Raw genomic sequence first — 72089 nt, 5'->3', positions numbered from 1 at the left:
CTGTTACTGTCTCTTACACTCCGTTACTGTCTCTTACACTCTCCTACACTCTGTTACTGTCTCTTACACTCTGTTACACTCTCTTACTGTCTCTTACACTCTGTTACACTCTCTTACACGCTGTTACACTCTCTTACACTCTGTTACTGTCTCTTACACTCTTACACTCTGCTACTGTCTCTTACACTCTGCTACTGTCTCTTACACTCTGCTACTCTCTCTTTCACTTTGCTTCTGTCTCTTACACACTGCTACTGTCTCTTACGCTGTGTTACTGTCTCTTACACTCTACTACACTCTCGTATACTCTGTTACTGTCTCTTACACTCTGTTACTGTCTCGTACACTCTGTTACTGTCTCGTACACTCTGTTACTGTCTCTTACACTCTGTTACACTCTCTTACACTCTGTTACTGTCTCTTACACTCTTACACTCTGCTGCTGTCTCTTACACTCTGTTACTGTCTCTTACACTCTGTTACTGTATATTACACTCTGCTACTGTCTCTTACACTCTGCTATTGTCTCTTGCACTCTGCTACTGTCTATAACACTCTCTTACACTCTGTTACTGTCTATTACACTCTGCTATTGTCTCTTACACTTTCTTACACTCTGTTACACTCTGCTACAGTCTATTACACTCTGCTACTGTCTCTTACACTCTGCTATTGTCTCTTACACTCTGCTACTGTCTCTTACACTCTATTACACTCTGTTACTGTCTATTACACTCTGCTACTATCTCTTTCACTCTCTTACACTATGTTACACACTCTTACACTCTGCTGCTGTCTCTTACACTCTGTTACTGTCTCTTACACTCTGTTACTGTCTCTTATACTCTCTTACACTCTGTTATACTCTCTTACATGCTGTTACACTCTCTTACACTCTGTTACTGTCTATTACACTCTCTTATACTCTGCTACTGTCTCTTACTCTCTGCTACTGTCTCTTACACTCTGCTACTCTCTCTTTCACTCTGCTTCTGTCTCTTACACTCTGCTACTGTCTCTTACGCTCTGTTACTGTCTCTTACACTCTGTTACACTCTCTTACACTCTGCTGCTGTCTCTTACACTCTGTTACTGTCTCTTACACTCTGTTACTGTCTCTTACACTCTCTTACACTCTCCTACACTCTGCTACTGTCTCTTAGACCCTCCTACACTCTGCTACTGTCTCTTACACCCTCTTACACTCTGCTACTGTCTCTTACACTCTGCTATTGTCTCTTACACTCTGCTACTGTCTATAACACTCTCTTACACTCTGTTACTGTCTATTACACTCTGCTACAGTCTCTTACACTCTCTTACACTATGTTACACTCTGCTCCAGTCTATTACACTCTGCTATTGTCTCTTACACTCTGCTACTGTCTATAACACTCTCTTACACTCTGTTACTGTCTATTACACTCTGCGACTGTCTCTTCAACTCTCTTACACTCTTCTGCTGTCTCTTACACTCTGTTACTGTCTCTTACACTATGTTACACTCTCTTACACTCTGTAACTGTCTCTTACACTCTCTTACACTCTGTTACTGTCTCCTATACTCTGTTACTGTCTCCTATACTCTGTTACACTCTCTTACACTCTGCTGCTGTCTCTTACACTCTGTTACTGTCTCTTACACTCTGTTACTGTCTCTTACACTCTCTTACACTCTCTTACACTCTGCTACTGTCTCTTACACCCTCTTACACTCTTACTGTCTCTTACACTCTGTTACTGTCTCTTAAACTCTGCTACTGTCTATAACACTCTCTTACACTCTATTACTGTCTATTACACTCTGCTACTGTCTCTTACACTCTCTTACACTATTTTACACTCTGCTACAGTCTATTACACTCTGCTACTGTCTCTTTCACTCTGCTACTGTCTCTTACACTCTGCTACTATCTCTTACGCTCTGTTACTGTATCTTACACTATGTTACTGTATCTTACACTATGTTACTGTCTCGTACACTCTGTTACTGTCTCTTACACTCTGTTACTGTCTCCTATACTCTGTTACTGTCTCTTACACCCTGTTACACTCTCTTACACTCTGCTACTGTCTCTTACACTCTACTACACTCTCGTACACTCTGTTACTGTCTATTACACTCTCTTACACTCTACTGCTGTCTCTTACACTCTGTTACTGTCTCTTACACTCTGTTACTGTCTCTTACACTCCTATCTCTTACACTCTACTACACTCTACTACTGTCTCTTTCACTCTGCTACTGTCTCTTTCACTCTGTTACTGTCTCTTACACTCTGTTACTGTCTCTTACACTCTGCTACTGTCTATAACACTCTCTTACACTATGTTACACTCTGCTACTGTCTCTTACACTCTGCTATTGTCTCTTACACTCTGCTACTGTCTCTTACACTCTATTACACTCTGTTACTGTCTATTACACTCTGCTACTGTCTCTTACACTCTCTTACACTATGTTACACTCTCTTACACTCTGCTGCTGTCTCTTACACTCTGTTACTGTCTCTTACACTCTGTTACTGTCTCTTACACTCTCCTACACTCTGTTACTGTCTCTTACACTCTCTTACACTCTCTTACTGTCTCTTACACTCTGTTACACTCTCTTACACGCTGTTACACTCTCTTACACTCTGTTACTGTCTCTTACACTCTCTTACACTCTGCTACTGTCTCTTACACTCTGCTACTGTCTATTACACTCTGCTACTCTCTCTTTCACTTTGCTTCTGTCTCTTACACACTGCTACTGTCTCTTACGCTCTGTTACTGTCTCTTACACTCTACTACACTCTCGTATACTCTGTTACTGTCTCTTACACTCTGTTACTGTCTCTTACACTCTGTTACACTCTCTTACACTCTGTTACTGTCTCTTACACTCTCTTACACTCTGCTGCTGTCTCTTACACTCTGTTACTGTCTCTTACACTCTGTTACTGTCTATTACACTCTCTTACACTCTCCTACACTCTCCTACACTCTTCTACTGTCTCTTACACCCCCTTACACTCTGTTACTGTCTCTTACACTCCCTTACACTCTGTTACACTCTCTTACATGCTGTTACACTCTCTTACACGCTGTTACACCCTCTTACACACTGTTACTGTCTCTTACACTCTCTTACACTCTGCTACTATCTCTTACACTCTGTTACTGTCTCTTACACTCTGCTACTGTCTCTTACACTCTACTACTGTCTCTTTCACTCTGCTACTGTCTCTTACACTCTGCTACTATCTCTTACGCTCTGTTACTGTCTCTTACACTCTACTACACTCTCATACACTCTGTTACTGTATCTTACACTCTGTTACTGTCTCTTACACTCTATTACTGTCTCTTACACTCTGCTATTGTCTCTTACACTCTGCTACTGTCTATAACACTGTCTTACACTCTATTACTGTCTATTACACTCTGCTACTGTCTCTTTCACTCTCTTACACTATGTTACACTCTCTTACACTCTGCTGCTGTCTCTTACACTCTGTTACTGTCTCTTACACTCTGTTACTGTCTCTTACACTCTCCTACACTCTGTTACTGTCTCCTACACTCTCTTACACTCTGTTACACTCTCTTACACGCTGTTACACTCTACTACACTCTGTTAATTTCTCTTACACTCTCTTACACTCTGCTACTGTCTCTTACACTCTGCTACTCTCTCTTTCACTCTGTTTCTGTCTCTTACACTCTGCTTCTGTCTCTTATGCTCTGTTACTGTCTCTTATGCTCTGTTACTGTCTCTTACACTCTACTACACTCTCGTACACTCTGTTACTGTCTCTTAAACTCTGTTACACTCTCTTACACTCTGTTACACTCTGTTACACTCTCTTACACTCTGTAACTGTCTCTTACACTCTCTTACACTCTGTTACTGTCTCCTATACTCTGTTACACTTTCTTACACTCCACTACTGTCTCATATACTCTTTTACTGTCTCTTACACAGGTTTACGAGGTCTACGCGAAGAGATCCCCAAAGACGTTCACAGTATACTGAGATCATTCAGGACTATGTGATCCTAGAGGACGGTATATGCCATGTGACACTCTCTTACACTCTACTACACTCTACTACTGTCTCTTTCACTCTGCTACTGTCTCTTACACTCTGTTACTGTCTTTTACACTCTGTTACTGTCTCTTACACTCTGCTACTGTATCTTACACTCTGCTATTGTCTCTTACACTCTGTTACTGTCTATTACACTCTGCTACTGTCTCTTACACTCTCTTACACTATGTTACACTCTCTTACACTCTGCTGCTGACTCTTACACTCTGTTACTGTCTCTGACACTCTCCTACACTCTGTTACTGTCTATTACACTCTGCTACTGTCTCTTTCACTCTCTTACACTATGTTACACTCTCTTACACTCTGCTGCTGTCTCTTACACTCTGTTACTGTCTCTTACACTCTGTTACTGTCTCTTACACTCTACTACACTCTGTTACTGTCTCTTACACTCTCTACACTCTGTTACACTCTCTTACATGCTGTTACACTCTATTACACTCTGTTACTGTCTATTACACTCTCTTACACTCTGCTACTGTCTCTTACTCTCTGCTACTGTCTCTTACACTCTGCTACTCTCTCTTTCACTCTGCTTCTGTCTCTTACACTCTGCTACTGTCTCTTACGCTCTGTTACTGTCTCTTACACTCTGTTACACTCTCTTACACTCTGCTGCTGTCTCTTACACTCTGTTACTGTCTCTTACACTCTGTTACTGTCTCTTACACTCTCTTACACTCTCCTACACTCTGCTACTGTCTCTTACACCCTCTTACACTCTGTTACTGTCTCTTACACTCTGTTACTGTCTCTTACACTCTCCTACACTATGTTACTGTCTCTTACACTCTCTTACACTCTGTTACACTCTTTTACACTCTGTAACTGTCTCTTACACTCTCTTACACTCTGCTACTGTCTATAACACTCTCTTACACTCTGTTACTGTCTATTACACTCTGCTACTGTATCTTACACTCTCTTACACTATGTTACACTCTGCTACAGTCTATTACACTCTGCTACTGTCTCTTACACTCTGCTATTGTCTCTTACACTCTGCTACTGTCTCTTACACTCTGCTACTGTCTATAACACTCTCTTACACTCTGTTACTGTCTATTACACTCTGCTACTGTCTCTTACACTCTCTTACACTGTTACACTCTGCTACAGTCTATTACACTCTGCTACTGTCTCTTACACTCTGCTATTGTCTCTTACACTCTCTTACACTCTGCTACTGTCTCTTACACCCTCTTACACTCTGTTACTGTCTCTTACACTCTCTTACACTCTGTTACACTCTCTTACACGCTGTTACACTCTCTTACACGCTGTTACACCCTCTTACACACTGTTACTGTCTCTTACACTCTCCTACACTCTGCTACTGTCTCTTACACTCTGTTACTGTTTCTTACACTCTGCTACTGTCTCTAACACTCTGCTACTGTCTCTTTCACTCTGCTACTGTCTCTTACACTCTGCTACTATCTCTTACGCTCTGTTACTGTGTCTTACACTGTACTACACTGTCATACACTCTGTTACTGTATCTTACACTATGTTACTGTATCTTACACTATGTTACTGTCTCGTACACTCTGTTACTGTCTCTTACACTCTGTTACTGTCTCCTATACTCTGTTACTGTCTCTTACACCCTGTTACACTCTCTTACACTCTGCTACTGTCTCTTACACTCTACTACACTCTCGTACACTCTGTTACTGTCTATTACACTCTCTTACACTCTGCTGCTGTCTCTTACACTCTGTTACTGTCTCTTACACTCTGTTACTGTCTCTTACACTCCTATCTCTTACACTCTACTACACTCTACTACTGTCTCTTTCACTCTGCTACTGTCTCTTTCACTCTGTTACTGTCTCTTACACTCTGTTACTGTCTCTTACACTCTGCTACTGTCTATAACACTCTCTTACACTATGTTACACTCTGCTACTGTCTCTTACACTCTGCTATTGTCTCTTACACTCTGCTACTGTCTCTTACACTCTATTACACTCTGTTACTGTCTATTACACTCTGCTACTGTCTCTTACACTCTCTTACACTATGTTACACTCTCTTACACTCTGCTGCTGTCTCTTACACTCTGTTACTGTCTCTTACACTCTGTTACTGTCTCTTACACTCTCCTACACTCTGTTACTGTCTCTTACACTCTCTTACACTCTCTTACTGTCTCTTACACTCTGTTACACTCTCTTACACGCTGTTACACTCTCTTACACTCTGTTACTGTCTCTTACACTCTCTTACACTCTGCTACTGTCTCTTACACTCTGCTACTGTCTATTACACTCTGCTACTCTCTCTTTCACTTTGCTTCTGTCTCTTACACACTGCTACTGTCTCTTACGCTCTGTTACTGTCTCTTACACTCTACTACACTCTCGTATACTCTGTTACTGTCTCTTACACTCTGTTACTGTCTCTTACACTCTGTTACACTCTCTTACACTCTGTTACTGTCTCTTACACTCTCTTACACTCTGCTGCTGTCTCTTACACTCTGTTACTGTCTCTTACACTCTGTTACTGTCTATTACACTCTCTTACACTCTCCTACACTCTCCTACACTCTTCTACTGTCTCTTACACCCCCTTACACTCTGTTACTGTCTCTTACACTCCCTTACACTCTGTTACACTCTCTTACATGCTGTTACACTCTCTTACACGCTGTTACACCCTCTTACACACTGTTACTGTCTCTTACACTCTCTTACACTCTGCTACTATCTCTTACACTCTGTTACTGTCTCTTACACTCTGCTACTGTCTCTTACACTCTACTACTGTCTCTTTCACTCTGCTACTGTCTCTTACACTCTGCTACTATCTCTTACGCTCTGTTACTGTCTCTTACACTCTACTACACTCTCATACACTCTGTTACTGTATCTTACACTCTGTTACTGTCTCTTACACTCTGTTACTGTCTCTTACACTCTGCTATTGTCTCTTACACTCTGCTACTGTCTATAACACTGTCTTACACTCTGTTACTGTCTATTACACTCTGCTACTGTCTCTTTCACTCTCTTACACTGTTACACTCTCTTACACTCTGCTGCTGTCTCTTACACTCTGTTACTGTCTCTTACACTCTGTTACTGTCTCTTACACTCTCCTACACTCTGTTACTGTCTCCTACACTCTCTTACACTCTGTTACACTCTCTTACACGCTGTTACACTCTACTACACTCTGTTAATTTCTCTTACACTCTCTTACACTCTGCTACTGTCTCTTACACTCTGCTACTCTCTCTTTCACTCTGTTTCTGTCTCTTACACTCTGCTTCTGTCTCTTATGCTCTGTTACTGTCTCTTATGCTCTGTTACTGTCTCTTACACTCTACTACACTCTCGTACACTCTGTTACTGTCTCTTAAACTCTGTTACACTCTCTTACACTCTGTTACTGTCTCTTACACTCTGCTGCTGTCTCTTACACTCTGTTACTGTCTCTTACACTCTCTTACACTCTCCTACACTCTGCTACTGTCTCTTACACCCTCTTACACTCTTACTGTCTCTTACACTCTGTTACTGTCTCTTAAACTCTGCTACTGTCTATAACACTCTCTTACACTCTATTACTGTCTATTACACTCTGCTACTGTCTCTTACACTCTCTTACACTATTTTACACTCTGCTACAGTCTATTACACTCTGCTACTGTCTCTTACACTCTGCTATTGTCCCTTACACTCTGCTACTGTCTATAACACTCTCTTACACTCTCTTACTGTCTCTTACACTCTGTTACTGTCTCTTACACTCTCCTACACTATGTTACTGTCTCTTACACTCTCTTACACTCTGTTACACTCTCTTACACTCTGTAACTGTCTCTTACACTCTCTTACACTCTGCTACTGTCTATAACACTCTCTTACACTCTGTTACTGTCTATTACACTCTGCTACTGTCTCTTACACTCTCTTACACTATGTTACACTCTGCTACAGTCTATTACACTCTGCTACTGTCTCTTACACTCTGCTATTGTCTCTTACACTCTGCTACTGTCTATAACACTCTCTTACACTCTGTTACTGTCTATTACACTCTGCTACTGTCTCTTACACTCTCTTACACTCTGCTGCTGTCTATTACACTCTGCTACTGTCTCTTACACTCTGCTATTGTCTATAACACTCTGCTACTGTCTATAACACTCTCTTACACTCTGTTACTGTCTATTACACTCTGCTACTGTCTCTTACACTCTCTTACACTCTGCTGCTGTCTCTTACACTCTGTTACTGTCTCTTACACTCTGTTACACTCTCTTACACTCTCTTACACTCTCTTACACTCTGTAACTGTCTCTTACACTCTCTTACACTCTGTTACTGTCTCCTATACTCTGTTACACTTTCTTACACTCCACTACTGTCTCATATACTCTTTTACTGTCTCTTACACAGGTTTACGAGGTCTACGCGAAGAGATCCCCAAAGACGTTCACAGTATACTGAGATCATTCAGGACTATGTGATCCTAGAGGACGGTATATGCCATGTGACACTCTCTTACACTCTACTACACTCTACTACTGTCTCTTTCACTCTGCTACTGTCTCTTACACTCTGTTACTGTCTTTTACACTCTGTTACTGTCTCTTACACTCTGCTACTGTATCTTACACTCTGCTATTGTCTCTTACACTCTGTTACTGTCTATTACACTCTGCTACTGTCTCTTACACTCTCTTACACTATGTTACACTCTCTTACACTCTGCTGCTGACTCTTACACTCTGTTACTGTCTCTGACACTCTCCTACACTCTGTTACTGTCTATTACACTCTGCTACTGTCTCTTTCACTCTCTTACACTATGTTACACTCTCTTACACTCTGCTGCTGTCTCTTACACTCTGTTACTGTCTCTTACACTCTACTACACTCTGTTACTGTCTCTTACACTCTCTTACACTCTGTTACACTCTCTTACATGCTGTTACACTCTCTTACACTCTGTTACTGTCTCTTACACTCTCTTACACTCTGCTACTGTCTCTTACACTCTGCTACTGTCTCTTACACTCTGCTACTCTCTCTTTCACTCTGCTTCTGTCTCTTACACTCTGCTACTGTCTCTTACGCTCTGTTACTGTCTCTTACACTCTGTTACACTCTCTTACACTCTGCTGCTGTCTCTTACACTCTGTTACTGTCTCTTACACTCTTACTGTCTCTTACACTCTCTTACACTCTCCTACACTCTGCTACTGTCTCTTACACCCTCTTACACTCTGTTACTGTCTCTTACACTCTGTTACTGTCTCTTACACTCTCCTACACTATGTTACTGTCTCTTACACTCTGTTACACTCTCTTACACTCTGTAACTGTCTCTTACACTCTCTTACACTCTGCTACTGTCTATAACACTCTCTTACACTCTGTTACTGTCTATTACACTCTGCTACTGTCTCTTACACTCTCTTACACTATGTTACACTCTGCTACTGTCTCTTACACTCTGCTATTGTCTCTTACACTCTGCTACTGTCTATAACACTCTCTTACACTCTGTTACTGTCTATTACACTCTGCTACTGTCTCTTACACTCTCTTACACTCTGCTGCTGTCTATTACACTCTGCTACTGTCTCTTACACTCTGCTATTGTCTATAACACTCTGCTACTGTCTATAACACTCTCTTACACTCTGTTACTGTCTATTACACTCTGCTACTGTCTCTTACACTCTCTTACACTCTGCTGCTGTCTCTTACACTCTGTTACTGTCTCTTACACTCTGTTACACTCTCTTACACTCTCTTACACTCTGTAACTGTCTCTTACACTCTCTTACACTCTGTTACTGTCTCCTATACTCTGTTACACTTTCTTACACTCCACTACTGTCTCATATACTCTTTTACTGTCTCTTACACAGGTTTACGAGGTCTACGCGAAGAGATCCCCAAAGACGTTCACAGTATACTGAGATCATTCAGGACTATGTGATCCTAGAGGACGGTATATGCCATGTGACACTCTCTTACACTCTACTACACTCTACTACTGTCTCTTTCACTCTGCTACTGTCTCTTACACTCTGTTACTGTCTTTTACACTCTGTTACTGTCTCTTACACTCTGCTACTGTATCTTACACTCTGCTATTGTCTCTTACACTCTGCTACTGTCTATAACACTCTCTTACACTCTGTTACTGTCTATTACACTCTGCTACTGTCTCTTACACTCTCTTACACTATGTTACACTCTCTTACACTCTGCTGCTGACTCTTACACTCTGTTACTGTCTCTGACACTCTCCTACACTCTGTTACTGTCTATTACACTCTGCTACTGTCTCTTTCACTCTCTTACACTATGTTACACTCTCTTACACTCTGCTGCTGTCTCTTACACTCTGTTACTGTCTCTTACACTCTGTTACTGTCTCTTACACTCTCCTACACTCTGTTACTGTCTCTTACACTCTCTTACACTCTGTTACACTCTCTTACACGCTGTTACACTCTCCTACACTCTGTTACTGTCTATTACACTCTGCTACTGTCTCTTTCACTCTCTTACACTATGTTACACTCTCTTACACTCTGCTGCTGTCTCTTACACTCTGTTACTGTCTCTTACACTCTGTTACTGTCTCTTACACTCTCTTACACTCTGTTACCGTCTCCTATACTCTGTTACTGTCTCCTATGCTCTGTCACACTCTCTTACACTCCGCTACTGTCTCATATACTCTTTTACTGTCTCTTACACAGGTTTACGATGTCTACGCGAAGAGATCCCCAAAGACGTTCACAGTATACTGAGATCATTCAGGACTATGTGATCCTAGAGGACGGTATATGCCATGTGACACTCTGGTACACTCTACTACACTCTACTACTGCCTCTTTCACTCTGCTACTGTCTCTTACACTCTGTTACTGTCTCTTACACTCTGTTACTGTCTCTTACACTCTGTTACAGTCTCTTACACTCTTCTACTGTATCTTACACTCTGCTATTGTCTCTTACACTCTGCAACTGTCTATAACACTCTCTTACACTCTGTTACTGTCTATTACACTCTGCTACTGTCTCTTACACTCTCTTACACTCTGCTACACTCTATTACACTCTGCTACACTCTATTACACTCTGATATTGTCTCTTACACTCTGCTACTGTCTATAACACTCTCTTACACTCTGTTACTGTCTATTACACTCTGCTACTGTCTCTTACACTCTCTTACACTATGTTACACTCTGCTACAGTCTATTACACTCTGCTACTGTCTCTTACACTCTGTTACTGTCTCTTACACTGTGTTACACTCTCTTACACTCTGTAACTGTCTCTTACACTCTCTTACACTCTGTTACTGTCTCCTATACTCTGTTACTGTCTCCTATACTCTGTTACACTCTCTTACACTCTGCTGCTGTCTCTTACACTCTGTTACTGTCTCTTACACTCTGTTACTGTCTCTTACACTCTCTTACACTCTCTTACACTCTCCTACACTCTGCTACTGTCTCTTACACCCTCTTACACTCTGTTACTGTCTCTTACACTCTGTTACTGTCTCTTAAACTCTGCTACTGTCTATAACACTCTCTTACACTCTGTTACTGTCTATTACACTCTGCTACTGTCTCTTACACTCTCTTACACTCTCCTACACTCTGCTACTGTCTATAACACTCTCTTACACTCTGCTACTGTCTCTTACACTCTGCTATTGTCTCTTACACTCTGCTACTGTCTATAACACTCTCTTACACTCTGTTACTGTCTATTACACTCTGCTACTGTCTCTTACACTCTCTTACACTCTGCTGCTGTCTATTACACTCTGCTACTGTCTCTTACACTCTGCTATTGTCTATAACACTCTGCTACTGTCTATAACACTCTCTTACACTCTGTTACTGTCTATTACACTCTGCTACTGTCTCTTACACTCTCTTACACTCTGCTGCTGTCTCTTACACTCTGTTACTGTCTCTTACACTCTGTTACACTCTCTTACACTCTGTAACTGTCTCTTACACTCTCTTACACTCTGTTACTGTCTCCTATACTCTGTTACAATTTCTTACACTCCACTACTGTCTCATATACTCTTTTACTGTCTCTTACACAGGTTTACGAGGTCTACGCGAAGAGATCCCCAAAGACGTTCACAGTATACTGAGATCATTCAGGACTATGTGATCCTAGAGGACGGTATATGCCATGTGACACTCTCTTACACTCTACTACACTCTACTACTGTCTCTTTCACTCTGCTACTGTCTCTTACACTCTGTTACTGTCTTTTACACTCTGTTACTGTCTCTTACACTCTGCTACTGTATCTTACACTCTGCTATTGTCTCTTACACTCTGCTACAGTCTATAACACTCTTTTACACTATGTTACACTCTCTTACACTCTGCTGCTGACTCTTACACTCTGTTACTGTCTATTACACTCTGCTACTGTCTCTTACACTCTCTTACACTATGTTACACTCTCTTACACTCTGCTGCTGACTCTTACACTCTGTTACTGTCTCTGACACTCTCCTACACTCTGTTACTGTCTATTACACTCTGCTACTGTCTCTTCCACTCTCTTACACTATACTACACTCTCTTACACTCTGCTGCTGTCTCTTACACTCTGCTGCTGTCTCTTACACTCTGTTACTGTCTCTTACACTCTGTGACTGTCTCTTACACTCTCCTACACTCTGTTACTGTCTCTTACAATCTCTTACACTCTGTTACACTCTCTTACACGCTGTTACACTCTCCTACACTCTGTTACTGTCTATTACACTCTGCTACTGTCTCTTTCACTCTCTTACACTATGTTACACTCTCTTACACTCTGCTGCTGTCTCTTACACTCTGTTACTGTCTCTTACACTCTGTTACTGTCTCTTACACTCTCTTACACTCTGTTACCGTCTCCTATACTCTGTTACTGTCTCCTATGCTCTGTCACACTCTCTTACACTCCGCTACTGTCTCATATACTCTTTTACTGTCTCTTACACAGGTTTACGATGTCTACGCGAAGAGATCCCCAAAGACGTTCACAGTATACTGAGATCATTCAGGACTATGTGATCCTAGAGGACGGTATATGCCATGTGACACTCTGGTACACTCTACTACACTCTACTACTGCCTCTTTCACTCTGCTACTGTCTCTTACACTCTGTTACTGTCTCTTACACTTTGCTACTGTATCTTACACTCTGCTATTGTCTCTTACACTCTGCTACTGTCTATAACACTCTCTTACACTCTGTTACTGTCTATTACACTCTGCTACTGTCTCTTTCACTCTCTTACACTATGTTACACTCTCTTACACTCTGCTGCTGTCTCTTACACTCTGTTACTGTCTCTTACACTCTGTTACTGTCTCTTACACTCTGTTACTGTCTCTTACACTCTACTACACTCTGTTACTGTCTCTTACACTCTCTTACACTCTGTTACACTCTCTTACATGCTGTTACACTCTCTTACACTCTGTTACTGTCTCTTACACTCTCTTACACTCTGCTACTGTCTCTTACACTCTGCTACTCTCTCTTTCACTCTGTTTCTGTCTCTTTCACTCTGCTTCTGTCTCTTATGCTCTGTTACTGTCTCTTATGCTCTGTTACTGTCTCTTACACTCTACTACACTCTCGTACACTCTGTTACTGTCTCTTACACTCTGTTACTGTCTCTTACACTCTGCTGCTGTCTCTTACACTCTGTTGCTGTCTCTTACACTCTGTTACTGTCTCTTACACTCTCTTACACTCTCCTACACTCTGCTACTGTCTCTTACACCCTCTTACACTCTTACTGTCTCTTACACTCTGTTACTGTCTCTTAAACTCTGCTACTGTCTATAACACTCTCTTACACTCTATTACTGTCTATTACACTCTGCTACTGTCTCTTACACTCTCTTACACTATTTTACACTCTGCTACAGTCTATTACACTCTGCTACTGTCTCTTACACTCTGCTATTGTCCCTTACACTCTGCTACTGTCTATAACACTCTCTTACACTCTCTTACACTCTGCTACTGTCTCTTACACTCTGTTACTGTCTCTTACACTCTCATACACTATGTTACTGTCTCTTACACTCTCTTACACTCTGTTACACTCTCTTACACTCTGTAACTGTCTCTTACACTCTCTTACACTCTGCTACTGTCTATAACACTCTCTTTCACTCTGTTACTGTCTATTACACTCTGCTACTGTCTCTTACACTCTCTTACACTCTGCTGCTGTCTATTACACTCTGCTACTGTCTCTTACACTCTGCTATTGTCTCTTACACTCTGCTACTGTCTATAACACTCTCTTACACTCTGTTACTGTCTATTACACTCTGCTACAGTCTCTTACACTCTCTTACACTATGTTACACTCTGCTCCAGTCTATTACACTCTGCTATTGTCTCTTACACTCTGCTACTGTCTATAACACTCTCTTACACTCTGTTACTGTCTATTACACTCTGCGACTGTCTCTTCAACTCTCTTACACTCTTCTGCTGTCTCTTACACTCTGTTACTGTCTCTTACACTATGTTACACTCTCTTACACTCTGTAACTGTCTCTTACACTCTCTTACACTCTGTTACTGTCTCCTATACTCTGTTACTGTCTCCTATACTCTGTTACACTCTCTTACACTCTGCTGCTGTCTCTTACACTCTGTTACTGTCTCTTACACTCTGTTACTGTCTCTTACACTCTCTTACACTCTCCTACACTCTGCTACTGTCTATAACACTCTCTTACACTCTGTTACTGTCTATTACACTCTGCTACTGTCTCTTACACTCTCTTACACTATGTTACACTCTGCTACAGTCTATTACACTCTGCTACTGTCTCTTACACTCTGCTATTGTCTCTTACACTCTGCTACTGTCTATAACACTCTCTTACACTCTGTTACTGTCTATTACACTCTGCTACTGTCTCTTACACTCTCTTACACTCTGCTGCTGTCTATTACACTCTGCTACTGTCTCTTACACTCTGCTATTGTCTATAACACTCTGCTACTGTCTATAACACTCTCTTACACTCTGTTACTGTCTATTACACTCTGCTACTGTCTCTCACACTCTCTTACACTCTGCTGCTGTCTCTTACACTCTGTTACTGTCTCTTACACTCTGTTACACTCTCTTACACTCTCTTACACTCTGTAACTGTCTCTTACACTCTCTTACACTCTGTTACTGTCTCCTATACTCTGTTACACTTTCTTACACTCCACTACTGTCTCATATACTCTTTTACTGTCTCTTACACAGGTTTACGAGGTCTACGCGAAGAGATCCCCAAAGACGTTCACAGTATACTGAGATCATTCAGGACTATGTGATCCTAGAGGACGGTATATGCCATGTGACACTCTCTTACACTCTACTACACTCTACTACTGTCTCTTTCACTCTGCTACTGTCTCTTACACTCTGTTACTGTCTTTTACACTCTGTTACTGTCTCTTACACTCTGCTACTGTATCTTACACTCTGCTATTGTCTCTTACACTCTGCTACTGTCTATAACACTCTCTTACACTCTGTTACTGTCTATTACACTCTGCTACTGTCTCTTACACTCTCTTACACTATGTTACACTCTCTTACACTCTGCTGCTGACTCTTACACTCTGTTACTGTCTCTGACACTCTCCTACACTCTGTTACTGTCTATTACACTCTGCTACTGTCTCTTTCACTCTCTTACACTATGTTACACTCTCTTACACTCTGCTGCTGTCTCTTACACTCTGTTACTGTCTCTTACACTCTGTTACTGTCTCTTACACTCTGTTACTGTCTCTTACACTCTCCTACACTCTGTTACTGTCTCTTACACTCTCTTACACTCTGTTACACTCTCTTACACGCTGTTACACTCTCCTACACTCTGTTACTGTCTATTACACTCTGCTACTGTCTCTTTCACTCTCTTACACTATGTTACACTCTCTTACACTCTGCTGCTGTCTCTTACACTCTGTTACTGTCTCTTACACTCTGTTACTGTCTCTTACACTCTCTTACACTCTGTTACCGTCTCCTATACTCTGTTACTGTCTCCTATGCTCTGTCACACTCTCTTACACTCCGCTACTGTCTCATATACTCTTTTACTGTCTCTTACACAAGTTTACGATGTCTACGCGAAGAGATCCCCAAAGACGTTCACAGTATACTGAGATCATTCAGGACTATGTGATCCTAGAGGACGGTATATGCCATGTGACACTCTGGTACACTCTACTACACTCTACTACTGCCTCTTTCACTCTGCTACTGTCTCTTACACTCTGTTACTGTCTCTTACACTTTGCTACTGTATCTTACACTCTGCTATTGTCTCTTACACTCTGCTACTGTCTATAACACTCTCTTACACTCTGTTACTGTCTATTACACTCTGCTACTGTCTCTTTCACTCTCTTACACTCTGCTGCTGTCTCTTACACTCTGCTGCTGTCTCTTACACTCTGTTACTGTCTCTTACACTCTGTTACTGTCTCTTACACTCTACTACACTCTGTTACTGTCTCTTACACTCTCTTACACTCTGTTACACTCTCTTACATGCTGTTACACTCTCTTACACTCTGTTACTGTCTCTTACACTCTCTTACACTCTGTTACTGTCTTGTACACTCTGTTACTGTCTCTTACACTCTGCTACTGTATCTTACACTCTGCTATTGTCTCTTACACTCTGCTACTGTCTATAACACTCTCTTACACACTGTTACTGTCTATTACACTCTGCTACTGTCTCTTACACTCTCTTACACTATGTTACACTCTCTTACACTCTGCTGCTGTCTCTTACACTCTGTTACTGTCTCTTACACTCTGTTACTGTCTCTTACACTCTGTTACTGTCTCTTACACTCTCCTACACTCTGTTACTGTCTCTTACACTCTCTTACACTCTGTTACACTCTCTTACACGCTGTTACACTCTCCTACACTCTGTTACTGTCTATTACACTCTGCTACTGTCTCTTTCACTCTCTTACACTATGTTACACTCTCTTACACTCTGCTGCTGTCTCTTACACTCTCTTACACTCTGTTACTGTCTCCTATACTCTGTTACTGTCTCTTACACTATGTTACACTCTCTTACACTCTGTAACTGTCTCTTACACTCTCTTACACTCTGTTACTGTCTCCTATACTCTGTTACTGTCTCCTATACTCTGTTACACTCTCTTACACTCTGCTGCTGTCTCTTACACTCTGTTACTGTCTCTTACACTCTGTTACTGTCTCTTACACTCTGTTACTGTCTCTTACACTCTCTTACACTCTCTTACACTCTCCTACACTCTGCTACTGTCTCTTACACCCTCTTACACTCTGTTACTGTCTCTTAAACTCTGCTACTGTCTATAACACTCTCTTACACTCTGTTACTGTCTATTACACTCTGCTACTGTCTCTTACACTCTCTTACACTATGTTACACTCTGCTACAGTCTATTACACTCTGCTACTGTCTCTTACACTCTGCTATTGTCTCTTACACTCTGCTACTGTCTATAACACTCTCTTACACTCTGTTACTGTCTATTACACTCTGCTACTGTCTCTTACACTCTCTTACACTCTGCTGCTGTCTATTACACTCTGCTACTGTCTCTTACACTCTGCTATTGTCTATAACACTCTGCTACTGTCTATAACACTCTCTTACACTCTGTTACTGTCTATTACACTCTGCTACTGTCTCTTACACTCTCTTACACTCTGCTGCTGTCTCTTACACTCTGTTACTGTCTCTTACACTCTGTTACACTCTCTTACACTCTCTTACACTCTGTAACTGTCTCTTACACTCTCTTACACTCTGTTACTGTCTCCTATACTCTGTTACACTTTCTTACACTCCACTACTGTCTCATATACTCTTTTACTGTCTCTTACACAGGTTTACGAGGTCTACGCGAAGAGATCCCCAAAGACGTTCACAGTATACTGAGATCATTCAGGACTATGTGATCCTAGAGGACGGTATATGCCATGTGACACTCTCTTACACTCTACTACACTCTACTACTGTCTCTTTCACTCTGCTACTGTCTCTTACACTCTGTTACTGTCTTTTACACTCTGTTACTGTCTCTTACACTCTGCTACTGTATCTTACACTCTGCTATTGTCTCTTACACTCTGCTACTGTCTATAACACTCTCTTACACTCTGTTACTGTCTATTACACTCTGCTACTGTCTCTTACACTCTCTTACACTATGTTACACTCTCTTACACTCTGCTGCTGACTCTTACACTCTGTTACTGTCTCTGACACTCTCCTACACTCTGTTACTGTCTATTACACTCTGCTACTGTCTCTTTCACTCTCTTACACTATGTTACACTCTCTTACACTCTGCTGCTGTCTCTTACACTCTGTTACTGTCTCTTACACTCTGTTACTGTCTCTTACACTCTGTTACTGTCTCTTACACTCTCCTACACTCTGTTACTGTCTCTTACACTCTCTTACACTCTGTTACACTCTCTTACACGCTGTTACACTCTCCTACACTCTGTTACTGTCTATTACACTCTGCTACTGTCTCTTTCACTCTCTTACACTATGTTACACTCTCTTACACTCTGCTGCTGTCTCTTACACTCTGTTACTGTCTCTTACACTCTGTTACTGTCTCTTACACTCTCTTACACTCTGTTACCGTCTCCTATACTCTGTTACTGTCTCCTATGCTCTGTCACACTCTCTTACACTCCGCTACTGTCTCATATACTCTTTTACTGTCTCTTACACAGGTTTACGATGTCTACGCGAAGAGATCCCCAAAGACGTTCACAGTATACTGAGATCATTCAGGACTATGTGATCCTAGAGGACGGTATATGCCATGTGACACTCTGGTACACTCTACTACACTCTACTACTGCCTCTTTCACTCTGCTACTGTCTCTTACACTCTGTTACTGTCTCTTACACTTTGCTACTGTATCTTACACTCTGCTATTGTCTCTTACACTCTGCTACTGTCTATAACACTCTCTTACACTCTGTTACTGTCTATTACACTCTGCTACTGTCTCTTTCACTCTCTTACACTATGTTACACTCTCTTACACTCTGCTGCTGTCTCTTACACTCTGTTACTGTCTCTTACACTCTGTTACTGTCTCTTACACTCTACTACACTCTGTTACTGTCTCTTACACTCTCTTACACTCTGTTACACTCTCTTACATGCTGTTACACTCTCTTACACTCTGTTACTGTCTCTTACACTCTCTTACACTCTGTTACTGTCTTTTACACTCTGTTACTGTCTCTTACACTCTGCTACTGTATCTTACACTCTGCTATTGTCTCTTACACTCTGCTACTGTCTACAACACTATGCTACTGTCTCTTACACTCTCTTACACTATGTTACACTCTCTTACACTCTGCTGCTGTCTCTTACACTCTGTTACTGTCTCTTACACTCTGTTACTGTCTCTTACACTCTGTTACTGTCTCTTACACTCTCCTACACTCTGTTACTGTCTCTTACACTCTCTTACACTCTGTTACACTCTCTTACACGCTGTTACACTCTCCTACACTCTGTTACTGTCTATTACACTCTGCTACTGTCTCTTTCACTCTCTTACACTCTGTTACTGTCTCTTACACTCTTACACTCTGCTGCTGTCTCTTACACTCTGTTACTGTCTCTTACACTCTGTTACTGTCTATTACACTCTGCTATTGTCTCTTACACTCTGTTACACTCTGCTACAGTCTATTACACTCTGCTACAGTCTATTACACTCTGCTACTGTCTCTTACACTCTGCTATTGTCTCTTATACTCTGCTACTGTCTCTTACACTCTATTACACTCTGTTACTGTCTATTACACTCTGCTACTGTCTCTTACACTCTCTTACACTATGTTACACTCTCTTACACTCTGCTGCTGTCTCTTACACACTGTTACTGTCTCTTACACTCCGTTACTGTCTCTTACACTCTCCTACACTCTGTTACTGTCTCTTACACTCTGTTACACTCTCTTACTGTCTCTTACACTCTGTTACACTCTCTTACACGCTGTTACACTCTCTTACACTCTGTTACTGTCTCTTACACTCTCTTACACTCTGCTACTGTCTCTTACACTCTGCTACTGTCTCTTACACTCTGCTACTCTCTCTTTCACTTTGCTTCTGTCTCTTACACACTGCTACTGTCTCTTACGCTCTGTTACTGTCTCTTACACTCTACTACACTCTCGTATACTCTGTTACTGTCTCTTACACTCTGTTACTGTCTCTTACACTCTGTTACTGTCTCTTACACTCTGCTATTGTCTCTTACACTCTGCTACTGTCTATAACACTGTCTTACACTCTGTTACTGTCTATTACACTCTGCTACTGTCTCTTTCACTCTCTTACACTATGTTACACTCTCTTACACTCTGCTGCTGTCTCTTACACTCTGTTACTGTCTCTTACACTCTGTTACTGTCTCTTACACTCTCCTACACTCTGTTACTGTCTCCTACACTCTCTTACACTCTGTTACACTCTCTTACACGCTGTTACACTCTATTACACTCTGTTAATTTCTCTTACACTCTCTTACACTCTGCTACTGTCTCTTACACTCTGCTACTCTCTCTTTCACTCTGTTTCTGTCTCTTACACTCTGCTTCTGTCTCTTATGCTCTGTTACTGTCTCTTATGCTCTGTTACTGTCTCTTACACTCTACTACACTCTCGTACACTCTGTTACTGTCTCTTACACTCTGTTACACTCTCTTACACTATGTTACTGTCTCTTACACTCTGCTGCTGTCTTTTACACTCTGTTACTGTCTCTTATACTCTCTTACACTCTCCTACACTCTGCTACTTTCTCTTACACCCTCTTACACTCTTACTGTCTCTTACACTCTGTTACTGTCTCTTAAACTCTGCTACTGTCTATAACACTCTCTTACACTCTATTACTGTCTATTACACTCTGCTACTGTCTCTTACACTCTCTTACAGTATTTTACACTCTGCTACAGTCTATTACACTCTGCTACTGTCTCTTACACTCTGCTATTGTCCCTTACACTCTGCTACTGTCTATAACACTCTCTTACACTCTCTTACACTCTGCTACTGTCTCTTACACTCTGTTACTGTCTCTTACACTCTCCTACACTATGTTACTGTCTCTTACACTCTCTTACACTCTGTTACACTCTCTTACACTCTGTAACTGTCTCTTACACTCTCTTACACTCTGCTACTGTCTATAACACTCTCTTACACTCTGTTACTGTCTATTACACTCTGCTACTGTCTCTTACACTCTCTTACACTATGTTACACTCTGCTACTGTCTCTTTCACTCTCTTACACTATGTTACACTCTCTTACACTCTGCTGCTGTCTCTTACACTCTGTTACTGTCTATTACACTCTGCTACTGTCTCTTACACTCTCTTACACTCTGCTGCTGTCTCTTACACTCTGTTACTGTCTCTTACACTCTGTTACACTCTGTTACACTCTCTTACACTCTGTAACTGTCTCTTACACTCTCTTACACTCTGTTACTGTCTCCTATACTCTGTTACACTTTCTTACACTCCACTACTGTCTCATACGCTCTTTTACTGTCTCTTACACAGGTTTACGAGGTCTACGCGAAGAGATCCCCAAAGACGTTCACAGTATACTGAGATCATTCAGGACTATGTGATCCTAGAGGACGGTATATGCCATGTGACACTCTCTTACACTCTACTACACTCTACTACTGTCTCTTTCACTCTGCTACTGTCTCTTACACTCTGTCACTGTCTTTTACACTCTGTTACTGTCTCTTACACTCTGCTACTGTATCTTACACTCTGCTACTGTCTATAACACTCTCTTACACTCTGTTACTGTCTATTACACTCTGCTACTGTCTCTTACACTCTCTTACACTATGTTACACTCTCTTACACTCTGCTGCTTACTCTTACACTCTGTTACTGTCTCTGACACTCTCCTACACTCTGTTACTGTCTATTACACTCTGCTACTGTCTCTTTCACTCTCTTACACTATGTTACACTCTCTTACACTCTGCTGCTGTCTCTTACACTCTGTTACTGTCTCTTACACTCTGTTACTGTCTCTTACACTCTACTACACTCTGTTACTGTCTCTTACACTCTGTTACACTCTCTTACATGCTGTTACACTCTCTTACACTCTGTTACTGTCTCTTACACTCTCTTACACTCTGCTACTGTCTCTTACACTCTGCTACTGTCTCTTACACTCTGCTACTCTCTCTTTCACTCTGCTTCTGTCTCTTACACTCTGCTACTGTCTCTTATGCTCTGTTACTGTCTCTTACACTCTGTTACACTCTCTTACACTCTGCTGCTGTCTCTTACACTCTGTTACTGTCTCTTACACTCTTACTGTCTCTTACACTCTCTTACACTCTCCTACACTCTGCTACTGTCTCTTACACCCTCTTACACTCTGTTACTGTCTCTTACACTCTGTTACTGTCTCTTACACTCTCCTACACTATGTTACTGTCTCTTACACTCTCTTACACTCTGTTACACTCTTTTACACTCTGTAACTGTCTCTTACACTCTCTTACACTCTGCTACTGTCTATAACACTCTCTTACACTCTGTTACTGTCTATTACACTCTGCTACTGTCTCTTACACTCTCTTACACTATGTTACACTCTGCTACAGTCTATTACACTCTGCTACTGTCTCTTACACTCTGCTATTGTCTCTTACACTCTGATACTGTCTATAACACTCTCTTACACTCTGTTACTGTCTATTACACTCTGCTACTGTCTCTTACACTCTCTTACACTCTGCTGCTGTCTATTAAACTCTGCTACTGTCTCTTACACTCTGCTATTGTCTATAACACTCTGCTACTGTCTATAACACTCTCTTACACTCTGTTACTGTCTATTACACTCCGCTACTGTCTCTTACACTCTCTTACACTCTGTTACACTCTGTTACAGTCTATTACACTCTGCTACTGTCTCTTACACTCTGCTATTGTCTCTTGCACTCTGCTACTGTCTATAACACTCTCTTACACTCTGTTACTGTCTATTACACTCTGCTATTGTCTCTTACACTCTCTTACACTCTGTTACACTCTGCTACTGTCTCTTACACTCTGCTACTGTCTCTTACACTCTATTACACTCTGTTACTGTCTATTACACTCTGCTACTGTCTCTTACACTCTCTTACACTATGTTACACTCTCTAACACTCTGCTGCTGTCTCTTACACTCTGTTACTGTCTCTTACACTCCGTTACTGTCTCTTACACTCTCCTACACTCTGTTACTGTCTCTTACACTCTGTTACACTCTCTTACTGTCTCTTACACTCTGTTACACTCTCTTACACGCTGTTACACTCTCTTACACTCTGTTACTGTCTCTTACACTCTTACACTCTGCTACTGTCTCTTACACTCTGCTACTGTCTCTTACACTCTGCTACTCTCTCTTTCACTTTGCTTCTGTCTCTTACACACTGCTACTGTCTCTTACGCTGTGTTACTGTCTCTTACACTCTACTACACTCTCGTATACTCTGTTACTGTCTCTTACACTCTGTTACTGTCTCGTACACTCTGTTACTGTCTCGTACACTCTGTTACTGTCTCGTACACTCTGTTACTGTCTCTTACACTCTGTTACACTCTCTTACACTCTGTTACTGTCTCTTACACTCTTACACTCTGCTGCTGTCTCTTACACTCTGTTACTGTCTCTTACACTCTGTTACTGTATATTACACTCTGCTACTGTCTCTTACACTCTGCTATTGTCTCTTGCACTCTGCTACTGTCTATAACACTCTCTTACACTCTGTTACTGTCTATTACACTCTGCTATTGTCTCTTACACTCTCTTACACTCTGTTACACTCTGCTACAGTCTATTACACTCTGCTACTGTCTCTTACACTCTGCTATTGTCTCTTACACTCTGCTACTGTCTCTTACACTCTATTACACTCTGTTACTGTCTCTTACACTCTGCTACTATCTCTTTCACTCTCTTACACTATGTTACACACTCTTACACTCTGCTGCTGTCTCTTACACTCTGTTACTGTCTCTTACACTCTGTTACTGTCTCTTACACTCTCTTACACTCTGTTACACTCTCTTACATGCTGTTACACTCTCTTACACTCTGTTACTGTCTATTACACTCTCTTACACTCTGCTACTGTCTCTTACTCTCTGCTACTGTCTCTTACACTCTGCTACTCTCTCTTTCACTCTGCTTCTGTCTCTTACACTCTGCTACTGTCTCTTACGCTCTGTTACTGTCTCTTACACTCTGTTACACTCTCACACTCTGCTGCTGTCTCTTACACTCTGTTACTGTCTCTTACACTCTGTTACTGTCTCTTACACTCTCTTACACTCTCCTACACTCTGCTACTGTCTCTTACACCCTCCTACACTCTGCTACTGTCTCTTACACCCTCTTACACTCTGTTACTGTCTCTTAAACTCTGCTACTGTCTATAACACTCTCTTACACTCTGTTAATGTCTATTACACTCTGCTACTGTCTCTTACACTCTCTTACACTGTTACACTCTGCTACAGTCTATTACACTCTGCTACTGTCTCTTACACTCTGCTATTGTCTCTTACACTCTGCTACTGTCTATAACACTCTCTTACACTCTGTTACTGTCTATTACACTCTGCTACTGTCTCTTACACTCTCTTACACTCTGCTGCTGTCTATTACACTCTGCTACTGTCTCTTACACTCTGCTATTGTCTCTTACACTCTGCTACTGTCTATAACACTCTCTTACACTCTGTTACTGTCTATTACACTCTGCTACAGTCTCTTACACTCTCTTACACTATGTTACACTCTGCTCCAGTCTATTACACTCTGCTATTGTCTCTTACACTCTGCTACTGTCTATAACACTCTCTTACACTCTGTTACTGTCTATTACACTCTGCGACTGTCTCTTCAACTCTCTTACACTCTTCTGCTGTCTCTTACACTCTGTTACTGTCTCTTACACTATGTTACACTCTCTTACACTCTGTAACTGTCTCTTACACTCTCTTACACTCTGTTACTGTCTCCTATACTCTGTTACTGTCTCCTATACTCTGTTACACTCTCTTACACTCTGCTGCTGTCTCTTACACTCTGTTACTGTCTCTTACACTCTCTTACTGTCTCTTACACTCTCTTACACTCTCTTACACTCTGCTACTGTCTCTTACACCCTCTTACACTCTTACTGTCTCTTACACTCTGTTACTGTCTCTTAAACTCTGCTACTGTCTATAACACTCTCTTACACTCTATTACTGTCTATTACACTCTGCTACTGTCTCTTACACTCTCTTACACTATTTTACACTCTGCTACAGTCTATTACACTCTGCTACTGTCTCTTACACTCTGCTATTGTCCCTTACACTCTGCTACTGTCTATAACACTCTCTTACACTCTCTTACACTCTGCTACTCTCTCTTACACTCTGTTACTGTCTCTTACACTCTCCTACACTATGTTACTGTCTCTTACACTCTCTTACACTCTGTTACACTCTCTTACACTCTGTAACTGTCTCTTACACTCTCTTACACTCTGCTACTGTCTATAACACTCTCTTACACTCTGTTACTGTCTATTACACTCTGCTACTGTCTCTTACACTCTCTTACACTATGTTACACTCTGCTACAGTCTATTACACTCTGCTACTGTCTCTTACACTCTGCTATTGTCTCTTACACTCTGCTACTGTCTATAACACTCTCTTACACTCTGTTACTGTCTATTACACTCTGCTACTGTCTCTTACACTCTCTTACACTCTGCTGCTGTCTATTACACTCTGCTACTGTCTCTTACACTCTGCTATTGTCTCTTACACTCTGCTACTGTCTATAACACTCTCTTACACTCTGCTCCAGTCTATTACACTCTGCTATTGTCTCTTACACTCTGCTACTGTCTATAACACTCTCTTACACTCTTACTGTCTATTACACTCTGCGACTGTCTCTTCAACTCTCTTACACTCTTCTGCTGTCTCTTACACTCTGTTACTGTCTCTTACACTATGTTACACTCTCTTACACTCTGTAACTGTCTCTTACACTCTCTTACACTCTGTTACTGTCTCCTATACTCTGTTACTGTCTCCTATACTCTGTTACTGTCTCCTATACTCTGTTACACTCTCTTACACTCTGCTGCTGTCTCTTACACTCTGTTACTGTCTCTTACACTCTGTTACTGTCTATTACACTCTCTTACACTCTCCTACACTCTCCTACACTCTTCTACTGTCTCTTACACCCCCTTACACTCTGTTACTGTCTCTTACACTCCCTTACACTCTGTTACACTCTCTTACATGCTGTTACACTCTCTTACACGCTGTTACACCCTCTTACACACTGTTACTGTCTCTTACACTCTCTTACACTCTGCTACTATCTCTTACACTCTGTTACTGTCTCTTACACTCTGCTACTATCTCTTACACTCTACTACTGTCTCTTTCACTCTGCTACTGTCTCTTACACTCTGCTACTATCTCTTACGCTCTGTTACTGTCTCTTACACTCTACTACACTCTCATACACTCTGTTACTGTATCTTACACTCTGTTACTGTCTCTTACACTCTATTACTGTCTCTTACACTCTGCTATTGTCTCTTACACTCTGCTACTGTCTATAACACTGTCTTACACTCTGTTACTGTCTATTACACTCTGCTACTGTCTCTTTCACTCTCTTACACTATGTTACACTCTCTTACACTCTGCTGCTGTCTCTTACACTCTGTTACTGTCTCTTACACTCTGTTACTGTCTCTTACACTCTCCTACACTCTGTTACTGTCTCCTACACTCTCTTACACTCTGTTACACTCTCTTACACGCTGTTACACTCTACTACACTCTGTTAATTTCTCTTACACTCTCTTACACTCTGCTACTGTCTCTTACACTCTGCTACTCTCTCTTTCACTCTGTTTCTGTCTCTTACACTCTGCTTCTGTCTCTTATGCTCTGTTACTGTCTCTTATGCTCTGTTACTGTCTCTTACACTCTACTACACTCTCGTACACTCTGTTACTGTCTCTTAAACTCTGTTACACTCTCTTACACTCTGTTACACTCTGTTACACTCTCTTACACTCTGTAACTGTCTCTTACACTCTCTTACACTCTGTTACTGTCTCCTATACTCTGTTACACTTTCTTACACTCCACTACTGTCTCATATACTCTTTTACTGTCTCTTACACAGGTTTACGAGGTCTACGCGAAGAGATCCCCAAAGACGTTCACAGTATACTGAGATCATTCAGGACTATGTGATCCTAGAGGACGGTATATGCCATGTGACACTCTCTTACACTCTACTACACTCTACTACTGTCTCTTTCACTCTGCTACTGTCTCTTACACTCTGTTACTGTCTTTTACACTCTGTTACTGTCTCTTACACTCTGCTACTGTATCTTACACTCTGCTATTGTCTCTTACACTCTGTTACTGTCTATTACACTCTGCTACTGTCTCTTACACTCTCTTACACTATGTTACACTCTCTTACACTCTGCTGCTGACTCTTACACTCTGTTACTGTCTCTGACACTCTCCTACACTCTGTTACTGTCTATTACACTCTGCTACTGTCTCTTTCACTCTCTTACACTATGTTACACTCTCTTACACTCTGCTGCTGTCTCTTACACTCTGTTACTGTCTCTTACACTCTACTACACTCTGTTACTGTCTCTTACACTCTCTTACACTCTGTTACACTCTCTTACATGCTGTTACACTCTCTTACACTCTGTTACTGTCTCTTACACTCTCTTACACTCTGCTACTGTCTCTTACACTCTGCTACTGTCTCTTACACTCTGCTACTCTCTCTTTCACTCTGCTTCTGTCTCTTACACTCTGCTACTGTCTCTTACGCTCTGTTACTGTCTCTTACACTCTGTTACACTCTCTTACACTCTGCTGCTGTCTCTTACACTCTGTTACTGTCTCTTACACTCTTACTGTCTCTTACACTCTCTTACACTCTCCTACACTCTGCTACTGTCTCTTACACCCTCTTACACTCTGTTACTGTCTCTTACACTCTGTTACTGTCTCTTACACTCTCCTACACTATGTTACTGTCTCTTACACTCTCTTACACTCTGTTACACTCTCTTACACTCTGTAACTGTCTCTTACACTCTCTTACACTCTGCTACTGTCTATAACACTCTCTTACACTCAGTTACTGTCTATTACACTCTGCTACTGTCTCTTACACTCTCTTACACTATGTTACACTCTGCTACTGTCTCTTACACTCTGCTATTGTCTCTTACACTCTGCTACTGTCTATAACACTCTCTTACACTCTGTTACTGTCTATTACACTCTGCTACTGTCTCTTACACTCTCTTACACTCTGCTGCTGTCTCTTACACTCTGTTACTGTCTCTTACACTCTGTTACACTCTCTTACACTCTCTTACACTCTGTAACTGTCTCTTACACTCTCTTACACTCTGTTACTGTCTCCTATACTCTGTTACACTTTCTTACACTCCACTACTGTCTCATATACTCTTTTACTGTCTCTTACACAGGTTTACGAGGTCTACGCGAAGAGATCCCCAAAGACGTTCACAGTATACTGAGATCATTCAGGACTATGTGATCCTAGAGGACGGTATATGCCATGTGACACTCTCTTACACTCTACTACACTCTACTACTGTCTCTTTCACTCTGCTACTGTCTCTTACACTCTGTTACTGTCTTTTACACTCTGTTACTGTCTCTTACACTCTGCTACTGTATCTTACACTCTGCTATTGTCTCTTACACTCTGCTACTGTCTATAACACTCTCTTACACTCTGTTACTGTCTATTACACTCTGCTACTGTCTCTTACACTCTCTTACACTATGTTACACTCTCTTACACTCTGCTGCTGACTCTTACACTCTGTTACTGTCTCTGACACTCTCCTACACTCTGTTACTGTCCATTACACTCTGCTACTGTCTCTTTCACTCTCTTACACTATGTTACACTCTCTTACACTCTGCTGCTGTCTCTTACACTCTGTTACTGTCTCTTACACTCTGTTACTGTCTCTTACACTCTGTTACTGTCTCTTACACTCTCCTACACTCTGTTACTGTCTCTTACACTCTCTTACACTCTGTTACACTCTCTTACACGCTGTTACACTCTCCTACACTCTGTTACTGTCTATTACACTCTGCTACTGTCTCTTTCACTCTCTTACACTATGTTACACTCTCTTACACTCTGCTGCTGTCTCTTACACTCTGTTACTGTCTCTTACACTCTGTTACTGTCTCTTACACTCTCTTACACTCTGTTACCGTCTCCTATACTCTGTTACTGTCTCCTATGCTCTGTCACACTCTCTTACACTCCGCTACTGTCTCATATACTCTTTTACTGTCTCTTACACAGGTTTACGATGTCTACGCGAAGAGATCCCCAAAGACGTTCACAGTATACTGAGATCATTCAGGACTATGTGATCCTAGAGGACGGTATATGCCATGTGACACTCTGGTACACTCTACTACACTCTACTACTGCCTCTTTCACTCTGCTACTGTCTCTTACACTCTGTTACTGTCTCTTACACTTTGCTACTGTATCTTACACTCTGCTATTGTCTCTTACACTCTGCTACTGTCTATAACACTCTCTTACACTCTCTTACTGTCTATTACACTCTGCTACTGTCTCTTACACTCTCTTACACTCTGCTGCTGTCAATTACACTCTGCTACTGTCTCTTACACTCTGCTATTGTCTATAACACTCTGCTACTGTCTATAACACTCTCTTACACTCTGTTACTGTCTATTACACTCCGCTACTGTCTCTTACACTCTCTTACACTCTGTTACACTCTCTTACACTCTGTTACACTCTGTTACAGTCTATTACACTCTGCTACTGTCTCTTACACTCTGCTATTGTCTCTTGCACTCTGCTACTGTCTATAACACTCTCTTACACTCTGTTACTGTCTATTACACTCTGCTATTGTCTCTTACACTCTCTTACACTCTGTTACACTCTGCTACAGTCTATTACACTCTGCTACTGTCTCTTACACTCTGCTACTGTCTCTTACACTCTATTACACTCTGTTACTGTCTATTACACTCTGCTACTGTCTCTTACACTCTCTTACACTATGGTACACTCTCTAACACTCTGCTGCTGTCTCTTACACTCTGTTACTGTCTCTTACACTCCGTTACTGTCTCTTACACTCTCCTACACTCTGTTACTGTCTCTTACACTCTGTTACACTCTCTTACTGTCTCTTACACTCTGTTACACTCTCTTACACGCTGTTACACTCTCTTACACTCTGTTACTGTCTCTTACACTCTTACACTCTGCTACTGTCTCTTACACTCTGCTACTGTCTCTTACACTCTGCTACTCTCTCTTTCACTTTGCTTCTGTCTCTTACACACTGCTACTGTCTCTTACGCTGTGTTACTGTCTCTTACACTCTACTACACTCTCGTATACTCTGTTACTGTCTCTTACACTCTGTTACTGTCTCGTACACTCTGTTACTGTCTCGTACACTCTGTTACTGTCTCGTACACTCTGTTACTGTCTCTTACACTCTGTTACACTCTCTTATACTCTGTTACTGTCTCTTACACTCTTACACTCTGCTGCTGTCTCTTACACTCTGTAACTGTCTCTTACACTCTGTTACTGTATATTACACTCTGCTACTGTCTCTTACACTCTGCTATTGTCTCTTGCACTCTGCTACTGTCTATAACACTCTCTTACACTCTGTTACTGTCTATTACACTCTGCTATTGTCTCTTACACTCTCTTACACTCTGTTACACTCTGCTACAGTCTATTACACTCTGCTACTGTCTCTTACACTCTGCTATTGTCTCTTACACTCTGCTACTGTCTCTTACACTCTATTACACTCTGTTACTGTCTATTACACTCTGCTACTATCTCTTTCACTCTCTTACACTATGTTACACACTCTTACACTCTGCTGCTGTCTCTTACACTCTGTTACTGTCTCTTACACTCTGTTACTGTCTCTTACACTCTCTTACACTCTGTTACACTCTCTTACATGCTGTTACACTCTCTTACACTCTGTTACTGTCTATTACACTCTCTTACACTCTGCTACTGTCTCTTACTCTCTGCTACTGTCTCTTACACTCTGCTACTCTCTCTTTCACTCTGCTTCTGTCTCTTACACTCTGCTACTGTCTCTTATGCTCTGTTACTGTCTCTTACACTCTGTTACACTCTCTTACACTCTGCTGCTGTCTCTTACACTCTGTTACTGTCTCTTACACTCTGTTACTGTCTCTTACACTCTCTTACACTCTCCTACACTCTGCTACTGTCTCTTACACCCTCTTACACTCTGTTACTGTCTCTTACACTCTGTTACTGTCTCTTAAACTCTGCTACTGTCTATAACACTCTCTTACACTCTGTTAATGTCTATTACACTCTGCTACTGTCTCTTACACTCTCTTACACTGTTACACTCTGCTACAGTCTATTACACTCTGCTACTGTCTCTTACACTCTGCTATTGTCTCTTACACTCTGCTACTGTCTATAACACTCTCTTACACTCTGTTACTGTCTATTACACTCTGCTACTGTCTCTTACACTCTCTTACACTCTGCTGCTGTCTATTACACTCTGCTACTGTCTCTTACACTCTGCTATTGTCTCTTACACTCTGCTACTGTCTATAACACTCTCTTACACTCTGTTACTGTCTATTACACTCTGCGACTGTCTCTTCAACTCTCTTACACTCTTCTGCTGTCTCTTACACTCTGTTACTGTCTCTTACACTATGTTACACTCTCTTACACTCTGTAACTGTCTCTTACACTCTCTTACACTCTGTTACTGTCTCCTATACTCTGTTACTGTCTCCTATACTCTGTTACACTCTCTTACACTCTGCTGCTGTCTCTTACATTCTGTTACTGTCTCTTACACTCTGTTACTGTCTCTTACACTCTCTTACACTCTCTTACACTCTCCTACACTCTGCTACTGTCTCTTACACCCTCTTACACTCTTACTGTCTCTTACACTCTGTTACTGTCTCTTAAACTCTGCTACTGTCTATAACACTCTCTTACACTCTATTACTGTCTATTACACTCTGCTACTGTCTCTTACACTCTCTTACACTATTTTACACTCTGCTACAGTCTATTACACTCTGCTACTGTCTCTTACACTCTGCTATTGTCCCTTACACTCTGCTACTGTCTATAACACTCTCTTACACTCTCTTACACTCTGCTACTGTCTCTTACACTCTGTTACTGTCTCTTACACTCTCCTACACTATGTTACTGTCTCTTACACTCTCTTACACTCTGTTACACTCTCTTACACTCTGTAACTGTCTCTTACACTCTCTTACACTCTGCTACTGTCTATAACACTCTCTTACACTCTGTTACTGTCTATTACACTCTGCTACTGTCTCTTACACTCTCTTACACTATGTTACACTCTGCTACAGTCTATTACACTCTGCTACTGTCTCTTACACTCTGCTATTGTCTCTTACACTCTGCTATTGTCTATAACACTCTCTTACACTCTGTTACTGTCTATTACACTCTGCTACTGTCTCTTACACTCTCTTACACTCTGCTGCTGTCTATTACACTCTGCTACTGTCTCTTACACTCTGCTATTGTCTCTTACACTCTGCTACTGTCTATAACACTCTCTTACACTCTGTTACTGTCTATTACACTCTGCTACAGTCTCTTACACTGTCTTACACTATGTTACACTCTGCTCCAGTCTATTACACTCTGCTATTGTCTCTTACACTCTGCTACTGTCTATAACACTCTCTTACACTCTGTTACTGTCTATTACACTCTGCGACTGTCTCTTCAACTCTCTTACACTCTTCTGCTGTCTCTTACACTCTGTTACTGTCTCTTACACTATGTTACACTCTCTTACACTCTGTAACTGTCTCTTACACTCTCTTACACTCTGTTACTGTCTCCTATACTCTGTTACTGTCTCCTATACTCTGTTACTGTCTCCTATACTCTGTTACACTCTCTTACACTCTGCTGCTGTCTCTTACACTCTGTTACTGTCTCTTACACTCTCTTACACTCTCTTACACTCTCTTACACTCTCCTACTGTCTCTTACACCCTCTTACACTCTGTTACTGTCTCTTACACTCTGTTACTGTCTCTTAAACTCTGCTACTGTCTATAACACTCTCGTACACTCTGTTACTGTCTATTACACTCTGCTACTGTCTCTTACACTCTCTTACACTATGTTACACTCTGCTACAGTCTATTACACTCTGCTACTGTCTCTTACACTCTGCTATTGTCTCTTACACTCTGCTACTGTCTCTTACACTCTGCTACTGTCTATAACACTCTCTTACACTCTGTTACTGTCTATTACACTCTGCTACTGTCTCTTACACTCTCTTACACTGTTACACTCTGCTACAGTCTATTACACTCTGCTACTGTCTCTTACACTCTGCTATTGTCTCTTACACTCTGCTACTGTCTATAACACTCTCTTACACTCTCTTACACTCTGCTACTGTCTCTTACACTCTGTTACTGTCTCTTACACTCTCCTACACTATGTTACTGTCTCTTACACTCTCTTACACTCTGTTACACTCTCTTACACTCTGTAACTGTCTCTTACACTCTCTTACACTCTGCTACTGTCTATAACACTCTCTTACACTCTGTTACTGTCTATTACACTCTGCTACTGTCTCTTACACTCTCTTACACTATGTTACACTCTGCTACAGTCTATTACACTCTGCTACTGTCTCTTACACTCTGCTATTGTCTCTTACACTCTGCTACTGTCTATAACACTCTCTTACACTCTGTTACTGTCTATTACACTCTGCTACTGTCTCTTACACTCTCTTACACTCTGCTGCTGTCTATTACACTCTGCTACTGTCTCTTACACTCTGCTATTGTCTCTTACACTCTGCTACTGTCTATAACACTCTCTTACACTCTGTTACTGTCTATTACACTCTGCTACAGTCTCTTACACTGTCTTACACTATGTTACACTCTGCTCCAGTCTATTACACTCTGCTATTGTCTCTTACACTCTGCTACTGTCTATAACACTCTCTTACACTCTGTTACTGTCTATTACACTCTGCGACTGTCTCTTCAACTCTCTTACACTCTTCTGCTGTCTCTTACACTCTGTTACTGTCTCTTACACTATGTTACACTCTCTTACACTCTGTAACTGTCTCTTACACTCTCTTACACTCTGTTACTGTCTCCTATACTCTGTTACTGTCTCCTATACTCTGTTACTGTCTCCTATACTCTGTTACACTCTCTTACACTCTGCTGCTGTCTCTTACACTCTGTTACTGTCTCTTACACTCTCTTACACTCTCTTACACTCTCTTACACTCTCCTACTGTCTCTTACACCCTCTTACACTCTGTTACTGTCTCTTACACTCTGTTACTGTCTCTTAAACTCTGCTACTGTCTATAACACTCTCGTACACTCTGTTACTGTCTATTACACTCTGCTACTGTCTCTTACACTCTCTTACACTATGTTACACTCTGCTACAGTCTATTACACTCTGCTACTGTCTCTTACACTCTGCTATTGTCTCTTACACTCTGCTACTGTCTCTTACACTCTGCTACTGTCTATAACACTCTCTTACACTCTGTTACTGTCTATTACACTCTGCTACTGTCTCTTACACTCTCTTACACTGTTACACTCTGCTACAGTCTATTACACTCTGCTACTGTCTCTTACACTCTGCTATTGTCTCTTACACTCTGCTACTGTCTATAACACTCTCTTACACTCTCTTACACTCTGCTACTGTCTCTTACACTCTGTTACTGTCTCTTACACTCTCCTACACTATGTTACTGTCTCTTACACTCTCTTACACTCTGTTACACTCTCTTACACTCTGTAACTGTCTCTTACACTCTCTTACACTCTGCTACTGTCTATAACACTCTCTTACACTCTGTTACTGTCTATTACACTCTGCTACTGTCTCTTACACTCTCTTACACTATGTTACACTCTGCTACAGTCTATTACACTCTGCTACTGTCTCTTACACTCTGCTATTGTCTCTTACACTCTGCTACTGTCTATAACACTCTCTTACACTCTGTTACTGTCTATTACACTCTGCTACTGTCTCTTACACTCTCTTACACTCTGCTGCTGTCTATTACACTCTGCTACTGTCTCTTACACTCTGCTATTGTCTCTTACACTCTGCTACTGTCTATAACACTCTCTTACACTCTGTTACTGTCTATTACACTCTGCTACAGTCTCTTACACTGTCTTACACTATGTTACACTCTGCTCCAGTCTATTACACTCTGCTATTGTCTCTTACACTCTGCTACTGTCTATAACACTCTCTTACACTCTGTTACTGTCTATTACACTCTGCGACTGTCTCTTCAACTCTCTTACACTCTTCTGCTGTCTCTTACACTCTGTTACTGTCTCTTACACTATGTTACACTCTCTTACACTCTGTAACTGTCTCTTACACTCTCTTACACTCTGTTACTGTCTCCTATACTCTGTTACTGTCTCCTATACTCTGTTACTGTCTCCTATACTCTGTTACACTCTCTTACACTCTGCTGCTGTCTCTTACACTCTGTTACTGTCTCTTACACTCTCTTACACTCTCTTACACTCTCTTACACTCTCCTACTGTCTCTTACACCCTCTTACACTCTGTTACTGTCTCTTACACTCTGTTACTGTCTCTTAAACTCTGCTACTGTCTATAACACTCTCGTACACTCTGTTACTGTCTATTACACTCTGCTACTGTCTCTTACACTCTCTTACACTATGTTACACTCTGCTACAGTCTATTACACTCTGCTACTGTCTCTTACACTCTGCTATTGTCTCTTACACTCTGCTACTGTCTCTTACACTCTGCTACTGTCTATAACACTCTCTTACACTCTGTTACTGTCTATTACACTCTGCTACTGTCTCTTACACTCTCTTACACTGTTACACTCTGCTACAGTCTATTACACTCTGCTACTGTCTCTTACACTCTGCTATTGTCTCTTACACTCTCTTACACTCTGCTACTGTCTCTTACACCCTCTTACACTCTGTTACTGTCTCTTACACTCTCTTACACTCTGTTACACTCTCTTACACGCTGTTACACTCTCTTACACGCTGTTACACCCTCTTACACACTGTTACTGTCTATTACACTCTCCTACACTCTGCTACTGTCTCTTACACTCTGTTACTGTTTCTTACACTCTGCTACTGTCTCTAACACTCTGCTACTGTCTCTTTCACTCTGCTACTGTCTCTTACACTCTGCTACTATCTCTTACGCTCTGTTACTGTGTCTTACACTGTACTACACTGTCATACACTCTGTTACTGTATCTTACACTATGTTACTGTATCTTACACTATGTTAGTCTCGTACACTCTGTTACTGTCTCCTATACTCTGTTACTGTCTCTTACACCCTGTTACACTCTCTTACACTCTGCTACTGTCTCTTACACTCTACTACACTCTCGTACACTCTGTTACTGTCTATTACACTCTCTTACACTCTGCTGCTGTCTCTTACACTCTGTTACTGTCTCTTACACTCTGTTACTGTCTCTTACACTCCTATCTCTTACACTCTACTACACTCTACTACTGTCTCTTTCACTCTGCTACTGTCTCTTTCACTCTGTTACTGTCTCTTACACTCTGTTACTGTCTCTTACACTCTGCTACTGTCTATAACACTCTCTTACACTATGTTACACTCTGCTACTGTCTCTTACACTCTGCTATTGTCTCTTACACTCTGCTACTGTCTCTTACACTCTATTACACTCTGTTACTGTCTATTACACTCTGCTACTGTCTCTTACACTCTCTTACACTATGTTACACTCTCTTACACTCTGCTGCTGTCTCTTACACTCTGTTACTGTCTCTTACACTCTGTTACTGTCTCTTACACTCTCCTACACTCTGTTACTGTCTCTTACACTCTGTTGCACTCTCTTACACGCTGTTACACTCTCTTACACTCTGTTACTGTCTCTTACACTCTCTTACACTCTGCTACTGTCTCTTACACACTGCTACTGTCTCTTACGCTCTGTTACTGTCTCTTACACTCTACTACACTCTCATATACTCATTTACTGTCTCTTACACTCTGTTACTGTCTCTTACACTCTGTTACTGTCTCTTACACTCTCTTACACTCTGCTGCTGTCTCTTACACTCTTTTACTGTCTCTTACACTCTGTTACTGTCTATTACACTCTCTTACACTCTCCTACACTCTTCTACTGTCTCTTACACCCCCTTACACTCTGTTACTGTCTCTTACACTCCCTTACACTCTGTTACACTCTCTTACATGCTGTTACACTCTCTTACATGCTGTTACACTCTCTTACACGCTGTTACACCCTCTTACACACTGTTACTGTCTCTTACACTCTCTTACACTCTGCTACTATCTCTTACACTCTGTTACTGTCTCTTACACTCTGCTACTGTCTCTTACACTCTGCTACTGTCTCTTTCACTCTGCTACTGTCTCTTACACTGTCTTACACTATGTTACACTCTCTTACACTCTGCTGCTGTCTCATATACTCTGTTACTGTCTCTTACACAGGTTTACGATGTCTACGCGAAGAGATACCCAAAGACGTTCACAGTATACTGAGATCATTCGGGACCATGTGGTCCTAGAGGACGGTATATGCCATGTGACGCTCTCTTACACTCTACTACACTCTACTACTGTCTCTTTCACTCTGCTACTGTCTCTTACACTCTGTTACTGTCTCTTACACTCTGTTACTGTCTCTTACACTCTGTTACAGTCTCTTACACTCTTCTACTGTATCTTACACTCTGCTATTGTCTCTTACACTCTGCAACTGTCTATAACACTCTCTTACACTCTGTTACTGTCTATTACACTCTGCTACTGTCTCTTACACTCTCTTACACTCTGCTACACTCTATTACACTCTGCTACACTCTATTACACTGTGCTATTGTCTCTTACACTCTGCTACTGTCTATAACACTCTCTTACACTCTGTTACTGTCTATTACACTCTGCTACTGTCTCTTACACTCTCTTACACTATGTTACACTCTGCTACAGTCTATTACACTCTGCTACTGTCTCTTACACTCTGCTATTGTCTCTTACACTCTGCGACTGTCTCTTCAACTCTCTTACACTCTTCTGCTGTCTCTTACACTCTGTTACTGTCTCTTACACTATGTTACACTCTCTTACACTCTGTAACTGTCTCTTACACTCTCTTACACTCTGTTACTGTCTCCTATACTCTGTTACTGTCTCCTATACTCTGTTACACTCTCTTACACTCTGCTGCTGTCTCTTACACTCTGTTACTGTCTCTTACACTCTGTTACTGTCTCTTACACTCTGTTACTGTCTCTTACACTCTCTTACACTCTCTTACACTCTCTTACACTCTCTTACACTCTGCTACTGTCTCTTACACCCTCTTACACTCTGTTACTGTCTCTTAAACTCTGCTACTGTCTATAACACTCTCTTACACTCTGTTACTGTCTATTACACTCTGCTACTGTCTCTTACACTCTCTTACACTATGTTACACTCTGCTACAGTCTATTACACTCTGCTACTGTCTCTTACACTCTGCTATTGTCTCTTACACTCTGCTACTGTCTATAACACTCTCTTACACTCTGTTACTGTCTATTACACTCTGCTACTGTCTCTTACACTCTCTTACACTCTGCTGCTGTCTATTACACTCTGCTACTGTCTCTTACACTCTGCTATTGTCTATAACACTCTGCTACTGTCTATAACACTCTCTTACACTCTGTTACTGTCTATTACACTCTGCTACTGTCTCTTACACTCTCTTACACTCTGCTGCTGTCTCTTACACTCTGTTACTGTCTCTTACACTCTGTTACACTCTCTTACACTCTCTTACACTCTGTAACTGTCTCTTACACTCTCTTACACTCTGTTACTGTCTCCTATACTCTGTTACACTTTCTTACACTCCACTACTGTCTCATATACTCTTTTACTGTCTCTTACACAGGTTTACGAGGTCTACGCGAAGAGATCCCCAAAGACGTTCACAGTATACTGAGATCATTCAGGACTATGTGATCCTAGAGGACGGTATATGCCATGTGACACTCTCTTACACTCTACTACACTCTACTACTGTCTCTTTCACTCTGCTACTGTCTCTTACACTCTGTTACTGTCTTTTACACTCTGTTACTGTCTCTTACACTCTGCTACTGTATCTTACACTCTGCTATTGTCTCTTACACTCTGCTACTGTCTATAACACTCTCTTACACTCTGTTACTGTCTATTACACTCTGCTACTGTCTCTTACACTCTCTTACACTATGTTACACTCTCTTACACTCTGCTGCTGACTCTTACACTCTGTTACTGTCTCTGACACTCTCCTACACTCTGTTACTGTCTATTACACTCTGCTACTGTTTCTTTCACTCTCTTACACTATGTTACACTCTCTTACACTCTGCTGCTGTCTCTTACACTCTGTTACTGTCTCTTACACTCTGTTACTGTCTCTTACACTCTACTACACTCTGTTACTGTCTCTTACACTCTCTTACACTCTGTTACACTCTCTTACATGCTGTTACACTCTCTTACACTCTGTTACTGTCTCTTACACTCTCTTACACTCTGCTACTGCCTCTTACACTCTGCTACTGTCTCTTACACTCTGCTACTCTCTCTTTCACTCTGCTTCTGTCTCTTACACTCTGCTACTGTCTCTTACGCTCTGTTACTGTCTCTTACACTCTGTTACACTCTCTTACACTCTGCTGCTGTCTCTTACACTCTGTTACTGTCTCTTACACTCTTACTGTCTCTTACACTCTCTTACACTCTCCTACACTCTGCTACTGTCTCTTACACCCTCTTACACTCTGTTACTGTCTCTTACACTCTGTTACTGTCTCTTACACTCTCCTACACTATGTTACTGTCTCTTACACTCTCTTACACTCTGTTACACTCTTTTACACTCTGTAACTGTCTCTTACACTCTCTTACACTCTGCTACTGTCTATAACACTCTCTTACACTCTGTTACTGTCTATTACACTCTGCTACTGTCTCTTACACTCTCTTACACTATGTTACACTCTGCTACAGTCTATTACACTCTGCTACTGTCTCTTACACTCTGCTATTGTCTCTTACACTCTGATACTGTCTATAACACTCTCTTACACTCTGTTACTGTCTATTACACTCTGCTACTGTCTCTTACACTCTCTTACACTCTGCTGCTGTCTATTACACTCTGCTACTGTCTCTTACACTCTGCTATTGTCTATAACACTCTGCTACTGTCTATAACACTCTCTTACACTCTGTTACTGTCTATTACACTCCGCTACTGTCTCTTACACTCTCTTACACTCTGTTACACTCTGTTACAGTCTATTACACTCTGCTACTGTCTCTTACACTCTGCTATTGTCTCTTGCACTCTGCTACTGTCTATAACACTCTCTTACACTCTGTTACTGTCTATTACACTCTGCTATTGTCTCTTACACTCTCTTACACACTGTTACACTCTGCTACAGTCTATTACACTCTGCTACTGTCTCTTACACTCTGCTATTGTCTCTTACACTCTGCTACTGTCTCTTACACTCTATTACACTCTGTTACTGTCTATTACACTCTGCTACTATCTCTTTCACTCTCTTACACTATGTTACACACTCTTACACTCTGCTGCTGTCTCTTACACTCTGTTACTGTCTCTTACACTCTGTTACTGTATATTACACTCTGCTACTGTCTCTTACACTCTGATATTGCCTCTTGCACTCTGCTACTGTCTATAACACTCTCTTACACTCTGTTACTGTCTATTACACTCTGCTATTGTCTCTTACACTCTCTTACACACTGTTACACTCTGCTACAGTCTATTACACTCTGCTACTGTCTCTTACACTCTGCTATTGTCTCTTACACTCTGCTACTGTCTCTTACACTCTATTACACTCTGTTACTGTCTATTACACTCTGCTACTATCTCTTTCACTCTCTTACACTATGTTACACACTCTTACACTCTGCTGCTGTCTCTTACACTCTGTTACTGTCTCTTACACTCTGTTACTGTCTCTTACACTCTGTTACTGTCTCTTACACTCTCTTACACTCTGTTACACTCTCTTACATGCTGTTACACTCTCTTACACTCTGTTACTGTCTATTACACTCTCTTACACTCTGCTACTGTCTCTTACTCTCTGCTACTGTCTCTTACACTCTGCTACTCTCTCTTTCACTCTGCTTCTGTCTCTTACACTCTGCTACTGTCTCTTACGCTCTGTTACTGTCTCTTACACTCTGTTACACTCTCTTACACTCTGCTGCTGTCTCTTACACTCTGTTACTGTCTCTTACACTCTGTTACTGTCTCTTACACTCTCTTACACTCTCCTACACTCTGCTACTGTCTCTTACACCCTCTTACACTCTGTTACTGTCTCTTACACTCTGTTACTGTCTCTTAAACTCTGCTACTGTCTATAACACTCTCTTACACTCTGTTAATGTCTATTACACTCTGCTACTGTCTCTTACACTCTCTTACACTGTTACACTCTGCTACAGTCTATTACACTCTGCTACTGTCTCTTACACTCTGCTATTGTCTCTTACACTCTGCTACTGTCTATAACACTCTCTTACACTCTGTTACTGTCTATTACACTCTGCTACTGTCTCTTACACTCTCTTACACTCTGCTGCTGTCTATTACACTCTGCTACTGTCTCTTACACTCTGCTATTGTCTCTTACACTCTGCTACTGTCTATAACACTCTCTTACACTCTGTTACTGTCTATTACACTCTGCTACAGTCTCTTACACTCTCTTACACTATGTTACACTCTGCTCCAGTCTATTACACTCTGCTATTGTCTCTTACACTCTGCTACTGTCTATAACACTCTCTTACACTCTGTTACTGTCTATTACACTCTGCGACTGTCTCTTCAACTCTCTTACACTCTTCTGCTGTCTCTTACACTCTGTTACTGTCTCTTACACTATGTTACACTCTCTTACACTCTGTAACTGTCTCTTACACTCTCTTACACTCTGTTACTGTCTCCTATACTCTGTTACTGTCTCCTATACTCTGTTACACTCTCTTACACTCTGCTGCTGTCTCTTACACTCTGTTACTGTCTCTTACACTCTGTTACTGTCTCTTACACTCTCTTACACTCTCTTACACTCTCCTACACTCTGCTACTGTCTCTTACACCCTCTTACACTCTTACTGTCTCTTACACTCTGTTACTGTCTCTTAAACTCTGCTACTGTCTATAACACTCTCTTACACTCTATTACTGTCTATTACACTCTGCTACTGTCTCTTAAACTCTCTTACACTATTTTACACTCTGCTACAGTCTATTACACTCTGCTACTGTCTCTTACACTCTGCTATTGTCCCTTACACTCTGCTACTGTCTATAACACTCTCTTACACTCTCTTACACTCTGCTACTGTCTCTTACACTCTGTTACTGTCTCTTACACTCTCCTACACTATGTTACTGTCTCTTACACTCTCTTACACTCTGTTACACTCTCTTACACTCTGTAACTGTCTCTTACACTCTCTTACACTCTGCTACTGTCTATAACACTCTCTTACACTCTGTTACTGTCTATTACACTCTGCTACTGTCTCTTACACTCTCTTACACTATGTTACACTCTGCTACAGTCTATTACACTCTGCTACTGTCTCTTACACTCTGCTATTGTCTCTTACACTCTGCTACTGTCTATAACACTCTCTTACACTCTGTTACTGTCTATTACACTCTGCTACTGTCTCTTACACTCTCTTACACTCTGCTGCTGTCTATTACACTCTGCTACTGTCTCTTACACTCTGATATTGTCTCTTACACTCTGCTACTGTCTATAACACTCTCTTATACTCTGTTACTGTCTATTACACTCTGCTACAGTCTCTTACACTGTCTTACACTATGTTACACTCTGCTCCAGTCTATTACACTCTGCTATTGTCTCTTACACTCTGCTACTGTCTATAACACTCTCTTACACTCTTACTGTCTATTACACTCTGCGACTGTCTCTTCAACTCTCTTACACTCTTCTGCTGTCTCTTACACTCTGTTACTGTCTCTTACACTATGTTACACTCTCTTACACTCTGTAACTGTCTCTTACACTCTCTTACACTCTGTTACTGTCTCCTATACTCTGTTACTGTCTCCTATACTCTGTTACTGTCTCCTATACTCTGTTACACTCTCTTACACTCTGCTGCTGTCTCTTACACTCTGTTACTGTCTCTTACACTCTCTTACACTCTCTTACCCTCTCTTACACTCTCCTACTGTCTCTTACACCCTCTTACACTCTGTTACTGTCTCTTACACTCTGTTACTGTCTCTTAAACTCTGCTACTGTCTATAACACTCTCGTACACTCTGTTACTGTCTATTACACTCTGCTACTGTCTCTTACACTCTCTTACACTATGTTACACTCTGCTACAGTCTATTACACTCTGCTACTGTCTCTTACACTCTGCTATTGTCTCTTACACTCTGCTACTGTCTCTTACACTCTGCTACTGTCTATAACACTCTCTTACACTCTGTTACTGTCTATTACACTCTGCTACTGTCTCTTACACTCTCTTACACTGTTACACTCTGCTACAGTCTATTACACTCTGCTACTGTCTCTTACACTCTGCTATTGTCTCTTACACTCTCTTACACTCTGCTACTGTCTCTTACACCCTCTTACACTCTGTTACTGTCTCTTACACTCTCTTACACTCTGTTACACTCTCTTACACGCTGTTACACTCTCTTACACGCTGTTACACCCTCTTACACACTGTTACTGTCTCTTACACTCTCCTACACTCTGCTACTGTCTCTTACACTCTGTTACTGTTTCTTACACTCTGCTACTGTCTCTAACACTCTGCTACTGTCTCTTACACTCTGTTACTGTCTCTTACACTCCGTTACTGTCTCTTACACTCTCCTACACTCTGTTACTGTCTCTTACACTCTGTTACACTCTCTTACTGTCTCTTACACTCTGTTACACTCTCTTACACGCTGTTACACTCTCTTACACTCTGTTACTGTCTCTTACACTCTTACACTCTGCTACTGTCTCTTACACTCTGCTACTGTCTCTTACACTCTGCTACTCTCTCTTTCACTTTGCTTCTGTCTCTTACACACTGCTACTGTCTCTTACGCTGTGTTACTGTCTCTTACACTCTACTACACTCTCGTATACTCTGTTACTGTCTCTTACACTCTGTTACTGTCTCGTACACTCTGTTACTGTCTCGTATACTCTGTTACTGTCTCTTACACTCTGTTACACTCTCTTACACTCTGTTACTGTCTCTTACACTCTTACACTCTGCTGCTGTCTCTTACACTCTGTTACTGTCTCTTACACTCTTACTGTATATTACACTCTGCTACTGTCTCTTACACTCTGCTATTGTCTCTTGCACTCTGCTACTGTCTATAACACTCTCTTACACTCTGTTACTGTCTATTACACTCTGCTATTGTCTCTTACACTTTCTTACACTCTGTTACACTCTGCTACAGTCTATTACACTCTGCTACTGTCTCTTACACTCTGCTATTGTCTCTTACACTCTGCTACTGTCTCTTACACTCTATTACACTCTGTTACTGTCTATTACACTCTGCTACTATCTCTTTCACTCTCTTACACTATGTTACACACTCTTACACTCTGCTGCTGTCTCTTACACTCTGTTACTGTCTCTTACACTCTGTTACTGTCTCTTACACTCTCTTACACTCTGTTACACTCTCTTACATGCTGTTACACTCTCTTACACTCTGTTACTGTCTATTACACTCTCTTACACTCTGCTACTGTCTCTTACTCTCTGCTACTGTCTCTTACACTCTGCTACTCTCTCTTTCACTCTGCTTCTGTCTCTTACACTCTGCTACTGTCTCTTACGCTCTGTTACTGTCTCTTACACTCTGTTACACTCTCTTACACTCTGCTGCTGTCTCTTACACTCTGTTACTGTCTCTTACACTCTCTTACACTCTCTTACACTCTCTTACACTCTCCTACTGTCTCTTACACCCTCTTACACTCTGTTACTGTCTCTTACACTCTGTTACTGTCTCTTAAACTCTGCTACTGTCTATAACACTCTCGTACACTCTGTTACTGTCTATTACACTCTGCTACTGTCTCTTACACTCTCTTACACTATGTTACACTCTGCTACAGTCTATTACACTCTGCTACTGTCTCTTACACTCTGCTATTGTCTCTTACACTCTGCTACTGTCTCTTACACTCTGTTACTGTCTATAACACTCTCTTACACTCTGTTACTGTCTATTACACTCTGCTACTGTCTCTTACACTCTCTTACACTGTTACACTCTGCTACAGTCTATTACACTCTGCTACTGTCTCTTACACTCTGCTATTGTCTCTTACACTCTCTTACACTCTGCTACTGTCTCTTACACCCTCTTACACTCTGTTACTGTCTCTTACACTCTCTTACACTCTGTTACACTCTCTTACACGCTGTTACACTCTCTTACACGCTGTTACACCCTCTTACACACTGTTACTGTCTCTTACACTCTCCTACACTCTGCTACTGTCTCTTACACTCTGTTACTGTTTCTTACACTCTGCTACTGTCTCTAACACTCTGCTACTGTCTCTTTCACTCTGCTACTGTCTCTTACACTCTGCTACTATCTCTTACGCTCTGTTACTGTATCTTACACTATGTTACTGTATCTTACACTATGTTACTGTATCTTACACTATGTTACTGTCTCGTACACTCTGTTACTGTCTCTTACACTCTGTTACTGTCTCCTATACTCTGTTACTGTCTCTTAGACCCTGTTACACTCTCTTACACTCTGCTACTGTCTCTTACACTCTACTACACTCTCGTACACTCTGTTACTGTCTATTACACTCTCTTACACTCTACTGCTGTCTCTTACACTCTGTTACTGTCTCTTACACTCCTATCTCTTACACTCTACTACACTCTACTACTGTCTCTTTCACTCTGCTACTGTCTCTTTCACTCTGTTACTGTCTCTTACACTCTGTTACTGTCTCTTACACTCTGCTACTGTCTATAACACTCTCTTACACTATGTTACACTCTGCTACTGTCTCTTACACTCTGCTATTGTCTCTTACACTCTGCTACTGTCTCTTACACTCTATTACACTCTGTTACTGTCTATTACACTCTGCTACTGTCTCTTACACTCTCTTACACTATGTTACACTCTCTTACACTCTGCTGCTGTCTCTTACACTCTGTTACTGTCTCTTACACTCTGTTACTGTCTCTTACACTCTCCTACACTCTGTTACTGTCTCTTACACTCTCTTACACTCTCTTACTGTCTCTTACACTCTGTTACACTCTCTTACACGCTGTTACACTCTCTTACACTCTGTTACTGTCTCTTACACTCTCTTACACTCTGCTACTGTCTCTTACACTCTGCTACTGTCTATTACACTCTGCTACTCTCTCTTTCACTTTGCTTCTGTCTCTTACACACTGCTACTGTCTCTTACGCTCTGTTACTGTCTCTTACACTCTACTACACTCTCGTATACTCTGTTACTGTCTCTTACACTCTGTTACTGTCTCTTACACTCTGTTACACTCTCTTACACTCTGTTACTGTCTCTTACACTCTCTTACACTCTGCTGCTGTCTCTTACACTCTGTTACTGTCTCTTACACTCTGTTACTGTCTATTACACTCTCTTACACTCTCCTACACTCTCCTACACTCTTCTACTGTCTCTTACACCCCCTTACACTCTGTTACTGTCTCTTACACTCCCTTACACTCTGTTACACTCTCTTACATGCTGTTACACTCTCTTACACGCTGTTACACCCTCTTACACACTGTTACTGTCTCTTACACTCTCTTACACTCTGCTACTATCTCTTACACTCTGTTACTGTCTCTTACACTCTGCTACTGTCTCTTACACTCTACTACTGTCTCTTTCACTCTGCTACTGTCTCTTACACTCTGCTACTATCTCTTACGCTCTGTTACTGTCTCTTACACTCTACTACACTCTCATACACTCTGTTACTGTATCTTACACTCTGTTACTGTCTCTTACACTCTATTACTGTCTCTTACACTCTGCTATTGTCTCTTACACTCTGCTACTGTCTATAACACTGTCTTACACTCTATTACTGTCTATTACACTCTGCTACTGTCTCTTTCACTCTCTTACACTATGTTACACTCTCTTACACTCTGCTGCTGTCTCTTACACTCTGTTACTGTCTCTTACACTCTGTTACTGTCTCTTACACTCTCCTACACTCTGTTACTGTCTCCTACACTCTCTTACACTCTGTTACACTCTCTTACACGCTGTTACACTCTACTACACTCTGTTAATTTCTCTTACACTCTCTTACACTCTGCTACTGTCTCTTACACTCTGCTACTCTCTCTTTCACTCTGTTTCTGTCTCTTACACTCTGCTTCTGTCTCTTATGCTCTGTTACTGTCTCTTATGCTCTGTTACTGTCTCTTACACTCTACTACACTCTCGTACACTCTGTTACTGTCTCTTAAACTCTGTTACACTCTCTTACACTCTGTTACACTCTCTTACACTCTCTTACACTCTGTAACTGTCTCTTACACTCTCTTACACTCTGTTACTGTCTCCTATACTCTGTTACACTTTCTTACACTCCACTACTGTCTCATATACTCTTTTACTGTCTCTTACACAGGTTTACGAGGTCTACGCGAAGAGATCCCCAAAGACGTTCACAGTATACTGAGATCATTCAGGACTATGTGATCCTAGAGGACGGTATATGCCATGTGACACTCTCTTACACTCTACTACACTCTACTACTGTCTCTTTCACTCTGCTACTGTCTCTTACACTCTGTTACTGTCTTTTACACTCTGTTACTGTCTCTTACACTCTGCTACTGTATCTTACACTCTGCTATTGTCTCTTACACTCTGTTACTGTCTATTACACTCTGCTACTGTCTCTTACACTCTCTTACACTATGTTACACTCTCTTACACTCTGCTGCTGACTCTTACACTCTGTTACTGTCTCTGACACTCTCCTACACTCTGTTACTGTCTATTACACTCTGCTACTGTCTCTTTCACTCTCTTACACTATGTTACACTCTCTTACACTCTGCTGCTGTCTCTTACACTCTGTTACTGTCTCTTACACTCTGTTACTGTCTCTTACACTCTACTACACTCTGTTACTGTCTCTTACACTCTCTTACACTCTGTTACACTCTCTTACATGCTGTTACACTCTCTTACACTCTGTTACTGTCTCTTACACTCTCTTACACTCTGCTACTGTCTCTTACACTCTGCTACTCTCTCTTTCACTCTGCTTCTGTCTCTTACACTCTGCTACTGTCTCTTACGCTCTGTTACTGTCTCTTACACTCTGTTACACTCTCTTACACTCTGCTGCTGTCTCTTACACTCTGTTACTGTCTCTTACACTCTTACTGTCTCTTACACTCTCTTACACTCTCCTACACTCTGCTACTGTCTCTTACACCCTCTTACACTCTGTTACTGTCTCTTACACTCTGTTACTGTCTCTTACACTCTCCTACACTATGTTACTGTCTCTTACACTCTCTTACACTCTGTTACACTCTCTTACACTCTGTAACTGTCTCTTACACTCTCTTACACTCTGCTACTGTCTCTTACACTCTCTTACACTATGTTACACTCTGCTACTGTCTCTTACACTCTGCTATTGTCTCTTACACTCTGCTACTGTCTATAACACTCTTACACTCTGTTACTGTCTATTACACTCTGCTACTGTCTCTTACACTCTCTTACACTCTGCTGCTGTCTATTACACTCTGCTACTGTCTCTTACACTCTGCTATTGTCTATAACACTCTGCTACTGTCTATAACACTCTCTTACACTCTGTTACTGTCTATTACACTCTGCTACTGTCTCTTACACTCTCTTACACTCTGCTGCTGTCTCTTACACTCTGTTACTGTCTCTTACACTCTGTTACACTCTCTTACACTCTCTTACACTCTGTAACTGTCTCTTACACTCTCTTACACTCTGTTACTGTCTCCTATACTCTGTTACACTTTCTTACACTCCACTACTGTCTCATATACTCTTTTACTGTCTCTTACACAGGTTTACGAGGTCTACGCGAAGAGATCCCCAAAGACGTTCACAGTATACTGAGATCATTCAGGACTATGTGATCCTAGAGGACGGTATATGCCATGTCACACTCTCTTACACTCTACTACACTCTACTACTGTCTCTTTCACTCTGCTACTGTCTCTTACACTCTGTTACTGTCTTTTACACTCTGTTACTGTCTCTTACACTCTGCTACTGTATCTTACACTCTGCTATTGTCTCTTACACTCTGCTACTGTCTATAACACTCTCTTACACTCTGTTACTGTCTATTACACTCTGCTACTGTCTCTTACACTCTCTTACACTATGTTACACTCTCTTACACTCTGCTGCTGACTCTTACACTCTGTTACTGTCTCTGACACTCTCCTACACTCTGTTACTGTCTATTACACTCTGCTACTGTCTCTTTCACTCTCTTACACTATGTTACACTCTCTTACACTCTGCTGCTGTCTCTTACACTCTGTTACTGTCTCTTACACTCTGTTACTGTCTCTTACACTCTGTTACTGTCTCTTACACTCTCCTACACTCTGTTACTGTCTCTTACACTCTCTTACACTCTGTTACACTCTCTTACACGCTGTTACACTCTCCTACACTCTGTTACTGTCTATTACACTCTGCTACTGTCTCTTTCACTCTCTTACACTATGTTACACTCTCTTACACTCTGCTGCTGTCTCTTACACTCTGTTACTGTCTCTTACACTCTGTTACTGTCTCTTACACTCTCTTACACTCTGTTACCGTCTCCTATACTCTGTTACTGTCTCCTATGCTCTGTCACACTCTCTTACACTCCGCTACTGTCTCATATACTCTTTTACTGTCTCTTACACAGGTTTACGATGTCTACGCGAAGAGATCCCCAAAGACGTTCACAGTATACTGAGATCATTCAGGACTATGTGATCCTAGAGGACGGTATATGCCATGTGACACTCTGGTACACTCTACTACACTCTACTACTGCCTCTTTCACTCTGCTACTGTCTCTTACACTCTGTTACTGTCTCTTACACTTTGCTACTGTATCTTACACTCTGCTATTGTCTCTTACACTCTGCTACTGTCTATAACACTCTCTTACACTCTGTTACTGTCTATTACACTCTGCTACTGTCTCTTACACTCTCTTACACTCTGCTGCTGTCAATTACACTCTGCTACTGTCTCTTACACTCTGCTATTGTCTATAACACTCTGCTACTGTCTATAACACTCTCTTACACTCTGTTACTGTCTATTACACTCCGCTACTGTCTCTTACACTCTCTTACACTCTGTTACACTCTGTTACAGTCTATTACACTCTGCTACTGTCTCTTACACTCTGCTATTGTCTCTTGCACTCTGCTACTGTCTATAACACTCTCTTACACTCTGTTACTGTCTATTACACTCTGCTATTGTCTCTTACACTCTCTTACACTCTGTTACACTCTGCTACAGTCTATTACACTCTGCTACTGTCTCTTACACTCTGCTACTGTCTCTTACACTCTATTACACTCTTTTACTGTCTATTACACTCTGCTACTGTCTCTTACACTCTCTTACACTATGGTACACTCTCTAACACTCTGCTGCTGTCTCTTACACTCTGTTACTGTCTCTTACACTCCGTTACTGTCTCTTACACTCTCCTACACTCTGTTACTGTCTCTTACACTCTGTTACACTCTCTTACTGTCTCTTACACTCTGTTACACTCTCTTACACGCTGTTACACTCTCTTACACTCTGTTACTGTCTCTTACACTCTTACACTCTGCTACTGTCTCTTACACTCTGCTACTGTCTCTTACACTCTGCTACTCTCTCTTTCACTTTGCTTCTGTCTCTTACACACTGCTACTGTCTCTTACGCTGTGTTACTGTCTCTTACACTCTACTACACTCTCGTATACTCTGTTACTGTCTCTTACACTCTGTTACTGTCTCGCACACTCTGTTACTGTCTCGTACACTCTGTTACTGTCTCGTACACTCTGTTACTGTCTCTTACACTCTTTTACACTCTCTTACACTCTGTTACTGTCTCTTACACTCTTACACTCTGCTGCTGTCTCTTACACTCTGTTACTGTCTCTTACACTCTGTTACTGTATATTACACTCTGCTACTGTCTCTTACACTCTGCTATTGTCTCTTGCACTCTGCTACTGTCTATAACACTCTCTTACACTCTGTTACTGTCTATTACACTCTGCTATTGTCTCTTACACTCTCTTACACTCTGTTACACTCTGCTACAGTCTATTACACTCTGCTACTGTCTCTTACACTCTGCTATTGTCTCTTACACTCTGCTACTGTCTCTTACACTCTATTACACTCTGTTACTGTCTATTACACTCTGCTACTATCTCTTTCACTCTCTTACACTATGTTACACACTCTTACACTCTGCTGCTGTCTCTTACACTCTGTTACTGTCTCTTACACTCTGTTACTGTCTCTTACACTCTGTTACTGTCTCTTACACTCTCTTACACTCTGTTACACTCTCTTACATGCTGTTACACTCTCTTACACTCTGTTACTGTCTATTACACTCTCTTACACTCTGCTACTGTCTCTTACTCTCTGCTACTGTCTCTTACACTCTGCTACTCTCTCTTTCACTCTGCTTCTGTCTCTTACACTCTGCTACTGTCTCTTACGCTCTGTTACTGTCTCTTACACTCTGTTACACTCTCTTACACTCTGCTGCTGTCTCTTACACTCTGTTACTGTCTCTTACACTCTGTTACTGTCTCTTACACTCTCTTACACTCTCCTACACTCTGCTACTGTCTCTTACACCCTCTTACACTCTGTTACTGTCTCTTACACTCTGTTACTGTCTCTTAAACTCTGCTACTGTCTATAACACTCTCTTACACTCTGTTAATGTCTATTACACTCTGCTACTGTCTCTTACACTCTCTTACACTGTTACACTCTGCTACAGTCTATTACACTCTGCTACTGTCTCTTACACTCTGCTATTGTCTCTTACACTCTGCTACTGTCTATAACACTCTCTTACACTCTGTTACTGTCTATTACACTCTGCTACTGTCTCTTACACTCTCTTACACTCTGCTGCTGTCTATTACACTCTGCTACTGTCTCTTACACTCTGCTATTGTCTCTTACACTCTGCTACTGTCTATAACACTCTCTTACACTCTGTTACTGTCTATTACACTCTGCTACAGTCTCTTACACTCTCTTACACTATGTTACACTCTGCTCCAGTCTATTACACTCTGCTATTGTCTCTTACACTCTGCTACTGTCTATAACACTCTCTTACACTCTGTTACTGTCTATTACACTCTGCGACTGTCTCTTCAACTCTCTTACACTCTTCTGCTGTCTCTTACACTCTGTTACTGTCTCTTACACTATGTTACACTCTCTTACACTCTGTAACTGTCTCTTACACTCTCTTACACTCTGTTACTGTCTCCTATACTCTGTTACTGTCTCCTATACTCTGTTACACTCTCTTACACTCTGCTGCTGTCTCTTACACTCTGTTACTGTCTCTTACACTCTGTTACTGTCTCTTACACTCTCTTACACTCTCTTACACTCTCCTACACTCTGCTACTGTCTCTTACACCCTCTTACACTCTTACTGTTTCTTACACTCTGTTACTGTCTCTTAAACTCTGCTACTGTCTATAACACTCTCTTACACTCTATTACTGTCTATTACACTCTGCTACTGTCTCTTAAACTCTCTTACACTATTTTACACTCTGCTACAGTCTATTACACTCTGCTACTGTCTCTTACACTCTGCTATTGTCCCTTACACTCTGCTACTGTCTATAACACTCTCTTACACTCTCTTACACTCTGCTACTGTCTCTTACACTCTGTTACTGTCTCTTACACTCTCCTACACTATGTTACTGTCTCTTACACTCTCTTACACTCTGTTACACTCTCTTACACTCTGTAACTGTCTCTTACACTCTCTTACACTCTGCTACTGTCTATAACACTCTCTTACACTCTGTTACTGTCTATTACACTCTGCTACTGTCTCTTACACTCTCTTACACTATGTTACACTCTGCTACAGTCTATTACACTCTGCTACTGTCTCTTACACTCTGCTATTGTCTCTTACACTCTGCTACTGTCTATAACACTCTCTTACACTCTGTTACTGTCTATTACACTCTGCTACTGTCTCTTACACTCTCTTACACTCTGCTGCTGTCTATTACACTCTGCTACTGTCTCTTACACTCTGCTATTGTCTCTTACACTCTGCTACTGTCTATAACAGTCTCTTACACTCTGTTACTGTCTATTACACTCTGCTACAGTCTCTTACACTGTCTTACACTATGTTACACTCTGCTCCAGTCTATTACACTCTGCTATTGTCTCTTACACTCTGCTACTGTCTATAACACTCTCTTACACTCTTACTGTCTATTACACTCTGCGACTATCTCTTCAACTCTCTTACACTCTTCTGCTGTCTCTTACACTCTGTTACTGTCTCTTACACTATGTTACACTCTCTTACACTCTGTAACTGTCTCTTACACTCTCTTACACTCTGTTACTGTCTCCTATACTCTGTTACTGTCTCCTATACTCTGTTACTGTCTCCTATACTCTGTTACACTCTCTTACACTCTGCTGCTGTCTCTTACACTCTGTTACTGTCTCTTACACTCTCTTACACTCTCTTACACTCTCCTACTGTCTCTTACACCCTCTTACACTCTGTTACTGTCTCTTACACTCTGTTACTGTCTCTTAAACTCTGCTACGGTCTATAACACTCTCGTACACTCTGTTACTGTCTATTACACTCTGCTACTGTCTCTTACACTCTCTTACACTATGTTACACTCTGCTACAGTCTATTACACTCTGCTACTGTCTCTTACACTCTGCTATTGTCTCTTACACTCTGCTACTGTCTCTTACACTCTGCTACTGTCTATAACACTCTCTTACACTCTGTTACTGTCTATTACACTATGCTACTGTCTCTTACACTCTCTTACACTGTTACACTCTGCTACTGTCTATTACACTCTGCTACTGTCTCTTACACTCTGCTATTGTCTCTTACACTCTCTTACACTCTGCTACTGTCTCTTACACCCTCTTACACTCTGTTACTGTCTCTTACACTCTCTTACACTCTGTTACACTCTCTTACACGCTGTTACACTCTCTTACACGCTGTTACACCCTCTTACACACTGTTACTGTCTCTTACACTCTCCTACACTCTGCTACTGTCTCTTACACTCTGTTACTGTTTCTTACACTCTGCTACTGTCTCTAACACTCTGCTACTGTCTCTTACACTCTGTTACTGTCTCTTACACTCCGTTACTGTCTCTTACACTCTCCTACACTCTGTTACTGTCTCTTACACTCTGTTACACTCTCTTACTGTCTCTTACACTCTGTTACACTCTCTTACACGCTGTTACACTCTCTTACACTCTGTTACTGTCTCTTACACTCTTACACTCTGCTACTGTCTCTTACACTCTGCTACTGTCTCTTACACTCTGCTACTCTCTCTTTCACTTTGCTTCTGTCTCTTACACACTGCTACTGTCTCTTACGCTGTGTTACTGTCTCTTACACTCTACTACACTCTCGTATACTCTGTTACTGTCTCTTACACTCTGTTACTGTCTCGTACACTCTGTTACTGTCTCGTACACTCTGTTACTGTCTCTTACACTCTGTTACACTCTCTTACACTCTTACACTCTGCTGCTGTCTCTTACACTCTGTTACTGTCTCTTACACTCTGTTACTGTATATTACACTCTGCTACTGTCTCTTACACTCTGCTATTGTCTCTTGCACTCTGCTACTGTCTATAACACTCTCTTACACTCTGTTACTGTCTATTACACTCTGCTATTGTCTCTTACACTCTCTTACACTCTGTTACACTCTGCTACAGTCTATTACACTCTGCTACTGTCTCTTACACTCTGCTATTGTCTCTTACACTCTGCTACTGTCTCTTACACTCTATTACACTCTGTTACTGTCTATTACACTCTGCTACTATCTCTTTCACTCTCTTACACTATGTTACACACTCTTACACTCTGCTGCTGTCTCTTACACTCTGTTACTGTCTCTTACACTCTGTTACTGTCTCTTACACTCTCTTACACTCTGTTACACTCTCTTACATGCTGTTACACTCTCTTACACTCTGTTACTGTCTATTACACTCTCTTACACTCTGCTACTGTCTCTTACTCTCTGCTACTGTCTCTTACACTCTGCTACTCTCTCTTTCACTCTGCTTCTGTCTCTTACACTCTGCTACTGTCTCTTACGCTCTGTTACTGTCTCTTACACTCTGTTACACTCTCTTACACTCTGCTGCTGTCTCTTACACTCTGTTACTGTCTCTTACACTCTGTTACTGTCTCTTACACTCTCTTACACTCTCCTACACTCTGCTACTGTCTCTTACACCCTCTTACACTCTGTTACTGTCTCTTAAACTCTGCTACTGTCTATAACACTCTCTTACACTCTGTTAATGTCTATTACACTCTGCTACTGTCTCTTACACTCTCTTACACTGTTACACTCTGCTACAGTCTATTACACTCTGCTACTGTCTCTTACACTCTGCTATTGTCTCTTACACTCTGCTACTGTCTATAACACTCTCTTACACTCTGTTACTGTCTATTACACTCTGCTACTGTCTCTTACACTCTCTTACACTCTGCTGCTGTCTATTACACTCTGCTACTGTCTCTTACACTCTGCTATTGTCTCTTACACTCTGCTACTGTCTATAACACTCTCTTACACTCTGTTACTGTCTATTACACTCTGCTACAGTCTCTTACACTGTCTTACACTATGTTACACTCTGCTCCAGTCTATTACACTCTGCTATTGTCTCTTACACTCTGCTACTGTCTATAACACTCTCTTACACTCTTACTGTCTATTACACTCTGCGACTGTCTCTTCAACTCTCTTACACTCTTCTGCTGTCTCTTACACTCTGTTACTGTCTCTTACACTATGTTACACTCTCTTACACTCTGTAACTGTCTCTTACACTCTCTTACACTCTGTTACTGTCTCCTATACTCTGTTACTGTCTCCTATACTCTGTTACTGTCTCCTATACTCTGTTACTGTCTCCTATACTCTGTTACACTCTCTTACACTCTCTTACACTCTCTTACACTCTCTTACACTCTCCTACTGTCTCTTACACCCTCTTACACTCTGTTACTGTCTCTTACACTCTGTTACTGTCTCTTAAACTCTGCTACTGTCTATAACACTCTCGTACACTCTGTTACTGTCTATTACACTCTGCTACTGTCTCTTACACTCTCTTACACTATGTTACACTCTGCTACAGTCTATTACACTCTGCTACTGTCTCTTACACTCTGCTATTGTATCTTACACTCTGCTACTGTCTCTTACACTCTGTTACTGTCTATAACACTCTCTTACACTCTGTTACTGTCTATTACACTCTGCTACTGTCTCTTACACTCTCTTACACTGTTACACTCTGCTACAGTCTATTACACTCTGCTACTGTCTCTTACACTCTGCTATTGTCTCTTACACTCTCTTACACTCTGCTACTGTCTCTTACACCCTCTTACACTCTGTTACTGTCTCTTACACTCTCTTACACTCTGTTACACTCTCTTACACTCTGTTACACTCTCTTACACGCTGTTACACCCTCTTACACACTGTTACTGTCTCTTACACTCTCCTACACTCTGCTACTGTCTCTTACACTCTGTTACTGTTTCTTACACTCTGCTACTGTCTCTAACACTCTGCTACTGTCTCTTTCACTCTGCTACTGTCTCTTACACTCTGCTACTATCTCTTACGCTCTGTTACTGTATCTTACACTATGTTACTGTATCTTACACTATGTTACTGTCTCGTACACTCTGTTACTGTCTCTTACACTCTGTTACTGTCTCCTATACTCTGTTACTGTCTCTTACACCCTGTTACACTCTCTTACACTCTGCTACTGTCTCTTACACTCTACTACACTCTCGTACACTCTGTTACTGTCTATTACACTCTCTTACACTCTACTGCTGTCTCTTACACTCTGTTACTGTCTCTTACACTCTGTTACTGTCTCTTACACTCCTATCTCTTACACTCTACTACACTCTACTACTGTCTCTTTCACTCTGCTACTGTCTCTTTCACTCTGTTACTGTCTCTTACACTCTGTTACTGTCTCTTACACTCTGCTACTGTCTATAACACTCTCTTACACTATGTTACACTCTGCTACTGTCTCTTACACTCTGCTATTGTCTCTTACACTCTGCTACTGTCTCTTACACTCTATTACACTCTGTTACTGTCTATTACACTCTGCTACTGTCTCTTACACTCTCTTACACTATGTTACACTCTCTTACACTCTGCTGCTGTCTCTTACACTCTGTTACTGTCTCTTACACTCTGTTACTGTCTCTTACACTCTCCTACACTCTGTTACTGTCTCTTACACTCTCTTACACTCTCTTACACTCTCTTACTGTCTCTTACACTCTGTTACACTCTCTTACACGCTGTTACACTCTCTTACACTCTGTTACTGTCTCTTACACTCTCTTACACTCTGCTACTGTCTCTTACACTCTGCTACTGTCTATTACACTCTGCTACTCTCTCTTTCACTTTGCTTCTGTCTCTTACACACTGCTACTGTCTCTTACGCTCTGTTACTGTCTCTTACACTCTACTACACTCTCGTATACTCTGTTACTGTCTCTTACACTCTGTTACTGTCTCTTACACTCTGTTACACTCTCTTACACTCTGTTACTGTCTCTTACACTCTCTTACACTCTGCTGCTGTCTCTTACACTCTGTTACTGTCTCTTACACTCTGTTACTGTCTATTACACTCTCTTACACTCTCCTACACTCTTCTACTGTCTCTTACACCCCCTTACACTCTGTTACTGTCTCTTACACTCCCTTACACTCTGTTACACTCTCTTACATGCTGTTACACTCTCTTACACGCTGTTACACCCTCTTACACACTGTTACTGTCTCTTACACTCTCTTACACTCTGCTACTATCTCTTACACTCTGTTACTGTCTCTTACACTCTGCTACTGTCTCTTACACTCTACTACTGTCTCTTTCACTCTGCTACTGTCTCTTACACTCTGCTACTATCTCTTACGCTCTGTTACTGTCTCTTACACTCTACTACACTCTCATACACTCTGTTACTGTATCTTACACTCTGTTACTGTCTCTTACACTCTATTACTGTCTCTTACACTCTGCTATTGTCTCTTACACTCTGCTACTGTCTATAACACTGTCTTACACTCTGTTACTGTCTATTACACTCTGCTACTGTCTCTTTCACTCTCTTACACTATGTTACACTCTCTTACACTCTGCTGCTGTCTCTTACACTCTGTTACTGTCTCTTACACTCTGTTACTGTCTCTTACACTCTCCTACACTCTGTTACTGTCTCCTACACTCTCTTACACTCTGTTACACTCTCTTACACGCTGTTACACTCTACTACACTCTGTTAATTTCTCTTACACTCTCTTACACTCTGCTACTGTCTCTTACACTCTGCTACTCTCTCTTTCACTCTGTTTCTGTCTCTTACACTCTGCTTCTGTCTCTTATGCTCTGTTACTGTCTCTTATGCTCTGTTACTGTCTCTTACACTCTACTACACTCTCGTACACTCTGTTACTGTCTCTTAAACTCTGTTACACTCTCTTACACTCTCTTACACTCTGTTACACTCTCTTACACTCTGTAACTGTCTCTTACACTCTCTTACACTCTGTTACTGTCTCCTATACTCTGTTACACTTTCTTACACTCCACTACTGTCTCATATACTCTTTTACTGTCTCTTACACAGGTTTACGAGGTCTACGCGAAGAGATCCCCAAAGACGTTCACAGTATACTGAGATCATTCAGGACTATGTGATCCTAGAGGACGGTATATGCCATGTGACACTCTCTTACACTCTACTACTGTCTCTTTCACTCTGCTACTGTCTCTTACACTCTGTTACTGTCTTTTACACTCTGTTACTGTCTCTTACACTCTGCTACTGTATCTTACACTCTGCTATTGTCTCTTACACTCTGTTACTGTCTATTACACTCTGCTACTGTCTCTTACACTCTCTTACACTATGTTACACTCTCTTACACTCTGCTGCTGACTCTTACACTCTGTTACTGTCTCTGACACTCTCCTACACTCTGTTACTGTCTATTACACTCTGCTACTGTCTCTTTCACTCTCTTACACTATGTTACACTCTCTTACACTCTGCTGCTGTCTCTTACACTCTGTTACTGTCTCTTACACTCTGTTACTGTCTCTTACACTCTACTACACTCTGTTACTGTCTCTTACACTCTCTTACACTCTGTTACACTCTCTTACATGCTGTTACACTCTCTTACACTCTGTTACTGTCTCTTACACTCTCTTACACTCTGCTACTGTCTCTTACACTCTGCTACTCTCTCTTTCACTCTGCTTCTGTCTCTTACACTCTGCTACTGTCTCTTATGCTCTGTTACTGTCTCTTACACTCTGTTACACTCTCTTACACTCTGCTGCTGTCTCTTACACTCTGTTACTGTCTCTTACACTCTTACTGTCTCTTACACTCTCTTACACTCTCCTACACTCTGCTACTGTCTCTTACACCCTCTTACACTCTGTTACTGTCTCTTACACTCTGTTACTGTCTCTTACACTCTCCTACACTATGTTACTGTCTCTTACACTCTCTTACACTCTGTTACACTCTCTTACACTCTGTAACTGTCTCTTACACTCTCTTACACTCTGCTACTGTCTATAACACTCTCTTACACTCTGTTACTGTCTATTACACTCTGCTACTGTCTCTTACACTCTCTTACACTCTGCTGCTGTCTATTACACTCTGCTACTGTCTCTTACACTCTGCTATTGTCTATAACACTCTGCTACTGTCTATAACACTCTCTTACACTCTGTTACTGTCTATTACACTCTGCTACTGTCTCTTACACTCTCTTACACTCTGCTGCTGTCTCTTACACTCTGTTACTGTCTCTTACACTCTGTTACACTCTCTTACACTCTCTTACACTCTGTAACTGTCTCTTACACTCTCTTACACTCTGTAACTGTCTCTTACACTCTCTTACACTCTGCTACTGTCTCTTACACTCTCTTACACTCTGCTGCTGTCTATTACACTCTGCTACTGTCTCTTACACTCTGCTATTGTCTATAACACTCTGCTACTGTCTATAACACTGTCTTACACTCTGTTACTGTCTATTACACTCTGCTACTGTCTCTTTCACTCTCTTACACTATGTTACACTCTCTTACACTCTGCTGCTGTCTCTTACACTCTGTTACTGTCTCTTACACTCTCCTACACTCTGTTACTGTCTCCTACACTCTCTTACACTCTGTTACACTCTCTTACACGCTGTTACACTCTACTACACTCTGTTAATTTCTCTTACACTCTCTTACACTCTGCTACTGTCTCTTACACTCTGCTACTCTCTCTTTCACTCTGTTTCTGTCTCTTACACTCTGCTTCTGTCTCTTATGCTCTGTTACTGTCTCTTATGCTCTGTTACTGTCTCTTACACTCTACTACACTCTCGTACACTCTGTTACTGTCTCTTAAACTCTGTTACACTCTCTTACACTCTCTTACACTCTCTTACACTCTCTTACACTCTGTAACTGTCTATAACACTCTCTTACACTCTGTTACTGTCTATTACACTCTGCTACTGTCTCTTACACTCTCTTACACTCTGCTGCTGTCTATTACACTCTGCTACTGTCTCTTACACTCTGCTATTGTCTATAACACTCTGCTACTGTCTATAACACTCTCTTACACTCTGTTACTGTCTATTACACTCTGCTACTGTCTCTTACACTCTCTTACACTCTGCTGCTGTCTCTTACACTCTGTTACTGTCTCTTACACTCTGTTACACTCTCTTACACTCTCTTACACTCTGTAACTGTCTCTTACACTCTCTTACACTCTGTTACTGTCTCCTATACTCTGTTACACTTTCTTACACTCCACTACTGTCTCATATACTCTTTTACTGTCTCTTACACAGGTTTACGAGGTCTACGCGAAGAGATCCCCAAAGACGTTCACAGTATACTGAGATCATTCAGGACTATGTGATCCTAGAGGACGGTATATGCCATGTGACACTCTCTTACACTCTACTACACTCTACTACTGTCTCTTTCACTCTGCTACTGTCTCTTACACTCTGTTACTGTCTTTTACACTCTGTTACTGTCTCTTACACTCTGCTACTGTATCTTACACTCTGCTATTGTCTCTTACACTCTGCTACTGTCTATAACACTCTCTTACACTCTGTTACTGTCTATTACACTCTGCTACTGTCTCTTACACTCTCTTACACTATGTTACACTCTCTTACACTCTGCTGCTGACTCTTACACTCTGTTACTGTCTCTGACACTCTCCTACACTCTGTTACTGTCTATTACACTCTGCTACTGTCTCTTTCACTCTCTTACACTATGTTACACTCTCTTACACTCTGCTGCTGTCTCTTACACTCTGTTACTGTCTCTTACACTCTGTTACTGTCTCTTACACTCTGTTACTGTCTCTTACACTCTCCTACACTCTGTTACTGTCTCTTACACTCTCTTACACTCTGTTACACTCTCTTACACGATGTTACACTCTCCTACACTCTGTTACTGTCTATTACACTCTGCTACTGTCTCTTTCACTCTCTTACACTATGTTACACTCTCTTACACTCTGCTGCTGTCTCTTACACTCTGTTACTGTCTCTTACACTCTGTTACTGTCTCTTACACTCTCTTACACTCTGTTACCGTCTCCTATACTCTGTTACTGTCTCCTATGCTCTGTCACACTCTCTTACACTCCGCTACTGTCTCATATACTCTTTTACTGTCTCTTACACAGGTTTACGATGTCTATGCGAAGAGATCCCCAAAGACGTTCACAGTATACTGAGATCATTCAGGACTATGTGATCCTAGAGGACGGTATATGCCATGTGACACTCTGGTACACTCTACTACACTCTACTACTGCCTCTTTCACTCTGCTACTGTCTCTTACACTCTGTTACTGTCTCTTACACTTTGCTACTGTATCTTACACTCTGCTATTGTCTCTTACACTCTGCTACTGTCTATAACACTCTCTTACACTCTGTTACTGTCTATTACACTCTGCTACTGTCTCTTACACTCTCTTACACTCTGCTGCTGTCAATTACACTCTGCTACTGTCTCTTACACTCTGCTATTGTCTATAACACTCTGCTACTGTCTATAACACTCTCTTACACTCTGTTACTGTCTATTACACTCCGCTACTGTCTCTTACACTCTCTTACACTCTGTTACACTCTCTTACACTCTGTTACACTCTGTTACAGTCTATTACACTCTGCTACTGTCTCTTACACTCTGCTATTGTCTCTTGCACTCTGCTACTGTCTATAACACTCTCTTACACTCTGTTACTGTCTATTACACTCTGCTATTGTCTCTTACACTCTCTTACACTCTGTTACACTCTGCTACAGTCTATTACACTCTGCTACTGTCTCTTACACTCTGCTACTGTCTCTTACACTCTATTACACTCTGTTACTGTCTATTACACTCTGCTACTGTCTCTTACACTCTCTTACACTATGGTACACTCTCTAACACTCTGCTGCTGTCTCTTACACTCTGTTACTGTCTCTTACACTCCGTTACTGTCTCTTACACTCTCCTACACTCTGTTACTGTCTCTTACACTCTGTTACACTCTCTTACTGTCTCTTACACTCTGTTACACTCTCTTACACGCTGTTACACTCTCTTACACTCTGTTACTGTCTCTTATACTCTTACACTCTGCTACTGTCTCTTACACTCTGCTACTGTCTCTTACACTCTGCTACTCTCTCTTTCACTTTGCTTCTGTCTCTTACACACTGCTACTGTCTCTTACGCTGTGTTACTGTCTCTTACACTCTACTACACTCTCGTATACTCTGTTACTGTCTCTTACACTCTGTTACTGTCTCGTACACTCTGTTACTGTCTCGTACACTCTGTTACTGTCTCTTACACTCTGTTACACTCTCTTACACTCTGTTACTGTCTCTTACACTCTTACACTCTGCTGCTGTCTCTTACACTCTGTTACTGTCTCTTACACTCTGTTACTGTATATTACACTCTGCTACTGTCTCTTACACTCTGCTATTGTCTCTTGCACTCTGCTACTGTCTATAACACTCTCTTACACTCTGTTACTGTCTATTACACTCTGCTATTGTCTCTTACACTCTCTTACACTCTGTTACACTCTGCTACAGTCTATTACACTCTGCTACTGTCTCTTACACTCTGCTATTGTCTCTTACACTCTGCTACTGTCTCTTACACTCTATTACACTCTGTTACTGTCTATTACACTCTGCTACTATCTCTTTCACTCTCTTACACTATGTTACACACTCTTACACTCTGCTGCTGTCTCTTACACTCTGTTACTGTCTCTTACACTCTGTTACTGTCTCTTACACTCTCTTACACTCTGTTACACTCTCTTACATGCTGTTACACTCTCTTACACTCTGTTACTGTCTATTACACTCTCTTACACTCTGCTACTGTCTCTTACTCTCTGCTACTGTCTCTTACACTCTGCTACTCTCTCTTTCACTCTGCTTCTGTCTCTTACACTCTGCTACTGTCTCTTATGCTCTGTTACTGTCTCTTACACTCTGTTACACTCTCTTACACTCTGCTGCTGTCTCTTACACTCTGTTACTGTCTCTTACACTCTCTTACTGTCTCTTACACTCTCTTACACTCTCCTACACTCTGCTACTGTCTCTTACACCCTCTTACACTCTGTTACTGTCTCTTACACTCTGTTACTGTCTCTTAAACTCTGCTACTGTCTATAACACTCTCTTACACTCTGTTAATGTCTATTACACTCTGCTACTGTCTCTTACACTCTCTTACACTGTTACACTCTGCTACAGTCTATTACACTCTGCTACTGTCTCTTACACTCTGCTATTGTCTCTTACACTCTGCTACTGTCTATAACACTCTCTTACACTCTGTTACTGTCTATTACACTCTGCTACTGTCTCTTACACTCTCTTACACTCTGCTGCTGTCTATTACACTCTGCTACTGTCTCTTACACTCTGCTATTGTCTCTTACACTCTGCTACTGTCTATAACACTCTCTTACACTCTGTTACTGTCTATTACACTCTGCTACAGTCTCTTACACTCTCTTACACTATTTTACACTCTGCTCCAGTCTATTACACTCTGCTATTGTCTCTTACACTCTGCTACTGTCTATAACACTCTCTTACACTCTGTTACTGTCTATTACACTCTGCGACTGTCTCTTCAACTCTCTTACACTCTTCTGCTGTCTCTTACACTCTGTTACTGTCTCTTACACTATGTTACACTCTCTTACACTCTGTAACTGTCTCTTACACTCTCTTACACTCTGTTACTGTCTCCTATACTCTGTTACTGTCTCCTATACTCTGTTACACTCTCTTACACTCTGCTGCTGTCTCTTACACTCTGTTACTGTCTCTTACACTCTGTTACTGTCTCTTACACTCTGTTACTGTCTCTTACACTCTCTTACACTCTCCTACACTCTGCTACTGTCTCTTACACCCTCTTACACTCTTACTGTCTCTTACACTCTGTTACTGTCTCTTAAACTCTGCTACTGTCTATAACACTCTCTTACACTCTATTACTGTCTATTACACTCTGCTACTGTCTCTTACACTCTCTTACACTATTTTACACTCTGCTACAGTCTATTACACTCTGCTACTGTCTCTTACACTCTGCTATTGTCCCTTACACTCTGCTACTGTCTATAACACTCTCTTACACTCTCTTACACTCTGCTACTGTCTCTTACACTCTGTTACTGTCTCTTACACTCTCCTACACTATGTTACTGTCTCTTACACTCTCTTACACTCTGTTACACTCTCTTACACTCTGTAACTGTCTCTTACACTCTCTTACACTCTGCTACTGTCTATAACACTCTCTTACACTCTGTTACTGTCTATTACACTCTGCTACTGTCTCTTACACTCTCTTACACTATGTTACACTCTGCTACAGTCTATTACACTCTGCTACTGTCTCTTACACTCTGCTATTGTCTCTTACACTCTGCTATTGTCTATAACACTCTCTTACACTCTGTTACTGTCTATTACACTCTGCTACTGTCTCTTACACTCTCTTACACTCTGCTGCTGTCTATTACACTCTGCTACTGTCTCTTACACTCTGCTATTGTCTCTTACACTCTGCTACTGTCTATAACACTCTCTTACACTCTGTTACTGTCTATTACACTCTGCTACAGTCTCTTACACTGTCTTACACTATGTTACACTCTGCTCCAGTCTATTACACTCTGCTATTGTCTCTTACACTCTGCTACTGTCTATAACACTCTCTTACACTCTGTTACTGTCTATTACACTCTGCGACTGTCTCTTCAACTCTCTTACACTCTTCTGCTGTCTCTTACACTCTGTTACTGTCTCTTACACTATGTTACACTCTCTTACACTCTGTAACTGTCTCCTATACTCTGTTACTGTCTCCTATACTCTGTTACTGTCTCCTATACTCTGTTACACTCTCTTACACTCTGCTGCTGTCTCTTACACTCTGTTACTGTCTCTTACACTCTCTTACACTCTCTTACACTCTCTTACACTCTCCTACTGTCTCTTATACCCTCTTACACTCTGTTACTGTCTCTTACACTCTGTTACTGTCTCTTAAACTCTGCTACTGTCTATAACACTCTCGTACACTCTGTTACTGTCTATTACACTCTGCTACTGTCTCTTACACTCTCTTACACTATGTTACACTCTGCTACAGTCTATTACACTCTGCTACTGCCTCTTACACTCTGCTATTGTCTCTTACACTCTGCTACTGTCTCTTACACTCTGCTACTGTCTATAACACTCTCTTACACTCTGTTACTGTCTATTACACTCTGCTACTGTCTCTTACACTCTCTTACACTGTTACACTCTGCTACAGTCTATTACACTCTGCTACTGTCTCTTACACTCTGCTATTGTCTCTTACACTCTGCTACTGTCTATAACACTCTCTTACACTCTCTTACACTCTGCTACTGTCTCTTACACTCTGTTACTGTCTCTTACACTCTCCTACACTATGTTACTGTCTCTTACACTCTCTTACACTCTGTTACACTCTCTTACACGCTGTAACTGTCTCTTACACTCTCTTACACTCTGCTACTGTCTATAACACTCTCTTACACTCTGTTACTGTCTATTACACTCTGCTACTGTCTCTTACACTCTCTTACACTATGTTACACTCTGCTACAGTCTATTACACTCTGCTACTGTCTCTTACACTCTGCTATTGTCTCTTACACTCTGCTACTGTCTATAACACTCTCTTACACTCTGTTACTGTCTATTACACTCTGCTACTGTCTCTTACACTCTCTTACACTCTGCTGCTGTCTATTACACTCTGCTACTGTCTCTTACACTCTGCTATTGTCTCTTACACTCTGCTACTGTCTATAACACTCTCTTACACTCTGTTACTGTCTATTACACTCTGCTACAGTCTCTTACACTCTCTTACACTATTTTACACTCTGCTCCAGTCTATTACACTCTGCTATTGTCTCTTACACTCTGCTACTGTCTATAACACTCTCTTACACTCTGTTACTGTCTATTACACTCTGCGACTGTCTCTTCAACTCTCTTACACTCTTCTGCTGTCTCTTACACTCTGTTACTGTCTCTTACACTATGTTACACTCTCTTACACTCTGTAACTGTCTCTTACACACTCTTACACTCTGTTACTGTCTCCTATACTCTGTTACTGTCTCCTATACTCTGTTACACTCTCTTACACTCTGCTGCTGTCTCTTACACTCTGTTACTGTCTCTTACACTCTGTTACTGTCTCTTACACTCTCTTACACTCTCTTACACTCTCCTACACTCTGCTACTGTCTCTTACACCCTCTTACACTCTTACTGTCTCTTACACTCTGTTACTGTCTCTTAAACTCTGCTACTGTCTATAACACTCTCTTACACTCTATTACTGTCTATTACACTCTGCTACTGTCTCTTACACTCTCTTACACTATTTTACACTCTGCTACAGTCTATTACACTCTGCTACTGTCTCTTACACTCTGCTATTGTCCCTTACACTCTGCTACTGTCTATAACACTCTCTTACACTCTCTTACACTCTGCTACTGTCTCTTACACTCTGTTACTGTCTCTTACACTCTCCTACACTATGTTACTGTCTCTTACACTCTCTTACACTCTGTTACACTCTCTTACACTCTGTAACTGTCTCTTACACTCTCTTACACTCTGCTACTGTCTATAACACTCTCTTACACTCTGTTACTGTCTATTACACTCTGCTACTGTCTCTTACACTCTCTTACACTATGTTACACTCTGCTACAGTCTATTACACTCTGCTACTGTCTCTTACACTCTGCTATTGTCTCTTACACTCTGCTATTGTCTATAACACTCTCTTACACTCTGTTACTGTCTATTACACTCTGCTACTGTCTCTTACACTCTCTTACACTCTGCTGCTGTCTATTACACTCTGCTACTGTCTCTTACACTCTGCTATTGTCTCTTACACTCTGCTACTGTCTATAACACTCTCTTACACTCTGTTACTGTCTATTACACTCTGCTACAGTCTCTTACACTGTCTTACACTATGTTACACTCTGCTCCAGTCTATTACACTCTGCTATTGTCTCTTACACTCTGCTACTGTCTATAACACTCTCTTACACTCTGTTACTGTCTATTACACTCTGCGACTGTCTCTTCAACTCTCTTACACTCTTCTGCTGTCTCTTACACTCTGTTACTGTCTCTTACACTATGTTACACTCTCTTACACTCTGTAACTGTCTCCTATACTCTGTTACTGTCTCCTATACTCTGTTACTGTCTCCTATACTCTGTTACACTCTCTTACACTCTGCTGCTGTCTCTTACACTCTGTTACTGTCTCTTACACTCTCTTACACTCTCTTACACTCTCTTACACTCTCCTACTGTCTCTTACACCCTCTTACACTCTGTTACTGTCTCTTACACTCTGTTACTGTCTCTTAAACTCTGCTACTGTCTATAACACTCTCGTACACTCTGTTACTGTCTATTACACTCTGCTACTGTCTCTTACACTCTCTTACACTATGTTACACTCTGCTACAGTCTATTACACTCTGCTACTGTCTCTTACACTCTGCTATTGTCTCTTACACTCTGCTACTGTCTCTTACACTCTGCTACTGTCTATAACACTCTCTTACACTCTGTTACTGTCTATTACACTCTGCTACTGTCTCTTACACTCTCTTACACTGTTACACTCTGCTACAGTCTATTACACTCTGCTAATGTCTCTTACACTCTGCTATTGTCTCTTACACTCTGCTACTGTCTATAACACTCTCTTACACTCTCTTACACTCTGCTACTGTCTCTTACACTCTGTTACTGTCTCTTACACTCTCCTACACTATGTTACTGTCTCTTACACTCTCTTACACTCTGTTACACTCTCTTACACGCTGTAACTGTCTCTTACACTCTCTTACACTCTGCTACTGTCTATAACACTCTCTTACACTCTGTTACTGTCTATTACACTCTGCTACTGTCTCTTACACTCTCTTACACTATGTTACACTCTGCTACAGTCTATTACACTCTGCTACTGTCTCTTACACTCTGCTATTGTCTCTTACACTCTGCTACTGTCTATAACACTCTCTTACACTCTGTTACTGTGTATTACACTCTGCTACTGTCTCTTACACTCTCTTACACTCTGCTGCTGTCTATTACACTCTGCTACTGTCTCTTACACTCTGCTATTGTCTCTTACACTCTGCTACTGTCTATAACACTCTCTTACACTCTGTTACTGTCTATTACACTCTGCTACAGTCTCTTACACTGTCTTACACTATGTTACACTCTGCTCCAGTCTATTACACTCTGCTATTGTCTCTTACACTCTGCTACTGTCTATAACACTCTCTTACACTCTGTTACTGTCTATTACACTCTGCGACTGTCTCTTCAACTCTCTTACACTCTTCTGCTGTCTCTTACACTCTGTTACTGTCTCTTACACTATGTTACACTCTCTTACACTCTGTAACTGTCTCTTACACTCTCTTACACTCTGTTACTGTCTCCTATACTCTGTTACTGTCTCCTATACTCTGTTACTGTCTCCTATACTCTGTTACACTCTCTTACACTCTGCTGCTGTCTCTTACACTCTGTTACTGTCTCTTACACTCTCTTACACTCTCTTACACTCTCTTACACTCTCCTACTGTCTCTTACACCCTCTTACACTCTGTTACTGTCTCTTACACTCTGTTACTGTCTCTTAAACTCTGCTACTGTCTATAACACTCTCGTACACTCTGTTACTGTCTATTACACTCTGCTACTGTCTCTTACACTCTCTTACACTATGTTACACTCTGCTACAGTCTATTACACTCTGCTACTGTCTCTTACACTCTGCTATTGTCTCTTACACTCTGCTACTGTCTCTTACACTCTGCTACTGTCTATAACACTCTCTTACACTCTGTTACTGTCTATTACACTCTGCTACTGTCTCTTACACTCTCTTACACTGTTACACTCTGCTACAGTCTATTACACTCTGCTACTGTCTCTTACACTCTGCTATTGTCTCTTACACTCTGCTACTGTCTATAACACTCTCTTACACTCTCTTACACTCTGCTACTGTCTCTTACACTCTGTTACTGTCTCTTACACTCTCCTACACTATGTTACTGTCTCTTACACTCTCTTACACTCTGTTACACTCTCTTACACGCTGTAACTGTCTCTTACACTCTCTTACACTCTGCTACTGTCTATAACACTCTCTTACACTCTGTTACTGTCTATTACACTCTGCTACTGTCTCTTACACTCTCTTACACTATGTTACACTCTGCTACAGTCTATTACACTCTGCTACTGTCTCTTACACTCTGCTATTGTCTCTTACACTCTGCTACTGTCTATAACACTCTCTTACACTCTGTTACTGTCTATTACACTCTGCTACTGTCTCTTACACTCTCTTACACTCTGCTGCTGTCTATTACACTCTGCTACTGTCTCTTACACTCTGCTATTGTCTCTTACACTCTGCTACTGTCTATAACACTCTCTTACACTCTGTTACTGTCTATTACACTCTGCTACAGTCTCTTACACTCTCTTACACTATTTTACACTCTGCTCCAGTCTATTACACTCTGCTATTGTCTCTTACACTCTGCTACTGTCTATAACACTCTCTTACACTCTGTTACTGTCTATTACACTCTGCGACTGTCTCTTCAACTCTCTTACACTCTTCTGCTGTCTCTTACACTCTGTTACTGTCTCTTACACTATGTTACACTCTCTTACACTCTGTAACTGTCTCTTACACACTCTTACACTCTGTTACTGTCTCCTATACTCTGTTACTGTCTCCTATACTCTGTTACACTCTCTTACACTCTGCTGCTGTCTCTTACACTCTGTTACTGTCTCTTACACTCTCTTACACTCTCTTACACTCTCCTACACTCTGCTACTGTCTCTTACACCCTCTTACACTCTTACTGTCTCTTACACTCTGTTACTGTCTCTTAAACTCTGCTACTGTCTATAACACTCTCTTACACTCTATTACTGTCTATTACACTCTGCTACTGTCTCTTACACTCTCTTACACTATTTTACACTCTGCTACAGTCTATTACACTCTGCTACTGTCTCTTACACTCTGCTATTGTCCCTTACACTCTGCTACTGTCTATAACACTCTCTTACACTCTCTTACACTCTGCTACTGTCTCTTACACTCTGTTACTGTCTCTTACACTCTCCTACACTATGTTACTGTCTCTTACACTCTCTTACACTCTGTTACACTCTCTTACACTCTGTAACTGTCTCTTACACTCTCTTACACTCTGCTACTGTCTATAACACTCTCTTACACTCTGTTACTGTCTATTACACTCTGCT

Source organism: Sceloporus occidentalis, unplaced genomic scaffold (assembly GCF_023333645.1).
Source record: "Sceloporus occidentalis isolate IW3139 unplaced genomic scaffold, rSceOcc1.0.p SCAF_29, whole genome shotgun sequence".
NCBI lineage: Eukaryota > Metazoa > Chordata > Lepidosauria > Squamata > Phrynosomatidae > Sceloporus > Sceloporus occidentalis.
Note: the sequence above shows the minus strand (reverse complement) of the source record.